Source organism: Chiloscyllium punctatum, chromosome 45 (assembly GCF_047496795.1).
Source record: "Chiloscyllium punctatum isolate Juve2018m chromosome 45, sChiPun1.3, whole genome shotgun sequence".
Classification (NCBI taxonomy): domain Eukaryota; kingdom Metazoa; phylum Chordata; class Chondrichthyes; order Orectolobiformes; family Hemiscylliidae; genus Chiloscyllium; species Chiloscyllium punctatum.
In genome coordinates this window covers 32,223,613-32,295,701 of record NC_092783.1, presented here as the reverse complement: position 1 = coordinate 32,295,701, position 72,089 = coordinate 32,223,613, and the positions used below count along the sequence as shown (strand labels likewise).

The window sequence follows — 72,089 nt, the reverse complement described above, 5'->3', positions numbered from 1 at the left end:
TCCGAGCACACTTAAAAACAGGACAGACAGCAATGGAAGAGAAAAAAACACTCCCACTCAGACAAAGAAGGAATGGTTGGAGGTAGGGAAGGTGAGGATTGTATTTTGGTCACAGATAAAATATACAAAGCCATTTATTGAGCTAAGGTCCTACCAGATCAGGAAAATCAAGTACATTTGATTCAACAACATTCAACAACATTCCATACTTTAAAACACTTTAACAAGGGAGATCAGCTTTTTTAAAGTAAATACAAGACTTAACTGAAAGAATTATACCACAAGGCTTCATATCTGAAACAAAGCCTTTAACTTTATAAGAGTTAATCAACACAATTATTCCAGCCCTGTATTTCATAAATACTTAAGTTTTAACAACACAAAATCTCAACAGTATGCTGTTTGTTTTACTTTTATTCTTTCATGGAATTAGGCATTCCTGGCTGGGCCAGCATTTATTGGTTCTATCTACTAGTTCTACAGAAAGTGGTGCCATCTTAAACTGTTGCATACTATTTGGTATCGACACACCCACAGTGCTTTTAGGGATTTTGACCCAGTGTCACTGAAGGAATGGCAATATATTTCCAAGACAGGATGTTTCATTGCTTGGAGAGAAACTTGCAGCTGATGATATCTGCTATTCACGTCTCTTCAATGGCTGTGGCTGCAGATCTGGAAGGTGCTGTCTAGGAATCTCAGTGAATTCCTGCTATACGTCTTGTAAACGGTACACTCCATATGTTAGGTAGTGGAGGGAATAAATGTTTATGGATGTGATGCCAATCAAGTTTTGTCCTGGATAGTGTTAAACTTTTGTATGTTTTTGGAGCTTGACCAGGCAAATGGCGAGCATTCCAGATGTTGTTACAGTGGAGGAATGGCCATGTAAGAGGCTGTGACCCAGTAGTCAGTTCAGAAGCTCTTTGGGTATATAGCAGTTATCCTTCACTCAGTATAACCGTGCCTACACAGAAGTGGCTGACTCAGCAATGATGTAATTAGCGTACTCCAGGATCTCCAGGCTGGTGGCCAGTTGCCACTGAAAGTGCTCTTCAGAATGGAATATTATTACAACATGAGCAGCAGAGAGTAGCATGCTGAGGACTAAATACACTTTCATCTTGGCATTCAGGCATGCAATGCTGAAAAGTTTAATGTCAGTTCTGGTATGTAAACAGACATCTTCTGTAAATAGCCAGAAGGCAGAAACAACAGAAAAGAAAAGTATATGCCAGAGACTTTCAGTCGCTGAGGTAGAGTTGTGTCAGACTCAGATTATTAATTTTGTTTCTTTCCCCTCATATGCTTCCATGCTGCAGATGTATTATCTGTAACAGTATTAGTAGGAGTAACAACCAAAGTTTTGCCTTCATATTGAGGCTATCGTCCATCATGTTGCATGGCACTAACACTGTGCTGAATGGGATAAAATTTTAAATAGATCCAGCAACTCAAAAAGATTGAGCATCAATGAGGAAGGATGGGTATCAGCAATAGCAGAATTGTATTCAAACACAATTAGCAACCTCATGGATCTGTATGTCCCCTACCCTAACACTACCATCAATAGAGGCTATCAACCCTAGTTCAACAAGATATACAGGATGGCATGTCAGGACCAGCGCCAGGCATACCTAAAAAAGCGGGGTCAACCTGATGAAGCTACCAAACAGGACTATCTGCATGCCAGACAGCATAAGCAGATAGACAGGGCTAAGAATTCCACAACCAATGGATCAGATCTAAGCTCTGCAGTCCTGCTCCATCCAATGGTGGTGAATGGTTATGGACAAATAACAACTCACTGGAGGAGGGGTTTCACAAATATCTCCATCCTCAATGATGGAGGCACCTCAGTGCAAAAGCTGTAGATGAAACATTTGCAACAAACTTTAACCAGAAGTACTGAGTTGCTGATCCATCTGTTGCTTGCTGGGTCTTTAAGACATTTCTCCAAATTTTGACACTACCCTCCATTTGTATCCATTGGGTTCTAGAGCTTGACCTCTCAATTCTCCATCTGAAACTCTGACATCATCAAATTGGATGGAACCCAATGCAATTTCCAACAATAACCCTTTTGGAACCATTACCTTATAATGACATTTCTCTCCACAGATGCTGCCCGATGTTTTTAGCATTTATTGTCTAGCTTGTATTAAACACCTATTCCTTCACTGCTTTTAGATCAAAATCCTGGAACTGCCTTCCTGGCAACATTGTAGGTATCTGCACCAAATCGACAGCAGTGGTTCAAGAAGGCAGCTTGCTATTTTCTCATGGACAATGGGTGATGGGTAACACATGCTGGCCTTGCCAATGACACTCACACCTCATGAAAATAGTCATCTTTTGTACAGCTAATGATCGAAACAAACCGCTGCATAATTTATTGTGCCAATAGTTTTTAAAACTTTATTTAGGAAATGAAAAGATATTAGGAAGGATGCTGCGAAACTTGAAAGAGTTCCGAAAAGATTTACAAGGATGTTGCCAGGTTGGAGGGTTTGAGCTAAAGGGAGAGACTGAATAAATTGGGGTTATTTTGTCTGGAGCTTTGGAGGCTGAGGGGTGACCTTATTGAGGTTTATAAAATCATGAGGGGCATGGATAGAGTGAATAGCCAAGATCTTTTTCCTAGTGTGAGGGAAACTGAAATTAAGGGACAGAGGTTTAATGTGATAGGAGAAAGATTTAAAAAGGACCTAAGGGGCAAATGTTTCATGCTGAGGCTGGTGTGTGTTTGGAATGAACTGCTAGAAGAACTGGTGAAGGCTAGTACAGTAACAACATTTAAAAAGCATCTGGATGGGTACATGAATAGGAAGGATTTTTTTTAGATTAGATTAGATTACTTACAGTGTGGAAACAGGCCCTTCGGCCCAACAAGTCCACACCGCCCCGCCGAAGCGTAACCCACCCATACCCCTACATCTACTTTTACCCCTTACCTAACACTACGGGCAATTTAGCATGGCCAATTCACCTGACCTGCACATCTTTTGGATTGTGGGAGGAAACCGGAGCACCCAGAGGAAACCCACGCAGACACGGGGAGAACGTGCAAACTCCACACAGTCAGTCGCCTGAGGCGAGAATTGAACCCGGGTCTCTGGCGCTGTGAGGCAGCAGTGCTAACCACTGTGCCACCATGCCGCCCAAAAGGGATGTTGTCCAAATGCTGGCAATGGGACTAGATGAATTTAAAAGTTCTGGTTGGCATGGTTGAGTGGGACCATAGGGTTTGTTTCCATGCTGTACATCTCTATGACTCTATAACTGATACCTGTGAGTGATTACATGTCAAATCAAAATGCGTTAACTTGGGAGCGAACTTTCAGCAATTTATAAGCTAAAAACAAATATGAAGATGAAATTTTGACCTTGAGATTATTCTTCTGTGCAATATTAATGAAGAAAAATTACTCGCCTGTCATAGTGCTTGCTATTTACGGCAGAAACGGCTGATGATCTGACCGATTTTCAATGTGCTGTGAAATCTACAACATCAGTGTGAGCCAATAAACAATGACACACTTGCAAACTTAGACAAGCATAGTTGTTTGCAAGTCGTCAATTGCAACTTCATTTTTTTTTGCCACTTGATCCTTCCAAAGCTCTGGGGAAGGTGTATGAAAGCCAGGATACAAAGCAAGAAAATGTCCTATTGAGCTGTAGAGACCAGCTGGGCACTCAACTACTGGCAGTAAACTAGAGCTCCTGGTGCCAATGTGTGGCAGTGTTGTCAACTAATACACCAGAAAAATTCACAACACAGCTGCCAAACTTAAGCACTGCCAGCTTTTAGAGAAACTTCCATTTCGCTGAAACAAGATCTTTCATACACAGGCACCATGAAGAGGAAATTAGAATGTGTTACATTTAATTTTCAGGCATAAAATCTGCAATGTTAACCATTTTCTGGTCTTGAGATCCTATGCCCCATCTGTACCTCTCTAGTCTCTACCATATTTAACCTCACTGTTTAGGTCATCCTGGCAGATGCCGAAGATCAGTTCTAGAATAGTTTAAATATGGAAAAAAAGTTTCTGTTCTTGTTTTAGAAACCTGCTCCATCATTTATTAACTATTAAGTAGAACATCCTCCAAACAGTTCTACAGCAGTGCCACTGGAAATATTTTAAAGAATCATAAAATCATAGAATCCCTACAGTGTGGAAACAGACTCTTCGGCCCAGCAAGTCTACACCGACCCTCCGAAGAGCATCCCACCCAGACCCATTCCCTTATTATTCTACATTTAGCCCTGACTAATGTACCTAACCTACACATCCTGAACACTATGGACATTTTAGCATGGCAAATTCACCTAACTTGCACTTCTTTGGATTGTGAGAGGAAACCGGAGCACCCAGAGGAAACCAGGCAGACACAGGGAGAATGTGCAAACTCCAGATAGACAGTCACCCAGGGCTGGAACTGAACTCTGGAATTTCCTTTCCTTTGAAGTCAAGAAATGCACCATTGTATCTCCAGCTCCATCCTGGATTACCCTCCACTATATCCTATCCTGAACTCAGATCTATTTCTGGGTCATTGCTGAGAAAGCAGCAGTCCCAAATTCAATTCTTCATGATCCAGCAGTGTGACAGACAATGGCAGCTCAATTATTTCAACTATTAAAACAAGGTAAAAGGTTCAATTCTGGAAAAAAAACCCTGAGCCTCCAACTTCTACATTGCAGAAAAGATGGATTTTAGAGTACAGAACTGAACACTGGAGAAGGCTGTCTTGAAGAAAAGCATCTGCTAACAGTACTGATTATAAAGAGGCTGAGACCTTAAAAAGATAAATGCAATATAAATTAAAAGTCACCAACTAACCAAAGAGCCTGTTTCCACACTGTGTTCTATGATTTTATGATTCTTTGAAAGATTTCAAGTCAAAGGACACCCAAAAGATTCTAAACTGTGCATTATTTTATCTTCTTTTTGCATTGGACATTCTTCACTTGTAACTTTGTGTATGTGTGTTGTTTACTGTATCTGAGTATCATGTGTTTTGCGTGCATATGCACAAGAGCAAGATTGCAAATGACTACACAAAGGGTATGATTAACAGGAATTAAGTGTATTCTTTAACTCAGAAAATCACTGCTCCTAACAAAACTAGTGGATGATGTTTTTTTTGGCTGAGTTGTGTCAAGCTTTTGAGAAGGTTTATCACATTCAGGCCCAGTGAAATTTCTTGCCATCTCAATACCTACCTACTCTTTCCCTATAGCATTCCTCTCATCCAATTCTATCTCCTTCTTATTATGCATTGTTCCCTGAACAACCCACAAATCAGAGATATCTGCCAAAAGATTGGCATCCCTTCTGCCCATGCCATCTTTAAAAGGCCACTGTGCACAGCACATAGGGGAAACAAGCATTTAATGGTAATGCCAGTGGACTGATAATCCAGAAGCCCAGGACAATGCTCTGATGACAAGGGTTTGAATCCCACAATGGCAAATAGTGAAATTTCAATTCATTTTTTAAACAAAATTGGAATTGAAAGCTAGCTCACTGATCACCATGTAACCTTTGTCATTTTTTTGTTTAAATCCCATATGGTTCACTGATGTCTATCAGGGAAGGAAATCTTTCATTTTTACCTGGTTTGACCAACATGCAATTCCAAAACACAGCAACTTGGTTGACTCTTTACTGCCCTCCAAAATGGCCTGAGCAAACTACTCAGATTATGGCGCAATTAGGGATCAGTAATAAATGCTGGCCCATTCAGAAATGCCCATGAATGGATTCTAAAAACCTCCAGACGGGTACCTCACCAGTAATGTAACAGCACAGTAGCCCAAATCCCTGCTGCTCACAGTCCATAGTTGGCATGGCTGACATTCTCTTGCACATACAACCCCATTCTCTCTCCTTAGTCACTGTTTATCTACCAAGCCACACAATCGACATGTCCTTGGTTGCATTCCATCACAACACCCTGTCTAAGTCACTGCTACTCTGTCCCCAATGCCTGCTGGAGACCCAGTCGGGGAACATTACATATAGGGAAGGCACTGCACAATACCAGACGTGAGCTTTTATTCACACTCAGCAAACGTGAACACAAACACAACCAACAGAGGCTGATGTTTGCTCCACAATGCCAACCAAATGCTGTCATAATGAGCATGACTGTTTCATGTTCCGTGATGGTCACCTGCACTCAGTTCACATACGTTGTCACTGGGTGTCAACCAGGCCATGTCTGGCTTGTTGCACAAGCATAGCTTCATTCTCCTCAATATCCTTGTCCTCTTCCTCTTCAGAAAAGTACTCCTATTTCACAGGCTTCTCGGCATCTATTTCATTACTTCCGGTGCCTGCTCCAATTCTGGAAAACACAGCATGTCAGGATGGTGTGGCACAATACGTCCAGACTATACAGGCCTGAACATCCTTCATTCTGGTATGCCCTTGAGGCAACAATAGAGAATGTGTTCCAGATCCCAAATCTAGAGTCATTGAATCCTATCATTTGGGGGAGGGTTAAACAGCCTGCATAGATGGAATGCCCAAAAATCTGTGCATTCCAAATTCTAGTGCATAGAATTTAAAGGAATCAGAAGAGAGAGAAACCTCCCATCATATTGAGCATGTGAATAAGGTATGAGACAGTTAGGGAAAGAGTTAGGTTTTGGGTTGTGTGACAAAGACTCAGCTAGCATGTCTTTGACCAGTTAAGAACTTGCAATAAGCAATGAGGTGCTGGAGGCAAAAGTAGTGGTTAACGATGTGAAGAACATCTATTGTGTAATGCCATTTATGAGGTGAAGAACATCTATGGTGTCATGCAAGATCTTAATCTTTACTTTTGATGTTTGCTGATTGTAACAGTCACCCAATCAATATAGATATTGGCTTATTTGAATGCTGCTTCCTGTAAGTAAATATATAATTCCTTAAGAATCTGCTGTTTGAGAGAAGACTGAGAACTCATGTCTTTGTGTATATGGATGATCGCTTTCTCTCCAGGGCTCAGAATAAAGGTGAAGAAGGTAGAGCCATGTTGTATCTCTGAGTATTTGCTTCGACTGATACAGAAACGGGATAACAATTTTGCTTCCAAAGCATTTGCCAAGCCAGTTGTAGATGAGCAAATGTTGTTGTATGTGGTTTCCAATTTAGAAAGAAAGCAATAAACTCTAAAGGTTTTAGGTGATTAGTTTCAAATTAATAACACTGCAATAGTATAAAGAAATATATTTACAATCTAATGTAGAAACATGCAAGTAAGTGAAAATGTTGGAGGATGATGAATTGCTTTCAAAATAAGATCAAGAATATCAATGGTTTGGACAGTGTGCTATTCAGGGGATCAGTGATTGGATTGTTTCCAAATTTGTTTTAAGGACTCTAGGACAGCTAGAGGATATTTTCATCAAAGATGACAAAATCCAAAGATTTAACTCTTATTAATGTAATCTCATTTACTTGCCAGGTCATCAGAGGCATCTAGCTCCAACCTAAATGAAGTTGTTGTTGGAAGAAGACTATGCTTGTATCTTTGCTGTATCTATCAGATATTGCAAAATTGAAGTTTTCATGTCACACTTCTTGAGTTTATGTAAAGTAATACCTAACAACAGAGCAGCAATGCAAATCTAAATTACATAACAAATTATATTAGAAACCAGATAAATGATGCACAATGTTTGTAATAGACTAATTAAATAGAGGGATGAAAATGATTACATATATAAAACATAGATCCAGCATGAATCCAGAGCCTGTCTTGTACAATAGAACAATTTTCATTTCCATTCCAGACGAGTAATTTGCATTCAATTTCAAGCTCTGTTCAAATACAGTGACTAATTCAAAACGAGCCTGTTCTATGCTATTGGTGCTGATCAATTTAACAAGGGAAAATTTTACAAGGAAAGAGATAAGGTTCCACAGCTGTCACAATACTTCAGAGGGACACATTTCCTTACATTCATTCCAAGGAATAACTGAGATTACTTCTACAATGGGTGGAACTTAATGTTTGTGAAGGGGTTCTCACCTGAATACTGGGGTAGCAGTGAGAGCTTTATGCTATAGAATAGAATCCAATGGGGAAACAGACACTTCGGCCCAACAAGTCCACACCGATCCTCCAAAGAGTAATCAACCCAGACCCATTCCCTTACTAGGAGAAAGTGAGGACTGCAAATGCTGGGGATCAGAGTTGAAGAGTGCAGTGCTGGAAAAACATAGCCAATCAGGTAGCATCCAAGGACCAGGAGAATAGACGTTTCAGGTATAAGCCCTTCTACTCTACATTTACCGCAGACTAATGCACCTACGCTACATATCTCTGAACATTAAGGGCAATTAAGAATGGCCAATTCACCAAACCTATGCATCTTTGGATTGTGGGAGGAAACTGGAGTACCCAGAAGAAACCCACGCAGACACAGGGAGAATGTGCAAACTCCACGCAGACAGTCGCTCGAGGCAGGAATCAAACGCGGGCCCTGGTGCTGTGAGGCAGCAATGTTAAGTACTCAGCCACTGTGCCACCCTTCTATCTCTTTTCAGGAAGGCTTACACCATGAATTGCCTATCAGGTGGACTTTCCCTGGAATCAAAGACTCCAGACGCTGGTTACACACCAGCCAAGAGCTGCTAGTCAATCAGAGGACATCAGTGTTCATTGTTTAGCATCACCACCAGCTCCCTGTAGCCAATAATGTACCCATATGAGGCCCACGATCGCTGGAGGTGCCAGGTCAAAAGTAAATGATGGTGGGAATCAAATTGTGGGTTGGAGGTAGCAGGAGAGAAGCAATAGATCAAAGGCAAGGGTGGGTCTCAGCAGTACAAACCCTTTCCCAATGCCAGGTCCCTCAATCCTGAAGAAGGGCTTATGCCCGAAACATCGATTCTCCTGTTCCTTGGATGCTGCCTGACCTGCTGCGCTTTTCCAGCAACACATTTTTAGCCCTCAATCAGGCAACAGTCATGTCTCTCTCTCCATCATCCATGGAAGGCAACAAGCAACACCAACACCAACACGGTTTGCTTTTTGTTTTTTCACACAGGGTGGGACCCCACCCACCACTGAGTTACTACCAGCAACATTGAAATGAGGCCCATTAATAAGCAAGTAAGGAAAGAACAAAGAAAACACTTAAGAGTATCTATGGTTGAATACAACCATAATGGAGCACTTGAAGGTTAGGAAAAAGGCAGACACTAAGTGAAGACACAGAGGAGAAGTAAACAAATGAAATAATGTAAAAAGATTAGGAAAGAAGTGAAAGCAAAATAAGGAAGACGGAGAGGAATATCAAATTTAATTACCCAGGAACAGAAGAAAACATAGTTTACAGGAAGATTAACAAAGAATAAAAGTCTGTGATGGAAATTTGACCAATTAAGATATAAGGTAGATAGTGCCACAGATAACAATGGACATATAGCAGAAATATTAAGTATCTATTTTGCTTCGGTATTTACTTAGAACATAGATATTGAACATAGTGAATATGATACATTGAATGATAAGATAACTCAGATAACTGCAATTAAAAGGGATGTAATAAATAAATTAAACAAACTCTGAGGGTAAAGCCCCTGGTCATGATAAGTTGCAACCATTAACATTTTAAAGATCTCAGAAAGAACTGACAGAATCAATACATCACAATTTTAATAATTTGTTCGAAAAAGGTGAGAGAAATAGACAGATAGTTTCTATATTTAAGAAGGGAATAGACATGTCTGAGGAATTTTAGACTAGTCAACATCGTTTGTAAGAAATGTAAAGCAAACCTTACTAAATGTGTGAATATAGAAACTAGGAGTAAATTATTCAGTTTGAGCCTGCTGGCATTCGCTTTCATCATCCTGGTCTTCTACCTCATTTCCTGCTTTCTCCCCATAGTCTTTGATTCCTTTAAAATCTAAAATATTGACCTCTCTTTCTTGAATACATTAGTCACAAAATTTTGAAGGTCTACAATGCAGAAAAAGGACCTTCAGCCCATCATATCCATACTGGTCAAAAACAGCCACCTAAGTATTCTAATCCCATGTTCCAACACTTGGCTCAATATATTCAGTGACTTGGCCTCCACAGTCTTCTGTGGTAGAGAATTCCACAGGTTGTTCAACCTTGTTAGATTTTGATATATTTCAGTTAGATACCCTCTCATCCTTCTAAACTCAAGTGAATACAGGTCCAATTGAACCAAGCTCTCCTTATAAGACAGTCCTGCCATCTCCAGTATCAGTATAGCGAACAGCCTTTGCTCTCTCTCTATAGTAAATATATCCATTCTTAGGTAGGGAGAGCAAAACTGTATACAATTCTCCAAGAGCGGTCTCACCAAGGTCCTGTCTAACTGCAGTAAGACATTCTTACTTCTGCTCAAATCTTCTTGCAGTGAAGGATAATATACCGTTTGTCCTCATAACTGTTTGTCCACTTTCATTGACTACTATACAACAAGATCTCTTTGCACAATGACCATCCTCAATATACCACCATTTAAATAATAGTCCATCTTTCTGTTTTTCACACTGAAACATATAACTTCACATTTAGCCATCTTGTACTGCATCTGCCATGTGTTTGCCCGGCTCACTCAACCGGTTGAAACACCTTGGAGCCTCATTGCATCCTCCTTGAAATGCCACCCAGTTTTATCAACATGAACAGAAGAATGTCAAGAAATATAACAATAGATAGCCATAATAAGTAACCTTCATCTCATAAGACTATGAGTCAGATTTGACAAAGAGCAACAATCTCACATATATTGCCATTTGACTACTTCTTTCTTTGTGAAAGGAAAGAGCTCTAGATTTCTGAGAAGCAATTCCGATCAGGGTTATTCAGAAATGTTGGGCCGTGCTTACATCCTGACAATTTTTCTGGAGCACAGAATTGTCCCGAGAAGGTAAAACATGTCTCAGTTTCACAGCAGTTAGCAACTGTATTCTGAAGTATAAAGATTCAGAATTGCAGATAGCCACGTTGACAACTGCTGTCAGACAGTAAGTACATCAGGGGTAATTGTGAGGTTAAGGTGCAGGTGGGTAGGAGTAGGGTGCTATGAAAGTAGTATGATACTTGGATATGGTGCCAGGATATTAGCTGGATTGGATGCCAGGTAAGAAGGGTGTCAGATGGGCAGAGGATAGGATACCAGGTAGGTAGAATGCCAAGTGGTTAGGATTTAGGTGGTAGGAGTTATGGCATCAGAATTCAAGACGACAAGGGGCCCAGACAAGTGATGCAAGATTTAGGGAGGATGAGGACTGGTGGGGGAAATTGTGTCCATTGGGAAGAGGAGTGGATCCAAGTGGGAAAAATGGGTTGTAACAACTTCAGGAGATTCTATCAACAGTGAAATTGTGCAAAGTTCTCCTTCAAGACTTGGCATTAGGACTACTTTTTTGGGGGTATCTACGACATGAGACAGACTTGGGAATACAGGGCATAGTTTGAAAATTTGCAAATGACACATAACTTAAAGATTCAGAAACATGAGGGCATTTGAATACAATAAAGTGTGTAGTGATTAATTATAGAGTTCAGGAGGACACAAGCTTTCTGGTAAAATGGGTAAGCCTATGGTGGTTGTTATGTAATGCAGAAAAGTGTGAAGTGATTCATTCTGGTTGGGAAAATGAAGAGTTGCAATATCAACTATATAGTAAATGTTTAATGAGTGTACTAAAACAATAACCTGAGGTTGTACATACTTTGTGAGTGTAAAATATGTATTCTATCTATAAAACATAAATAATTTGGATTCAAACTGGTTGCGTGCAGGTGCTAGTTAAATGTGACAGTTTATGTTTAGACAGGTCAGACAATCCTTTTGGAATAGCAACCTAATTCATTATGTCTCAGAGACACGTGACTAGAAGCCCCTGGAGAATTAATAAAATAAGAGACTTATCCAGTGGTGGCTTACATCAGGTGGATAAACATTGAGGACCATTATTTTGTTTCCAGCTCAGAAAAATCAAGGATTGATTTTGGCTTAGAAAATCCAGAGATTAAACAATTTTAGGGCAGTTGAAGGAGACCTGACTGATATCAGAAGCAAACTGAGTTTTCTCCGCCTATAAGCGTATAAGAAATTTCAGGAAAAGCGCAGTGGCCTCCAGTGGAAAGACTTATTTATAAAACTTCCATACCAGGAGTGTTTGGCCAAAAGCCTGCAGTTCATTAGAACCTGAAAAATTCTAAGCTTTCAGTTTTGTGAGCGTTCATGTAAGAAACCTTTTGGAATATTGTGTGCAATTCTGGTCTCCCTGCTATAGGAAGGATGCTGTGAAACTTGAAAGGGTCAGAAAAGATTTACAAGGATGATGCCAGAGTTGGAGGGTTTGAGCTATAGGGAGAGGTTGAATAGACTGGGGCTGTTTTCCCTGGAACGTCAGAGGCTTAGGGGTGACTTTATTGAGGTTTATAAAATCATGAGGGGCTTGGATTGGGTAAATAGAAAAAGTCTTTTACCTGAGGTGTGGGAGTCCATAACTAGAGGGCACTGGTTTAGGGTGAGAATGGCAAGATTTAAAAAGGACCTAAGGGGTAACTTTTCCACGCAGAGGATGGTGCATGTGTGGAATGAGCTGCCAGAGAAAGTGATGGAGGCTGCTATAATTACAACACCTAAAAAGCATCTGGATGGGTATATGATTAGGAAGGTTTTAGAGGGATATGGGCCAACTGCTGGCAAATGGAACTAGATTGATTTAGGATATCTGGTAGGCATGGACAAGTTGGACCTAAGGGGGTATATCTGTGCTGTACATCGTTATGATTTACAGTTCACACGTTAGAAACTGGGTAAGAATAAGTTGAGTAGAATTGAGACTGAGGGGTGATTTATCTGGATTTGTATCTTTGAAAATGTAATGGTGTTAAGAAGTAGGTTAAAACTTGGTTTATTTTTTAATTCATTCATGGGATGAGGGCACCATTGGCTGGGCCATTCCTGAAGAAGGGCTTTTGCCCAAAACGTCGATTTTCCTGCTCCTCGGATGCTGCCTGACCTGCTGTGCTTTTCCAGCACCACTCTTATCTAGACTATTGCCAGCATTTATTGCCCATCCCTAATTTGCCCAGAATGCAGTTTAGCAGTCATCCAAATTGCTGTGGGTCTGGACACAGATGTAAGCCAGACAAGGTAAGTGTGACAGTTTCTTTTTGTTAGAAAGCTTGACTTTATTTGTATTTTTTAATATATATAATAAACTTCTGTTATTTGTTAAAGAAACACTGCAGCCTCATGTATAACCATGTTTCAGTGACTGACAACCAACTTCATTAAAAATAAAACAAAAAAATTATGAAGCCAGATATCTGAGATCTGCACTGCCCAGCAGTAACACCACTTGGGACCATAACAATATCTCTCTCAAATTGGCAGCACATTTGAGAAGACTGTTTAAAGACAAATATGGCATTCTCACCTTTATGCAGACAGTTGCATGAAAAATCAGAGAAACTGAGGCTGTTCCCTTCGGAGCAAAGAAAATGAAGAAATTTGATAGAGATGTTCAAAATCATGAAAGGTCTTGATAGAGAAAATAAGCAGAAGCTGTTTCTAGTAGGAAAAGGGCCAATAAGCAGATATCACAGACTGAAAATAACTGGCAAAAGAACAGAGCCTACATGAGTAAAATATATTTCACATAAGCAGTTTTTGTTCACTGGAATGCTGTCCAAAAAGGGTAGCAGAAACAGATTCAAAACCAACTTCCAAGACGCAATTCCATATTTAAACAGAAAAACAATGACTGCAATACAAGGCAAAAAAAAACACAAAGGGGAGTGAGATTAGTTTGATAACGCTTTCAAAGAAATATACTAAGTGATTCCAAGATTCTATATGTATAATGAATTTAGATTAAAAACCAATCAGATAACACCAAAATTGGAGGTGTAGTGGATAGTGAAGAAGGTTACCTCAGATTACAACGGGATCTTGATCAGATGGGCCAATGGTCTGAGAAGTAGCAGATGGAGTTTAATTTAGATAAATGCGAGGTGCTGCATTTTGGGAAAGCAAATCAGAGCAGGACTTATACACTTAATGGTAAGGTCCCAGGGAATGTTGCTGAACCTTGGAGTGCAGGTTCATAGCTCCTTGAAAGTGGAGTCACAGGTAGATAGGATAGTGAAGGTGGTGTTTGGTATGCTTTCCTTTATTGGTCACAGTATTGAGTACAGGAGTTGGGAGGTCATGTTGCAGCTGTACAGGACATTGATTAGGCCACTTTTGGAATATTACGTGCAATTCTGGTCTCCTTCCTATCAGAAGGATGTTGTGAAACTTGAAAGGGTACAGAAAAGATTTATAAAGATATTGTCAGGGTTGGAGGATTTGAGCTATCGGGAGAGGTTGAATAAGCTGGGGCTGTTTTCCCTGGAGCACCGGAGGCTGAGGGGTGACCTTATAGAGGTTTATAAAATCATGAGGGGCATGGATAGGATAAATAGACAAAGTATTTTCCCTGGAGTGGGGGAGTCCAGAACTGGAGTGCATAGATTCAGGGTGAAAGGGGAAAGATATAAAAGAGACCTGAGGGGCATTTTTTTCACACAGCAGGTGGTACAATTGTAACGTTTAAAAGGCATCTGAATGGCTTTGTGAATAGGAAAGGTTTGGAGGGATATGGGCCAGGTGCTAGCAGGTGGGACTAGATTCATATCTAGTCAGCAAGGACAAGTTGGAACGAAGAGTTGATTCCTGTGCTGTACACCTCTATGGCTCTATGACTCAAAGAGAATCATCTTAAATTTTCACCTGTAAAAGTACCTCCCTTTCTTGTGAGATACCACGACATGTGCCATGGTTACTGACTAAATTAAAATGGTGATCAATCTTACAAGCACATTTACTGGAAAATATAAAGCTAATTATTGAGTTAGGGAGGTTTGGTTTGTGGGGTTTCTTCAAAGTGTTGATAACAGTTGGGGAATTTTGCAAGTGCTTCAGGTTTCTTTTAAGGTCCTGATTGAGATGGGAATTTCAGATCAAGTTGTGTCAGGGCGAGAAGCATTTGAAATGAAAACCACTGTCTGAAACTTGTGTAGTGTAAGTAAATTAAAATTTGTCCGTCATTAAGGCTCCCAAGTGTCAGTGCACTCTATTCTTTTAATGTCTAATAACATTCATGCCAGAGGATTAATGACTATGGTAATGCAGCAGATTTATCAAACAATATCATTCTGGGCTTGGTTCCAAACAACACTCAAACAGCAAATCTCAGTCATTTTTAATGGAATATGGGGGATCACTTATCCTCCAATCCTCCTCTTGCTTTTAACATCGTTAATACTTTACTAAATTGTAATTATACCTCAAAGCGGTATCGCCATCCACTCATCACCTAGGAGATTCTATACAGAAAGTTTCTGAAATTGTATCCCATAGAAAACTCTGCAAAGAAAATATTTTCCAAATGCTATGTCTGTCAGAACATAATGATTTGCAATTTTCTCATTTTATTCAAATTATTCAGTTGCATTAGCAAATTAGTGGTGGGAGGCTAAGTTGATAATTCTGTAAAATGATATTATTTGTCTAATTTAGAAAGATAATGACAGGAGGTTTGGTTTCCCTGCATTCTCCATGAAAATGTTTCTTGACAGGATGTCGCCTCAAGATTTTATCTACAGTCTCGGCTTCTAGTTGGACATAAAACACTCAGGAGCACACTGTGGTTAAAAGACCCTACCAGCTGCTCACAGGAACATGCAGTGAGGGGGATTAATCCCCAGCTCTGGGAATCAGATCACAAACATAAGGGATCTAATTGGGTGAGGGGGGGATCTGATGCTAGGACAGGAGATAAGCTGGAGTCCAGGCCTGTGGAGACAAAACCTCCTCTGCTCTTGCTGGACCAAAAGCAGTGCTGAATGGCCACACACATTTTCCCAAAGCTGTCCTTACCTCCCTTAATCTGCCTGATTCTTCTGGACAGAAGTTTCCCCATCAGGAGGAGTAGCATTCAGATATGTGTGCAGTGAAAAAGTTCTGGACAAAAGCATTTCATTGTCATCCTGTCCTTTTCCTGATTTCTTTGTGGACAGTCTTCATGGAATTAGGGTGGGAGCTGAGGTGATTTAAAAAAAACAAATCACAGATTTTCTATCAATGAATTTCATTTTACTGTAGAGCTTTCATGTACCTCATCAAGGTCATTGAGGTTAATACACAGTGGGAAGAGTTTCTCCAATGAAACTGACAGGCTCTGAAGACTTTGATAAGTTATACTGAAGAGTTTCAAGATCATTGAGAGACTGCTATTTAAATCTGTTCTTCTCTACTGAGGGACAAGGTTTGAGAACAGACCACCAACAATGAACGAAGGAGAAGTACTAACAGCAGGACCCATTTCCAGATGGAAACTGATTCTTAAACACGCACTGTAAAAACCTTCCCCAGCTGCTGTTATTCAGCAAGTACACATACAGACTCTAATTGCAACTTTAGCAATCTGTAAGCTCCTGGTAAAAGAGCTTCTCCCCAGCAGGAAAGACAGGCATTCATTGACAATAACTGATGGGTTTCCTGTCACCCACTCCCCCCAGGTACATGGGGTCACAGCCTCTTGCCAAGCTGTGTGCTCTCTTTTCTCGCAAGGAGAGAAAGTAGAGTCATCACTGTTTGTAATGTCTTTTGTGGCGGGAAGGTCAGGACATTCTTCGTGGAGGTTTACTCTGAAGATTTCAAGTGCGAGGATGATAGGATAATGGTGAATGTGAGTTTTGGCTGCTCAGATGGGATATGAAGTGCCTACAGAGAGAAGAATGAGCACAGATGAATGTTTATAGCTGTGGAAGAGAATGCTGGGCAAGTTAGAATATGGGGCAAGACAGCTAAAGAGGCTATCCAGCATTTGGTGCAGTGATCCCTTAATCAGTAAGGTTTTGCAGTTTTGGCTTCTGTGTCCAATATAAAAAGCAATACAACGTATATCTAGTGAATGTACATTGCGTAAAGTGCAAAGTGTTCATGCCATTGCAACAAAAAGGTCATCAACTTGAAATTCTGGTAGGAATTTCCCTACCATTAAGTGACATGGATAATGGCAAAAATGTGGAAATTATAGCCCTCAATCTTGCACTGATCTGTGGAACCAATCTGAAGCATCTCTACCCTACACTATTCCATTTTCATGTTGGTGAGTCTACTACTGTAGCAGGCAGTTGCACACCCCTACTACTCTCTGAGTAAAGAAACTATTTCTGACATCTTTCACCCCTCAGTTTAAAGCTATGTCCCCTCATGCTAGCCATCCCCATCCACTGTCCACCCTATCTAACCCTCTGATTATCTTATATGTCTCAAGTCACCTCTCAACCTTCTTCTCTCTACGAATACAGCCTCAAGTCCCTCAGCCTTTACTCATAAGACTTTCCCTCTATACTAGACAACATCCTAGTAAATCTCCTCTGAATCCTTTCCAAAGCTTCCACATCCTTCTTATAATGCAGTGACCAGAACTGTATGCAATACTCCAAGTGCGGCTGCACCAGAGTTTTGTACAGCTGCAGCATGACCATGTGGCTCTTACATTCAATCCCACTATCAATAAAAGTTAACACACCGTATGCCTTCTAAACAACCCTATCAACCTGGGTGGCAACTTTCAAGGATCTATGTACATGGACACCAAGTTCTCTCTGCTCATCACACTACCAAGAATCTTACCATTAGCCGAGTACTCTGTATTCCTGTTGCTCCTTCCAAAGCAAATCACCTCATACTTTTCCACATTAAATTCCATTTGCTTCCTCTCAGCCCAACTCCGCAGCTTATCTATGTCCCTCTGTAACCTGCAACATCCTTCAGCACTATCCACAACTCCACCAACCTTAATGTCATCTGCAAATTTAGTCACCCATCTTTACGCCTTCATCCAGGTCATTTATAAAAATAACAAACAGCAGTCGACCCAAAACAGATCCTTGTGGTATACCACTAGTACCTGAACTCCAAGATGAACATTTTCCATCAACCACCACCCTCTGCCTTCTTTCAGCAAGCCAATTTTTGAACCAAACCGTTAAATCACCCTTAACCCCATGCCTCCATATTTTGTGCAATAACCTACCGTGGGAAACATTATCAAATGCCTTACTGAAATCCATATACATCAGATCAACCACTTTACCCTCATCCACCTGTTTGATCACCATCTCAAAGAACTCAAAAAGGTTTGTGAGGCATGACCTACCCTGTACAAACTATTTTGACTATCCCTAATCGACTTATTCCTCTCTAGATATAAAATTGGAAAAATCTGAATCTTGATTGAGGAAAAATGTTCCAACTTTTCACCAAAGGATTCAACAGGAAGTTCTAAATCATACGACCAAGTGGTGACGACTTCCATGCATTTGCACTTTATTTCTGGCTAATCTTGATTAATTTCTATGCAGTTTGCAATTCTCTCCTCATCTCTTATTAAACTTAATGATGACAATTCCCAACTTGAAAGTCAGAGCAGTTAACTGGTGGATGCAGGTCTCTGTTTGCTTGTCTCTGTCCCGTTTTAATATATCTTCACAATATGTCCTTGAACACTCCACAGACAGTATACTTCTCTTTCCCTCATCCACCATTATTGGCATCAGCAAACCAGTGACCTTACCAAATTAACAAAGTTAATTTCAGACTAACTCAGCTCTACAGGAGTTAATTTTGGAGCTCAGAGACACCTTTGCCTTGCCTGCACAAGGCCACACAGCCATCACATGCATTGACACAGAAGATACTTAAACAGAGATGAGGAAAACTTTTTTCTCTCAGACGGAGAAAGTCTTTGGAATACTTTCCTCAAAAGGCAGTGAATATAACATCTTTCAATGCTTCTAAGGCAGAGAAAATAGATTCTTGATCACAAAGGGGATAAAAGATTATCAGGGATATGCAGGAATAATTCTTATTGAATGATGGGACAATCTTAAAAGGTCGAGTGACCCAATCTTGTTTGTACATTTGGATGATAGTTTTAATTCTTCTCTAGCTCCTTAGATATTCCGCTTCTAGTTATTTCCCAGTGCCCCACTGCAATTACTTAACTGCATATATTACATAGTTTGCATTCTTGGCAAACCAGCTGGAAGTCTGGACATGATTATTTCACAAGTCAGAGAAGATATTTTATACCAATACTTGCCCATCTAGGGCAAAGCAGCCCACTCGATTGGCATCTCATTCTGTCCTCCCACCACCAATGCAGTGTGTATTATCTTCAAGATGCACTGCACAAATTTGCCAAAGATCTTTATTCAGCACTGTACAAGCCCACAACCACTTCCACGTGGAAGGATGAGGGCTTCAGATAACAAGGGAACATCACCAGTAGCAAGTTCCCCTCCAAGCCACTCACCATCCTGACTTGGAAATGTATCATCATTTGTTCAATGTTGCTGGGTCAAAATCATAGAATTTTCTCCCTAACTATGTGATGTGGGTCAACTTACAGCAAGACACTTCAAGAAACCTACAGTCCATGAAGGAGTGAAGAATGATTTTAAGGCCTACTACAGGGGATACCTAATCCCAGAATATTGGAAAGTTTCGCTGACAATGCTGTTGCTGTCATTTTTGGGACTAGAAGATCCAATTTATAAAAGGCATTTTAACATTGCTGTAGATTCCCTGGAGTTTATCAAATAAGGCATTCAGGCATTTCAGAAGGTGAAAAATGTCAGCATGCAAGGCAGTTTTAATAGCAATACTATTGAAAAATGTAGGAATAAGGAACAATCTAATTTTCATAGACTAAATTGAAAATAGAATTATTATCCACACCATTGTCACTAACATTATCCTATTACATTGAGAAATCTGATATAACATAACCTGCTAATCGTCAATTGTAAGTATTTTTTCTTTCATGTTTTCTTTTTGTATGTGATTCAGGTGTAAAATAAAGTCAATAAAACAAATACTTAAAGATATTAACTGAGATAACCAATAATATATTTCAGAGCAATTATTATTCCAACCACTCTGGTTTCATAAGAACAGTTTAATTATATTGAAAAAACTTACAGTAGTGTCTCAGTAAAATTATCTGTAGGAGCAATACAAGAAGAAATTACAGTAAGGGGAAATTACAAAATAACTTGACTATTTGTATGGGTTATGTGAGCAAGGCATTTCATAATTAAGTCTGACATATAGGAATTTGGTGAAAAGTTTGATTCTTTCACATGTACTACTTGGTAATGTGTTGTATTTCCTATTAAAGTAGCAAATTATAATATCTAGCATAAAGGCATATAAAAGGCATGTGTAAACCATTGGTTGGAAAGACTATTCAATGGACAAAACATTAGAATATCTGACCACTTCAAAACATTTGCGTGTATTATGGTTAATTACATTGTTGCAAAATTCTACTCCACCCAGAGAGTCATTATTTCACCATTTGAATCTTTTCATTTAAATTCCGTCTGCTTTCGGGGTAAAGACAGCTGTTTCCCAAATTGCTCTTGGTGAGATAATAAGAATAAATAGAGTCCGTATTAGAAACCATCCATTTAGCAATCATTGCCATCCTTAAGGTTTTAGCATATGTTCATTCCATCTGTCAGAAGTCTACTTTGATGAAGGTTTTTAATTATTTAAGGTATTTCAGTGCTTTCTGCCAAGAACTATCACTCTGGAATCTATAGCGTGAAGGAGATAACAGCAATTTCACTTGACTTTCACTATCATAATTGGTCATTCTTAATTCCTATAAAACATAAGATTTAAACTTTACAGGTCAACACACACCAATGCCTAAATCTGTGCTTCCCAGATGTTTTCCCACTGTGGCTCCATTTTGAGACTTCAAAATTGTCGCAACACCAAGGGATGTCGTTGGGGTAGTTGGAGGAGATTAGGAAAACAGGAAGTTAGTGTGTGTGTGTAGTGTGGGAGAGAAAATGTGTATGTGAGTTTGCTTAAGTGTGTGTGTGAGAGTGTGTATGAAAGACAGAGAGAGATAGAGAGTGTGTGTGTGTATGCGAGTGTGTATGAGTGAGTGTGAGTGAGTGCATGTGTGCATGTATGAATGAGAGAGTGAATGAGTGTGTGTGTGCAAGTGTGTAAGTGAATGAGAGTGTGTGTGTGTGTGTGTGCTGTTTTAGGAGGGGACAGCTATTCCTGTACTTGACTCGCTATTTTAGACTTTCAGCTTGCAACTCATTGCTTGCAACCCAGCACCGATCCTTGTGGCACTCCACTGGTCACAGGCCTCCAGTCTGATAAACAACCCTCCACCACCACTCTCTGTCTTCTACCTTTGAGACAGTTCTGTATTCAAATGGCTAGTTCTCCCTGTATTCCATGAGATCTAACCTTGCTAATTAGTGTCCCATGGGAAACCTTGTCGAATGCATTTAGATCACATCTACTGCTCTGCCCTCATCAATCCTCTTTGTTACTTCTTCAAAAAACTCAATCAAGTTTGTGAGACATGATTTCCCACACACAAAGCCATGTTGACTATCCCTAATCAGTCCTTGCCTTTCCAAATACATGTACATCCTGTCCCTCAGGATTCCCTCCAACAATTTGCCCACCACCGAGGTCAGGCTCACTGGTCTATAGTTCCCTGGCTTGTCCTTACCACCCTTCCTAAACAATGGCACCACATTAGCCAACCTCCAGTCTTCTGGCACCTCGCTTGTGACTATCGATGATACAAATATTTCAGCAAGAGGCCCAGCAATCACTTCTGTAGCTTCCCACAGAGTTCTCTGGTAGACCTGATCAGGTCCTGAGGATTTATCCAGATTTACCCATTTCAAGACATCCAGCACTTCCTCCTCTGTAATATGGACATTTTTCAAGATGTCACCATTTATTTCCCTACAGTCTATACCTTCCATGGCATTTTCCACAGTTAACACTGATGCAAAATATTCATTTAGTATTTCCCCCATTTTTGCAGCTCCACACAAAGGCCGCTTTGTTGATCTTTGAGGGGCCCTATTCTCTCCCTAGTTACCCTTTTGTCCTTAATGTATTTGTAAAAACCCTTTGGATTCTCCTTAATTCTATTTGCCAAAGCTATCTCATGTCCCCTTTTTTGCCCTCCTGATTTCCCTCTTAAGTATACTCCTACTTCCTTTATACTCTTCTAAGGATTCACTCGATCTATCCTGTCTATACCTTACATATGCTTCCTTCTTTTTCTTAACCAAACCCTCAATTTTTTTAGTCATCCAGCATTCCCTGTACCTACCAGCCTTTCCTTTCACCCTAACAGGAATGTACTTTCTCGTTGTTTCATTTCTGAAGGCTTCCCATTTTCCAGCTATCCCTTCACCTGCAAATATCTGCCCCCAATCAGCTTTCAAAAGTTCTTGCCTAAAACCATCAAAAGTGGCCTTTCTCCAATTTAGAACTTCAACTTTTAGATGTGGTCTATCCTTTTCCATCATTATTTTATATCTTACAGAATTATGGTCGCTGGCCCCAAAGTGCTCCCCCACTGACACCTCAGTCACCTGCCCTGCCTTATTTCCCAAGAGTAGGTCAGGTTTTGCACCTTCTCTAATAGGTACATCCACACACTGGCAACATTAATGAAGCACACAGTATCCTAGGACTTATTAATAGCAGAATTGGGAAGAAGATTCTGCTGAACTTGTATTAGAAACTAGTTGAGCCTTGGCTGAAGAATTGCCTCCAGTTCTGAGCACCATAACTTAGGAAGGATGTGAAAGCACTGGTGAGGTTTATGAGAATGGTGCCAGAAACGAGAAATTTCAGTTATGATGATAGATTGGAGAATTTCAGGCTGTTTTCCTTGAAGAGATCAGATTGAAGTACTCAAAATTGTTAAAGGGTTGCACAGAATAAATAGGGAGAAAATATTTCTATTAATGCAAGGATCAAAAACAAGAACAATGAGCAAAGAAGCAAACATTATCTGAGGAAAAGTGTTTTCTCATGAATGGTTAGATTATCAAGGAGGGAGGTTCAACTGAAGCATTCCAGAAGGAATTAGACACTTCTTTGTAAAGGAAGTGTGTTCAGTGTTATGAGGAGATGGCAGAAGAATAGCACAGAAAGAACTGACACATGAATTTTCTTGCTTGAAGATAGAAAGATTGAAAATAAGATACGCTGCGCGTTAATATGTCACTGTTATAATGTTACTGCTTTTGTCACTGTCACAAATGCACTCATAACAAAATAAAATCAGTGAAGACTGTGCATTGGGGAAGAAACAGCATATTAATGATGATATTTAGAAACCTTAAATCCTGCTTGAGTTGCCAGCTGCAAATGGATGATTAATGTGTTGTGTAATAACACAGACAATAAGATCATAGTCATGCACTTATGCTGTTAAAGAAAAATCTCGTTTATAAGCAAATCGATACCTTTCTAACATAAATTTAATGTCAATGAAAAGGGAGAAACATTTGGGGATAAATTAAACCAGTATGAGGTAGGATAAGCAAAGTGATGTTAATTACAGCTCTCCCCTTTGGATATTAAAACAGAGTCGTTTACAGTACTTGTTGCTACATTTAACAAATCAGATCTGCAGTCTCACTTTCAGTCATGGTGCAGTCCTATTACATTCAGTCATGAATGATGGTAGACAACTAAACTACTAACAGAAAGAAGTTCTATAAATGTCCCCATCTCCAATGACAGAGTAGCCCAGCACATCAAAGACAAGGTTGAAGCATATTCTACTGTCTTCAACTAAAAGTCCTGAGTGGATGATCCATTCCTGGCCTTCTCCAAGACTCCCCAGCATCACAAATATTAATCGTCAGCCAATTTGAATTGTTGTACTTTATATCAAGAAATGGCTGAAGGACATGGAAAACTGCAAAGATTATAGAAAGTCAGAAACATAGAAAATAGGCCATTCAGCCCTTAGACCCTAGTCCACCATCCATTATGATCACGGCCAATCATTCAATATGAGAAACAAGGACAGAATTTCCTGGAAACACTCAGCAGGTCTGCCAGCATCTGTGGAGAACAAAAAACAGATTTAACATTTCGGGTCGAAATCAGCCTTCTTCTGGGCCCTTGTTTTTCTGTCTGATTTCCAACATTCACAATCTTTGTCTTTTTTTAAATTCAACTCAACATCCTGTTCCTGCTCTTTCCCCATATCTTTTGATCACATTGTTCCCAAGTGCTATGTCTAACTCCTTCCTGAAATCATACAATGTTTTGGATTCAACTGCTTTGTGTGGTAAAGAATTCCACAGACTCACCATTCTCCTGGTGAAGAAATTGCTCCTCATCTCAGTCCTAGAGGTTGATACCATATACTAACACTATGGCCCTTATTCTAGACTCCCCACCATTGGGAACATCCTCCTGCATCTATCCCGTCTCATCCTGTGAGAATTTTCTAAGTTTCTTTGAGAGTTACCACTCAATATAACTCCAGCAAATATAATCCTAACTGACTTAACCACTTCTCACACATCAGTCCTCCCATCTCAGGAATCAGTCTGGTAAACCTTCACTGCACTCCTTCCATTGCCAAAACATTCTTCCTCAGATAAGGAGATCAAAACTGCACACAATATTCCAGGTGTGGTCTCACCAAGGCCTTGTATCATTGCAGTAGGACAAGCCTTCAGTGACAGGGGTATAGCATATAAGGATGGTGTAGAATCTATGTGGGTAGAACTGAGGAACGACAAACGTCAAAAAAACATAGTTGGAGTTATGAACCAGCCTCCAAACAGTAGTCAGCCACAAGATACACCAGGAGATAGAAAAGATGTGTAGGAAAGGAAAACTTGCAGTGATCATGGAGGATTTCAATACACAGGTGGACTGAGAAAATCAGGTTGGTAGTGAATTGCAAGAAAAGGAATTTGTGGAATGTCTATGCAATGGCTTTTTGGAGCTGCTTGTGGTGGATCCCACTAAGGAACAGGCAATACTGGATTTAGTGTTGTGGAATGAGGCAGACATGATAAAGCTTAAGGTGAAGGAACCTTTCGGAGACAGTGATTATAATATGATTGAATTTGCTCTGCAATTTGAGAGGGAGAAGATAAAATTAGAGATAATGATATTACAGCTGAATAAAGACAATTACAGAGGCATGAAGGAGGAGCTGGGTAGAATTGACTAGGAAAGGAGCCTGGCAGGAAAGACAGTGGGACAGCAATGGCAGAAGTTTCTGAAAATAACTCAGGAGACCCAGCAGAGATTCTTTCCGAGGAAAAAGATGCATGGTACAGGGAAGATGAGGCAATCATGGCTGACTAGGAAAGTCAGGGAAAGCATAAAAGCAAAAGAGAAAGCATATAATGTGGCAAAGGGCAGTGGGAAGCCAGAGGATTGGGAAGCCTACAAAGACCAACAGAGGGCAACAAAAAAAAGGAGGGAAAAGATTAAATATGAGGGTCAGCTAGCCGGTGATGTAAGGAAGACTGTAAAAGTTTCTTTAGATATATAAAGGGCAAAAGAGAGGCCAAAGTGGACATTGGACAACTGGAAAATGATACTGAAGAGATAGTAGTGGGGAACAAGGAAATGGCTGAGGAACTGAATAATTACTTTGCATCAGTCTTCACAGTAGAAGACACAAGTAATATCCCAAACATTCAAGAGATTAAGGAGACAGAGCTGAGTATGATGGGCATCAGCAAGAAGAAGGTGCTAGAAAAACTGAATGGCCTGAAGGTGGATATATCACCTGGACCAGATGGACTACACCCGAGAATTCTAAGGGAGATAGCTAAAGAGATAGTGGAGGCGTTAGTGGTGATCTTTCAGGAATTGCTAGAATCAGGGAGGGTCGCAGAGGACTGGAAAATCACTAACGTGACATCCCAGTTTAAAAAGGGAGTAAGGCAAAAGATGGAAAATTGCAGACTGATTAGCCCAACCCCAGTCGTAGGTAAGATCCTGGAATCCATTGTAAAGGATGAGATTTCTGAATATTCGGAATTGTATGGTAAAATAGGTCAAAGTCAGCATGGTTTCATCAAGGTGAGGTCACGCCTGACAAATCTGCTCAAATTCTTTGAATCTTAGGATGGCAGCCAGTGACAAGTGGTGCTCCACAAAGCTCAGTGTTGGGACGATAACCTTTCACTTTATACATTAACGATTTGGATGAAGGAACTGAGGGCATTCTGGCTAAGCTTGCAGATGATACAAAGTTAGGTAGAGGGCTAGGTAGCATTGAGGAGGTGGGGAGGCAGCAGAAAGATTTGGACAGGTTAGGAGAGTGGGCGAAGGAGTGGCAGATGGAGTACAATGTGGCAAAGTGTGAGGTCATGCACTTTGACAGGAGGAAAAGAGGCATGGACTATTTTTCTAAATGGGGAGAAAATTCAGAAGTCTGAAGTGCAAAGAGACTTGGGAGTTCTAGTCCAGGATTCTGTCAAGGTAACCTTGCAGGTTGAGTCAGTAGTTAAGAAGGCAAATGCAATGATGGCATTTATTTTGAAAGGACTTGAATATAAAAGCAGAGATGTACTTCTGAGGCTCTTTAAGGCTCTGGTCAGACCACATTTGGAGTATTATGCGCAGTTTTGGCCCCCATATCTCAGGAAGGATGAATGGTCTTGGAGAGCGTCCAGAGGAGGTTCACACAAGCATGGTCCCAGGAACGAAAAGCTTAACGTATGAAGAACATTTGAGCACTCTGGGTCTATACTTGATGGAGTTTAGAAGGATAAGGGGGGAATCTAATTGAAACACACAGAATACTGAATTGCATGGACAGAGTAGATGTTGGGAAGACTTTTCCATTGATAGGATAGACTAGGATTCGAGGGCACAGCCTCAGAGTAAAGAGAAGACCTTTTAGAACGGAGGGAAGGAGAAACTTCTTCAGCTAGAGAGTGGGGAATCTATGGAATTCACTGCCACAGAAGGTTGTGGAGGCCAGGTCATTGAGCATATTTAAGACTGAGATAAATAGGTTCTTGAATGTCAAGTAGATCAAGGGTTCCGGTAAGAAAGCAGGAGAAAAGGGTTGAGAAACTTATCAGCCATGATTGAATGACAGAGATGACTCAATGGGCTGAACGGCCTAATTTCTGCTCCTCTGTCTTATGGCCTTATACCTAGATTTCAATTCTAGCCATTCAGATAATAATTTGCCTTTCTGCTTACAGGCCATGATGGCATCCCAGCATTAGTACTGGAGGTGTTAAAATGTTCCAGTAAAGCTACAACACTGATATCTACCTGACAATATGTAAATTTGCTCAGTTAGGCCCTATCCATAAAAAGCAGGTCAAATACAATCCAGTGAATTAGCACTGGTCTTCTCAATTATCAGCAAAGGTGTGCTGACCATGTTCTAAAGCAGTACCTTAATAAGCTGTTCACAGATTCATTTACCAACTTTAACACTTACTCCCTCCACTACTGATTTTCAGTCTTAACAGAGTGTACTACATACAAATTGCATGGCAGCAGCTTACCACTGACCTTCCAACAACACCTTCTAAATCTCTGAAAGGATCAGGCAGCAGAGTCATGGAAAGCAGAACTTCAAAGCCACACACTATCCAGCCCGTAAAACTAGATTGCCATTCCTTCACAGTCATAAGATTAGAATCCTGGAAGTCCCTTATTCGCTGTGCTCTGGGACGACCTATACCAGATGGATGGCAGTACTTCAAGAGAGTGGTTCATCACTAACTTCTCCAGGGTAATACTGGATCGCTAATAAAATTTGGCAGGGCCAGCAGTATCCATATCCTACAAAAGGATAATGTAATTCAACATCTGGATACAACAGCATAATATAATCAAAGCCCACATATTAGTTCAATAATTAGAACTATAAAATGCAAAGCATTTTCATTTTCTGCAGTAACAGAGATACTTTAATTGCCGTATTTGTGTTAGTATCTGAAACAGTGATACCAAATCACTGCAATGTATATTAATGTATACCTCTGCTCACCTGCAAACCTGAGGGACACTGAAAATAGTAACAAATGCTGCTATCCATGTGCAGAAAACCAGGATTATATTTTCTCAATTAGCTTCCAATGGGCCTGCAGAGGATTGATGGCACAGCACTGTATGAGAGATTCCTCAGTTCAGAAGAAATGTTAGGTCATAGGTTTTTGAACAGATGCTGAGCAGCTCAGCTTGCTATAACTTTGCATCATTATGCAATTACAGTGGCACATTTCTGAACTATCTTGGGGCATTTAGAAAGCTATGTGAAAGGTAGGAATGGAGTTTGTTCTGTTCACCCACGAAAAGATACTCTCTGCTGCCACCTGCTGAGTGACAGTCCAATAGATTTGAAAAGGAGATTTTGGAGATTTTCCTGCAGCCCCTAGACATGTCACACAATTATCCAAGCAAACACCATAATAATTTGTCATTTCAAATTATACAATCATACTCATCACCCAAGCACATGCCTAACATTAATATAAGGGGCAAGATAGGGAGGTACAACAGTTTTGTTTTAATCAACCTGCTTGGAAACGTTGGAAACACCTCCACTGCAGGTGGGATATGAATACAGATCTTCTGGCCCAGACGTTGAGACACTAACACTGCACTACAAGACTCTTAAAGCTGATGAAAATGTATTGCAGCTAAATTTCAGCTGTGGTTGTAGGCAGTAGATGCTTATAAGCAGAGGATGAGTTTGATGTATTAATCACTGGATTATGGTCCAACTGCACCACTCTGCCAGATGGTGACATTACAGTGATATGTTGGCCTTGTTGGGATCTCCTTGTTGCTGTTGGGATGGGGTGGAGTGGGTGTTCAGGCGTTAATCAGGGTGCCATTTTGTCTATTGTTTGAATAGTGGACTTGAAAACACTACTACATTAAGTTCTTCTTCTTCTATGTGAAAGTGCAAAACAAGTACAAGGAGTCATGAAATAGTAATGTGGATTCTTTATTTGAAGATAAGTCTCGGTAGTTATTGCTCACTAAGCGTATTGTACATAGCAGACTTCTACAACTCCAGTTCATAGAATGACCAATGGTCATGGGACTGCATCCAAACACAATTAAGAGGAGAAAGCCATTTGGCCCCATCAATGCTCCACCATTTGATGAGATTCTAATAGATCCATGATACCTTTTCACTCCCTTATTAGTCAAGAATCTATATAGCTCTGCCTTGAAAATACTCAGTGTCTCCACTGCACTAGAATTCCACCAATTCTGAGCATCTAGTGCAACATACCCTATCAAGGTGATAATGATTGATAATACTTTAAGAGACACTTTTTTAAAGGTCTACGCATATTATTAAACAACACTCACATTGGCTTTGCACAGGGATGCCCAGCAAACAACAAGCGACGTTGCAGCAAGTCCAGCACAAGCCATCCATAACATGAACATATCCCAGTGCAGCAGTTCCACTCAAATCTATCCTGCACCTCCTCTACTCCTCTTTCACAGGGGGCTGTAGTTGCTGCAAAATTATAGGATGTGTAGAGACCTAACAAATCCGATAGCCATCTCTTTTCTTGGTCCCTTGCAGACAGGGAACTAGGCAGCTTTTCTAAGTTCAAGTTTACCAAAAATCTCTCTGTTAGTCAGAGCTGGAAACAGTGGCGACACTACAGTAAAATACAGGTCCTGTGAAACAAAAAACCTTGCATCTTTAATAAACACAGGAAACTCTGGTTGTTCAGCTCAAATAGGTCACATTAACCAAAGCTTGACAGAGTGATAATTCCTACAGTTATTTAGCATTTGAGTCATAGTACACAGCTTAACCATATAATTGTGATTTCTCAGGTTGGCTACAGAAGATTGAGCACACCTCATGCTTTTATATGAATGAATAGATTAATACAGATAACATAAAGCGCCATTTTATTTCAGCAGGGCCTCTGTCATTAACAGTTTGCAATTGTGTAATTATTTTGTGCAATTTGAACATGAAGTTAGGGCACAGTGATCATCTCTTGTCAAACTAATCCTCATGTTCATCATGCATCATTAATACATCTCGAAGGAGCTGTGGAACACAATGAAATCCATTACTGCCATCTGCTGGTATCATATAACTGAAATACAGACCGTGCCTTACTGATTAGGAAACTCAAATGGAGCAATTGGAACTTCAATGTTAATAATAATTTTGGCATAATCCTTTTGATGCTTCTTTTTCTTGGTCCCATTTGGCTAAATAAGCAATTTCTCTTTTACTTTCAAATAAACAAAAAGTACGTAGTTAGACTCAGTAACTTCACAGTTGGCTGAGATCCCCATAACTACTATTCTTTTTAGGAAAAAAATTAGTTGACTTTACTTAGTGGTTTTTACATGTTTGGTGCCAGCTACAAATATTTCTTATTATTTGTAACATTGATGGTATCTTATATTGTGAATGTTCATCTTTCACATTGATTCTCATTCAAAAGGAATGCAAAGTATTGTAACACAGATTATAGAAAGACTAAGACAACTAATATACACTTTTAAGTCACACACTCTGATGACTTAGTGATATGTAGTTCCTTCTTTATGATCACTAGATCAAAATCCTGGAGCTCCCTTCCAAATAGCACCGAGAGTCCCAAAATACTTAGCTTTTGCTAGAATTTGAGAGTCAAGGATAAACAAGGAAAACAGACCAACAGTATCACATCTTACTATAAACATTTTACTCCAGCTTGTTTCCACAATGATTTACAAAATATGTTAAACAGTTGCCTCTCTCAGGAAACATTTTCATTTATAGAACACCTTATCACAAGCTCAGGAAGTTTTGAACATTTTATAACCAAGTGCACTATCTGTTTACAGTCCCATCAGTACACTGGGCACTGGGCATTAACATGATTAGCCTGTGATAAGGATTAGGTGGTATATTAAGTTTCAAAAACAGAAAGAATAAAACCAGGAAAAGTCCAAGTTCATTGAAGTGACCATTTCACCATGGAATGTGTTCCCCCTCACAGAAGTTAGACTCTCTACTGAGTGAACCTTCACTAAAATAAAAATGTAAAATACTCATTGGATTAGGCATACACTGAATCTAAACTAAACTGCTAAAAATACGAGACCAAATCAGAAATTGCTGAAGAAACCCAGCAGGTCTGACAGCATCTGTGGAGAAAAAAAAGAGTTAAAACTTTGGGTCCCAAAACACTACAATCAAAACAAACTTAGCACAAGCCAAGAAGTCCCAAGGAAAATAAGCAGACACAGGATGGCCCATGGAATAATTTAAGTACAAACATGACAATGCGGTGAAAAAGTCTTCACTGAGTTAACTAAAACAATCAACATGCTTCTTGAGGTGTTATATGCAGTCTTTGTAAATGAATTGAGTGAAATTGGCAAATGTGTCCAAGATAGATTTAGAGTTGTGGATTGTATTTAGATAGTTCATTACTCCGAGCTTTATTCCTAAAACAATGCATTAGAGGACTAATTAGTTAAGTATCTTTGGTGGTTTGTTTATCTGAGGGATGACTTTTGTTCAGTATATCACATGGACTCCTGCCCATTCCTCAAATAGAACTGGGACAATGAACCGCACACACAGAAAGAACCTTGCCTCAGTGTATCAGTTGAGTACTCCTATCAATGCAACATTTCCTGAATAGAATACAGAAATACGAATTGTATTTATGCTACGGTACAGGGTATTGTTGAGATGTAAATTTGTCTGTTTCAGTTGCAAGAATGCTACAACTCAACCCTCCCTTCCAGGGAAGAGGATAGATAAGACTGCTGCTCCTTCATATGAATTTTATCTGCAGTTCTGCTACCCTCCTGGCAAACCGTGAAACATCTCAAAGCAATTTACAGGGTGTTGGCCTTTCAACCAACTCAATTCACTCCACATGATGTCAAGGAATGGTGAGAGGCACTGAATACTGCAAAGGTTATTCGGTCCTGACAACACCCCAGTAAGAGAACTGAAGACTTGCGCTCCAGAACTTGCCACTCCCCTAACCAAGCTGTTACAACATCGGCACCTACCCAACAATGTGGAAAATTGCCCAGGAATGATCTGTACACAAAAAGCAGGGTGAAACCAACCCTGACAATTACTGCTGAAAATGTATTGCTGGAAAAGCTCAGCAGGTCAGGCAGCATCCAAGGAGCAGGAGAATCAACATTTCGGGCATGAACCCTTCTTCAGGAATGAGGAAAGTGTGCCCAGCAGGCTAAGATAAAAGGTAGGGAGGAGGGACTTAGGGGAGGGCCATTGGAAATGCAATAGGTGGAAGGAGGTTAAGGTGAGGGTGATAGGCCGGATTGGGGGTGTGGGCGGAAAGGTCAGGAAGAAGATTGCAGGTTAGGAAGGCGGTGCTGAGTTCGAGGGATTTGACTGAGACAAGATGAGGGGAGGGGAAATGAGGAAACCAGAGAAATCTGAGTTCATCCCTTATGGTTGGAGGGTTCCTAGGCGGAAGATGAGGCGCTCTTCCTCCAGCTGTCATGTTGCTGTGGTCTGGCAATGGAAGAGTCCAAGGACCTGCATGTCCTTGGTGGAGTGGGAGGGGGAGTTGAAGTGTTGAGCCACAGGATGGTTGGGTTGGTTGGTCTGGGTGTCCCAGAGGTGAAACATTCTACAAGTAGGCGGCCTGTCTCCCCAATATAGAGGAGGCCACATCGGGTGCAGCGGATGCAGTAAATGATGTGTGTGGAGGTGCAGGTGAATTTGTGGCGGATATGGAAGGATCCCTTGGAGCCTTGGAGGGAAGTAAAGGGGTGGTATGGGCGCAAGTTTTGCATTTCTTGCGGTTGCAGGGGAAGGTGCCGGGAGTGGAGGTTGGGTTGGTGGGGGGTGTGGACCTGACGAGGGAGTCACAGAGGGAGTGGTCTTTTCGGAATGCTGATAGGGGAGGGGAGGGAAATATATCCCTGGTGGTGGGGTCCGTTTGGAGGTGGCAGAAATGATGACGGATGATACGCTGTATATGAAGGTTGGTGGGGTGGTAGGTGAAGACTAGTGGGGTTCTGTCCTGGTGGCGATTGGAGGGGCAGGGCTCAAGGGCGGAGGAGCGGGAAGTGGAGGAGATGCGGTGGAGGGCATCATCGATCACGTCTGGGGGGAAATTGCGGTCCTTGAAGAAGGAGGCCATCTGGGTTGTACGGTATTGGAACAGGTCCTCCTGGGAACAGATGCAGCGGAGATGAAGGAATTGGGAATATGGGATGGCATTTTTACAGGGGGCAGGGTGGGAGGAGGTGTAGTCTAGGTAGTTGTGGGAGTCGGTCGGTTTATAGTAAATGTGCAATTACTGCCCCATCAGTCTACTCTCAATCATCAGAAAAGTAATGGAAGGTGTCAATCAACACTGCTATAAAGCAGCACCTGCTCAGCATCAACCTGCTCAATGACAATTGCTCAAGTCATATAAAAATCATTAATATGGGACCCCAGAAATGCAGGCACAGCAACTGAAATAAACAGAGAATAAAAATTGGCCAATAAGCAAAGTATACTGGGAACACCTAAGCCAAGACAGACACAAGAGTTAATTCAAGCCTTGGGACATGTCCTTGCAAGATCTAAGCCCAGAAAACTGAAAACTAGAGAGGGACCAGAACACAACAGGAAGTGTGAACGGGCATGTGTGATGAACAAATAACGTTCAATAGATAGGGCAGACATGCCTTAGTAAGTCCAATACTAGGATGAAACCAGACTTCTAGGCCCAAGAGCAGACATACCAAATGGTCCACTGTTAAGCAAGCCATCAAGAGCCACTAGCAGTGTTTCAAGGTGATAAAACCAGTTAATATCATACCTCTGATTGGTCAAGTCCTTGGTAAGTTCCAGTAGTTAGCCAGTAGGTTTAAGAACCCAGCCTGGCAGGACTCAAACTGGATCCCAGTCATCAGCTGACCTAGAAGCACATCAGGATATGGCAGTGTCAACTCTCAGAGTGTTGAATGTCTGACATTCCTGTCTATATCTGTCAGCCAGGGCTCCCTGATTGGGGCTGTTAATCTGGTCCAATCAGGGAACTCATATTCTATGAGATCCACTTGGTCAACCTTGTTACAATCACTACATCCCACCGCTCTGAGTCTGAGGACATAGGCTGGTTCTTTATCTTGTAGCTCTTCCTGGAGTGTTTTGGCACTGAGTTAGGTTTGTCCAGCTCTGCCTTGGATACACGTGTTAATGCACAGTCACTTGCCCCTTGCACCTAGTGTGTCTCAGAAGAAATTCATTCTCTTCTTCAAGTGGTAAATTCATTGAGGTGGCAACATCCACCATGTCGATCTCAGATTGTGAGGTCTCCTCAATGTTTGATGGAGAGGAACAACCCATAGATTCCGCCAACTGTTCTAAGGAGCCGGGCACATTTTACTGCTGCCTAGTTTGTGAACATGCAGCTTACATGTGGTCCATGTGCTTGTTCACGACCATCATACATACCCAAACTTTATACATTACTGGAGCTGACCTCCCGTCAAATATATCTCGTAACCATGTGGGACTGTTTCTATGTTTCCCCCACCAGATTTTGGCCGCTGTAATAAACAGTCTCTCTCTTCCGTAATTACACCGGCACCACTCCCCACCTCTTCCTCCGCTACATTGATGACTGCATTGGCGCCACCTCGTGCTCCCGCGAGGAGGTTGAGCAATTCATCAACTTCACCAACACATTCCACCCTGACCTTAAATTTACCTGGACTATCTCTGACACCTCGCTCCCCTTCCTGGACCTCTCCATCTCCATTAGTGACGACCGACTTGACACTGACATGTTTTACAAACCCACCGACTCCCATAGCTACCTGGATTACACCTCTTCTCACCCCATCTCTTGCAAAAATGCCATACCGTATTCCCAATTTCTCCGCCTCCGCTGTATCTGCTCCCAGGAGGACCAGTTCCACCATAGAACACACCAGATGGCCTCCTTCTTTAGAGACTGCAATTTCCCTTCCCACGTGGTTAAAGATGCCCTCCAACGCATCTCGTCCACATCCTGCACCTCCGCCCTCAGACCCCACCCCTCCAACCGTACCAAGGACAGAACGCCCCTGGTGCTCACCTTCCACCCTACAAACCTTCGCATAAACCAAATCATCCACCGACATTTCCGCCACCTCCAAAAAGACCCCACTACCAGGGATATATTTCCCTCCCCACCCCTTTCCGCCTTCCACAAAGACCGTTCCCTCCGTGACTACCTGGTCAGGTCCACATCCCCCTACGACCATTCTCCCATTCTGGCACTTTCCCCTGCCACCGCAGGAACTGTAAAACCTGTGTCCACACCTCCTCCCTCACCTCTATCCAAGGCCCTAAAGGAGCCTTCCACATCCATCAAAGTTTTACCTGCACATCCACTAATATCATTTATTGTATCCGTTGCTCCCGATGTGGTCTCCTCTACATTGGGGAGACTGAGCACCTCCAAGCAGAGCGCTTTAGGGAACATCTCCGAGACACCCGCACTAATCAACCAAACCGCCCCGTGGCCCAACATTTCAACTCCCCCTCCCATTCTGCCGAGGACATGGAGATCCTGGGCCTCCTTCACCGCCGCTCCCTCACCACCAGACGCCTGGAGGAAGAACGCCTCATCTTCCGCTTCGGAACACTTCAACCCCAGGGCATCAATGTGGACTTCAGCAGCTTCCTCATTTCCCCTTCCCCCACCTCATCCTAGTTTCAAACTTCCAGCTCAGCACTGTCTCCTTGACTTGTCCAGACTTGTCTGACCTGCCTATCTCCTTTTCCACCTATCCAAACAACCCTCTCCTCCTTGACCTACCACCTTCATCTCCTCCCCCACTCAACCATTGTACTCTGTGCTACTCTCTCCCCACCCCCACCCTCCTCTAGTTTAACTCTCCACGCTTCAGGCTCACTGCCTTTATTCCTGATGAAGGGCTTTTGCCCGAAACATAGATTTCGAAGCCACTTGGATGCTGCCTGAACTGCTGTGCTCTTCCAGCACCACTAATCCAGTCTCTCTCTTCTATCTGGCATTGGTGTTCCTGATGCTGTTTCACCGTCCCCAATATGGATCTGGGATCTAACCTGGTGCAGAGTCTCCTCCCTATGAGCAACTCTGCCAGTGACGTCCCTGCAGTTGCATGTGGGATATTCCTGTAATCGAAAAGGAAGCAGCTCAGTTTAGTATCTAGTGAAGCTGTAGGCCCTTTCTTTAAGCCTGCCTTCAAAGTTTGAAGTGCTCTTTCTGCCAGACCACTGGATGATGGATGGTATGGAACTGTCCTTATCTGTTGAATGCCTTTTGACTTTAGGAAAAACTCAAATTCCCTTCTGGTAAAAGACAGCCTGTTATCTGTGAACAAAACTTCCGGGAGTCCTTGTATTGCAAATGATGTGTGCTGTTTTACTCCTACATCCCTGTATTTGATGAATGAACTCTGTACACATCCAACCACTTTGAGTGTGTGTCCACAATGACTCAGAACGGTGAGCTCATGAAAGAACCTGCGTAGTCGACATGTAACTAAGCCAGGGTTTACCCAGCCATTCCTAGTTTTGTCCTTGTTGGCATTCTTGGGCACTGTCACAACAACAAAGCTATGTTGGCATCCAACCCTGGCCACTAAACATAACGTCTCGCTAACATCCTCATTTTGGACAAGCCTGGATGACCTTGGTGGAGTTCAGCTAGTATGTGGCGACAATCTTTGCTTGGGATACCTATAGCAAAATGCCATCCTCTATGGTGATCTGGTCACACCGAGTCCAGAAAGGTTAGACTTCTGGTCGTGATGGCCCTTTGGCCATCAACACCACCAGCTGTTTCAGTTTTCCCAGTATCGGATCCTTCTGTATCCAAAGTCTGATGCTGTCAGCTGTGACTGAAAGTGTGTCCAATAAAATTAAAATCATTACAGACTCTTCCAGTGGCAATACAACTGGTGGTGTATCTGCTAGAGGGAGGCAGCTCAACGCATCCACATTTTCCACTTGGCCTCTCAGATGGTGTTCCAATTTGAAATTACATGTACTTAGTATTAGAGACCACCACTGAATTCAGCCTGAAGCTATGGGTGGCACTGCCTTATCCTCTTTAATTAAATCACATAGGGTTTTGTGGTCCATTATTATTAGAAATCTTTGTCCATAAAAGTATAGGTGGAACTTCCTGACTCCAAATACAACTGCCAACTCTATTTGGGCTTATTTATGCTCTGCAATAGTCAAAATCTTGGATGCATAAGCTGTTGAGCATTCCTCTCCATTGTGGCAGCAATGAGCTAATACTACCTCGATGCATGTCACTAGCAGATCTGGCTTGAAATCCTGGTGTGCCAACACCTTACAGGATAATGTTGAGGTGTTGGTGTTGGACTGGGGTGGACAAAGTCTGAGCCACAGTAGATAATCAATAGTTTAAAATGGAGGTGAGATGGGTGAAACAGGATAAGCTGCTAGATGTGAATCCAATAGAGAAGAACAAGTGTGATTTTGTGTTGTATATGTTTCTCTGTCTGTTTGCCTCTATCTGTACAGGAAAGAGAAATGTAAATCAACTTATCGATACAAGTTATCTCACATGATACAATACAGCACAATAATAATGCAATTGTCACTTCAGAAATTATCGATAAACTGACTACGATAATTGTGTATCTACACATACTTACATTTCAAGTGATGTGCAAATGAAGCAAGCATGATGTGAGAAAGAAAAATAACTTTTTCACACAGCAAATAGCATTGCTGCCTCACAGCACCAGGGACCGAGGTTCAATTCCACCTTTGGGCAACTCTCTGTGCGGAGTATGTACATTCTCCCCATGTCCGCACGGGCTTCTTCCAGGTGTTTCAGTTTCCTCTCAGAGTGTACATACATGTTGGTTGGGTAGAATAAAAATAGAAAGAGTTCTGGGGAAGGGTCACTCAACGTGAGATGTTAACACTAATTTCTCTCCACAGATGCTGCTGGACCTGCTGAGATTTTCCAGAAATTTCTGACTTTGTTTCTGATTTACAGCATCTGCAGTTCTTTCTATTTTGATTTACGCAAGTTAGGTGGATTCACCATAGCAAATGCAGGGTTACAGGGATAGGATAGGGGGATGAGTATAGCTGGGATGCTCTTCAGAAGAGTGGTGTTGTTCAAATGGCCTGCTTCCACACCGTAGAGATTCTATGAACCAGAAATGATATTCAGAAGAAGTTTCTTTACACAGAAAGCATCTAGAATGTGGAAGTAAAGGTGAATAGTTCACTACATAAATAGATGAGGGGAAAAGGAACCTTAGGGTATGTTGATGGAGTTAGATGTAGAGGGCTGTGGGGAAGCCAGGGTCCAGTTGGGGGGTGGGGGGGGGGGGGGTCAGTCGATCAGAGTTTGATTGTTGGTCAGCTAATAATTTCTAATTCCTTGCAAACGCTTGAAACTCGTTAGTGAAATGAAAGCATCTGAGCAGCTGCCTCGGTTGTTCCACTACGAGGTAAAAACAATGACTGCAGATGCTGGAAACCAGATTCTGGATTAGTGGTGCTGGAAGAGCACAGCAGTTCAGGCAGCATTCGAGGAGCAGCAAAATCGACGTTTCGGGCAAAAACCCTTCATCAGGAATAAAGGCAGAAAGCCTGAAGCGTGGAAAGGTAAACTGGAGGAGGGTGGGGGTGGGGAGAAAGTAGCATAGATTACATTAGGTGAGTGGGGGAGGGGATGAAGGTGATAGGTCAGGGAGGAGTGGGTGGAGTGGATAGGTGGAAAAGAAGATAGGCAGGTCGGACAAAACACCTTCCAAAGGCAATTTACATTTCCTTCGTTTAGTGCCTTTTGTTTTCTAGCAGGGGTTGAGACAAAGTTAGAAAAGAGCGAAACCGAGGCAAAACTAATATTAGCTTCTTTAAGATATCAGTAAAACTTTTTTTTGAGCACTTTGCATTAAATCCAATTATAAACCACCTTTGGAGTTCCTTTTGTGAAGTATTGATTCACACCAGCAGGGGGCAATTCAAAACTCCTCACTGTGTGCTGTCTTTTATTTGTAGTAATGTTGGGAAAACATCGAGAGAACCGAAAATAACGAGAGTTTGAAGAGAATCGAGTAGTTTGCTTTGTTGCAGGTTGATCAATGCACAAAGTTGTGATGTGATAGCTCCAGACATACACTGCACACTGACAGCTGTACGTCGGAAGGGTTTACAGACAAGAGTCACCAAGTGGAAAGATTTTGCAAAAAAAAGGGAGACTTTAGTCTGGGTTGAGGCGGCTGTAAATCTGTCGACACTGTCGTGCAGTTTACTTCTCGGTTAGAAGGGGAGAGGGGAGGGAAATGTGCACCTCTCTCGCTGTTCTGTTTCTAGTGCAATTCTTTATCCTTGGATTGACAACTACCGACAACATCCAACAGCACCATGACCTGACAAGAGGCGCCAGCGGTAAATGGTACAAGTGGCAAAAGGTACCAGAGCAAAGTGACCTCCAGCTGAAAAGAACAGCAATTCAACAAGTGCCTGGGGCTGACCAGTGGCTTGGAGAGCACCTGGAGACTGCAGGAAACACCAGCTCAAATCCTGATAGCCCAAACAAAAGGAGCCTTCCAAAAGAACCCGAGCAAAGAGCAAGGCGGGGGACAGATCAAAAGGGCACCGTTGCCCCAGTAGAGGCAACAGCCGCGTCTCCCCCACAAGGCAACTCCGTGGAATCGACCCATTTCCAACTAAGTTCCAGGATCCCTTCGCTCAAAGATGAGCGGGTACAGGTATCAGGGGGTGAGGCGACGTCTGGAGTTCGAGGTGAGGAAGTGAACGGATTGGAAACAACAGCGAAGAGACTCCAGCTGCAGAACAGCCTGTACCCTGTCACTGACAGCACCTACAGCGCGTACGCCGTCATGTTTCTGTCCTTGATCCTGTTCGCGGTCGGCATCATTGCAAACCTAGCCGTGATGTGCATTGTCTGTCACAATTATTACATGAAGACCGCCTGGAATAACATTCTAGCTGGCATGGCTTGTTGGGACTTTTTTGTCATCTTCTTCTGTCTGCCGGTGGTCATCTTCAATGAGATCACCAAGAAAAGGCTGCTCGGGGACATTGGCTGTAAAGTGGTGTCCTACCTGGAGGTAAGACCCGGCTTGTTTGGGACTGAATTATCATTCGGATGGTCTGATATTCTAAACACGTGCCCGGAGATCCCCTCTGCTTGGTATTTCAGACAATACATATTTTGTATTTATGTGGAAGTTCTTTAAAGAAAAGAAAACACTTGCCCTTCACACCATCCTTGAACTTTCCCACCTCGCACCTTAAATGTATGCCCCTTAGTATTAGACATTTCAATTCTGGGAGAAGGACTCTGACCGTCAACCCTATCCATGCATCTCATAATTTCATACACTTCTGTCAAGTCTCCCCTCAGCCTCCACCAGCTCCAAAGAACACAACTCAAGAAAACAGAATTACTTAAACATTCCCAATCTCTACCAGCCCCCTTTTAGAAAATATAAACAGTCATTGGAATAAAAATATAACCATATATATAGATAGATCTTTACATTCCACTATTCTGTGTTCTAAGACATGTAAAGTCCTTAATTCGAAGATGAAACCCTACTCTGTGAGCTTTATAAAACAAAAAATTGTAGGTGCTGAAGATGTGAAACAAAAAGTGCTGGAAAAACTCAGCAGGTCTGGCAAGCTGTAAAGAGAAAAACAGTTAAAGTTTCCAGTCCTGTGACCCTTAGACCAGATATCCACAATTTCTGCCAGATATGCTGACTTTCTGTTTTTATAGCTGTAGGTTTTATTGTTTGGTTTACTGTTGGACATTATTTGATACAGCTCGTACAATGGACCTGTGTGGAATATGACTTCATGTATTTCTTATGTTTAAATTTTTCACTTTCATTGTTATGGGACTAGTACAAAAATACATGCAGTTTATAAGATTGTGTTAAATGGAAGTCAACTTTAAGGAAAGCTCAATTTAACTGATAAAAGTATCTAAAGTTGAATAGGTTTTCCTAACTGTGTAAAGTTTTTACATTCTGAAGTATATCACTCTGCCGCTTTATGCCACGTTTAATAATTTGATGGTATAGCTTCCTACTGTCCAGTTTATGTCAATTGGTAGCAAGGTGTAAACTTGTGAATTAGTTTACGCTGAGATTTTTCAAATTATTGAAATGGTGTGCTACTAAATATGATTGCAGCAATGTTTACTTCTTGGTGGGTTATATGCCACATTGAATAAAGAGTAAAATTCATATCAGCAATTAAATCCTTTAACATCCAAAAATGTGCAGGTCAGGTGAATTGGCCATGCTAAATTGCCCATAGTGTTAGGTAAGGGGTAAATGTAGGGGTATGGGTGGTATACGCTTCGGCGGGTCGATGTGGACTTGTTGGGCTGAAGGGCCTGTTTCCACACTGTAAGCAATCTAATCTAATCATCAGCAACAAAGAAAGGCCAGAGCAACATGCATATGGTGAAGATAAAGGTAATTGTTGTACAAGAGTTGAATGTACAATGGTTACATGGCAGCCCTTTGTTAGCACAGTGATGACCCTTGGAAATTATACATATCAATTAGAACTACTTTCTTTGAGGATCAGCTGCAGGATGCTTTGGAGGAACTACTCAGTATCAGATCAGAGAATGTAGTATATTTTAGAAGTTCATTTTGTCTTTGAGTTTGGGCATTCTACTATACTGGCTGAGAGAAAGGGCTGACTGGTTTTAATTGCGACAACAATGCATTCATTGTATTGAACATGATGCCATGAGAACATTAATTATTAAAGAGACAGAGAGATAGAGAGAGGAACAACTTTTTAAAGGATTGAGGCCAGTATAAAGAAGCTGCTGTATGTTTAGAGACAGCCTTTTTTAAAAAAAAGAGAAAATGCCTATAGTTTGGCACAAGTGGTAATAGTTAAATCTTAAAGCTAGAACTAAGCACTAACATCTAACTGGTCAAATCAAACAGGAGATGCTGGCGATATTCAAGAGTCAGGCAGCATCTATGGACAGAGATACTTCAAAACAATAACCCTGTTTCTCTCATCACAGATATTGTCTGACCTGCTGAACACTTCCAGCAGTTTCTGAGTTAATTTTCATCAGATTTATTACATGCAGTATTTTAGTTTTGTCTAAATCAATGAGTGAGAATGATTTTGTTTTTGATGTTTTGACAAATTGCCTGGTTTAATGTTATCATATTGCATAATAAGCACAGCTTAAAACACTGTTCAATTTCAATAATATTTAAGTGCAGTGCTTGGGCAGTCTATATGATTATATTGTAGCAGTTTGTAAAAGCAGAAAATATTCACTACTTCAGACTTATGTATGAAATTAATATTAGCTTCTATTATGTTTTCTTTTTAAGAAAATAAAGATATTACATTTTTAAGAAGTAAATTCCAATATACTAAATGTTAAATGTTAGTGTAATGTGCTTTCTTTGTCAATGTATGAATAATTACCAAGTGTTAATATACAGTAGATTGGTGTAACTGTTTCTAATAATGACATTGACATTGATGTATCATGGAATAATTTACAATTGTCCTTTCATTATTCATTTGGCACTGCCTTATTTTACACTGAATGTTTGAATAAAAATGATTATGGAAATATTTCACATCAAATGTTATTAACATTTTAATTTATGCTTCTTAGAATTTAACATGGGGTTTTTCCAGTGGAGAATGGCTATTTTGTGTAGCTGTGTAAGCTGTTTCAACATTAGGGCATTGTAAAAAGATATACAATTTATATATGAATTTATTTTAACTTCTAGGTTTCTTCTCTTGGAGTCACTACCTTTAGCCTATGTGCATTAAGCATCGACAAGTTTCGTTCTGCAACAAGCACACAGTCACAAATTAGGCTGATAGAAAATTGTCTATCCATTGTGGCCAAGATGGCAGTCATCTGGATAGGATCTATGTTGCTGGCCCTCCCTGAAGTCCTTCTCTGGCAACTGAATCAAAAGACTTCCATTGTGTCTGGGGTTATCACTGACTATTGCATCATCAAAACATCTTTGAATCTCCCTGAGCATATCTATGAACTTGCACTGACCTATGAGAATTCCAGGATGTGGTGGTACTTTGGTTGCTACTTCTGCTTGCCCATCATTTTCACAGTGACTTGCCAGTTGGTGTTGAGACGAGTAAGAAACACAGAGAAGAAATCCAACCTCAAAATTATTTCTCAGCATGCTCAGCATGAAAATCAAAAGAACAATACCTTGATTGGTCTGACTATCCTCTATGGCTTCTGCATTATCCCGGAAAATGTTTCCAACATCGTGGTGACCTACACCTTTCCTGAAATCTCCAAGGAGACCGTTGACTTGCTCAACATTATTAATCAGTTCTTCCTGTTTTTCAAGTCCTCTGTAACCCCAGTGTTGCTTCTATGTCTCTGTAAACCTTTGGGCAGAGCCTTCATGGATTGCTGTTGCTGCTGCTGTGATGAATGCGTTCCAGAGACTTCAGAAATTGATGTTCATGACAGCAAGCTGAAGACAGAAATGGCAACTATTTTCTGTGATAATTCCAAGGAAACACCAACAATGATGACCCTAGGTACTCAATGTTAGTTACAATCCTTCACATTCAACCTGCATCCTGAAGGCTCAATGGTGAAGCATGCCCATTTTCAAAAACACAGTTAATTTTTTGACTTAGTGGTGCTCTTTTTACTGCCCAAAATGACCTAGTAAATAAGGTGAAATTTAGTTAGCTCTAGTTAAGTTCCTGATGTGTGAATAACTAATATTTCCTTGCTGAGTTTAAGCTTTATTTTAGACAGTTAAATCATAAGAAGCAATTTTTAATGAAATACAGTCAAAAAGTATTAAAATATAATTTGTTGCTCCAAAATATTAGAAATACATCCATGTAGCATAAAATTCCCTACAATAAATCCCTAGTGGATCATAGTGTCTTACATTCTAACTAAAACTTTTAATTTAAAACATGGGATAGTTTTTTTTTCATTTTTACTTGTGATGCATTGTTATCATGTTGAGAATGATTATCAGTTGAACATACAACAATTCCTATTATTATCAAGATTAACAAGACTGCAGTGCATGAAGAACCTTTAACATTCTCCTAATTTCTAGATCTGCACTTTTATAAATATTGTCTTTTGAACCCCTTATAGTGTCAGAATGTATTGTCTAGACATGAGTTTCCAAATTTAATACATAATTAGATAAATAGCTGTTTTTATATTCACAATCATATATGTTGATGGGGAAACCAGCTGCTGTGTAATTTCACAACAGTGTTGGCCTAGTATAATGTCAAATAAAAATATGAACCAGTTTCTTTGGTTCTGGTTTGTGCTTTGTTTTATTTCAGAATGGCTTTTATTTATTTCACCTATATTTCATCAGTGCAAGCTGCACTATTGATAAGAGACTGATTGAACTGCCAGTACTAAAATGGGAGATAACTAAGTATCCAGAACAGTTGGAGACTAGCCCTACATGGTAGTCTCAAACATCTGTGGAAAACCAAACTCTCAGGTTTCAGATGACTATTAAACAGTCTTAACATTTAAGGTTGAAGCCAGCAACGATAGAACAAAATGTCACATATTAAGCAAGTGAAATGAATTTCTGTTGACCAATTTCACAATATTTCCTTTAAACATCTATCAATACAGTACTGTTTTATATATCACAAAGAAAGATACCAGAATTTGTCCCAATTAATGGCTGAGCATATAAACAACTAAGTTCCGGTTTAGAACATAGAACATAGAACATAGAAAAATACATCGCAGTACAGGCCCTTTGGCCCTCGATGTTGCGCCGATCCAAGCCCACCTAACCTACACTAGCCCACTATCCTCCATATGCTTATCCATATGCCCGCTTAAATGCCCATAAAAAGGGAGAGTCCACCACTGCTACTGGCAGGGCATTCCATGAACTCACGACTCGCTGAGTAAAGAATCTACCCCTAACATCTGTCATATACCTACCACCCCTTAATTTAAAGCTATGTCCCCTCATAATAGCTGACTCCATATGCGGAAAAAGGTTCTCATGGCCAACCCTATCTAAACCCCTAATCATCTTGTACACCTCTATCAAGTCACCCCTAAACCTTCTTTTCTCCAATGAAAACAGCCCCAAGTGCCTCAGCCTTTCCTCATACGATCTTCCTACCATACCAGGCAACATCCTGGTAAAAGTCCTCTGCACCCGTTCCAGTGTCTCCACATCCTTCCTATAGTATGGTGACCAAAACTGCACACAATACTCCAGATGCGGCCGCACCAGAGTCTTATACAACTGCAACATGACCTCAGGACTCCGGAACTCAATTCCTCTACCAATAAAAGCCAGTACGCCATATGCCTTCTTCACCGCACTATTTACCTGGGTGGCAACTTTCAGAGATCTGTGTACATGGACACCAAGATCCCTCCGCTCATCCACACTACCAAGTATCCGACCATTAGCCCAGGACCCCATCTTTTTGTTACTCATACCAAAGTGAATCACCTCACACTTACCCACATTGAACTCCATTTGCCACCTTTCTGCCCAGCTCTGCAGCTTATCTATATCCCGCTGTAACTTGACACATCCTTCCTCACTGTCAACAACTCCACCGACTTTTGTATCATCCGCAAACTTGCTCGCCCAATCTTCTAGCCCCTCCTCCAGGTCATTTATAAAAATGACAAACAGCAATGGTCCCAAAACAGATCCTTGCGGAACACTGCTAGTAACTGCACTCCAAGATGAATCTTTACTATCAACTACTACCCTCTGTCTTCTTCCAGCCAGTCAATTCCTAATCCAAACCTCCAACTCACCCTCAATGCCATACCTCCGTATTTTTTGCAGTAGCCTACAATTGGGTTTAGGCCAAGTGAACTGGCCTCAGCTATAATGCTCATAGAAGTGCTACAATTGTTATTCATTCTGCAAGATTAAGATAAGGAACATCAGCTGGAAGTCTCCCTTTTTTGGTAAACCAACCTAACCAGACATATTATGACACATTTCTGGAGCAGATGGGACTTGAACTCAGGCCTCCACTTGGTTTAGAGGTAGGAATGCTCCCACAACATCCCCAGCTGGAAGTCATTTTGATGGCTAATCAAAAGCTCCTGCTCCTTGTCAGGTTAAGGACACAAATGGGCTCTGCTTTTAGTGTTAGGTCCAGAAAGGATCATAGTCTGTTGTGGCTGTAGGTAAGGACTGAATCAGCTCCAAGTGTTAAGTATAGATACAATTGGCTGCATTGTGCTTTCCTCCTGCTGTAATATAATGTAACTTATTGAAGAAAAATAATCGCAGAGATAACTCGGTAAAGAAAACAAGAATGAAATGTACAAATTCTGTAGCCTTGAAACATTTCCAGAAACGGCACAAAATGCTTTCATCAAGGTTGAGTGACAGAACTAAATCAAGGATTTAAATCATTTTGTCATTATGCTCGGCTTTGGCAATGTTGAATGACAAGCTTGAATAAATTTCAAAATTACTGCTCCAATTCAGGACTAGTAAGCGTGTGTTTCTATGGTCACATGGTAACAGCTATTGAAAAAGCTTGAATAACAAGCAAGGAGAAGTCACGGGTAACTAATTTACAAAATGGGTCTGCAGTGTTCTGCACAGTTGAGCCTTAGATCAGATGTATGCTGACAGATCAGTTGCTAGTAAAGGTCTGGTACTGGTAAATGTCATGCTGCCTTACTGACATGTCTGCTGTTTGCATCTGCCAATCATTTGTTGCATACAATGATTTACGAGAGAAATGGCAATAAGTATTTTCACCAAACAAGCCAAAGTTTATAAGAAGTCAAAGATATGAATAGGATTGTCACCTGCATAGATGACAATTCTGTTAATTGCTGATGGTTAATCGCTTGTTTTTTTTTAAATAACTGCAAATAAATTCATAATATATCTACATATAACAAAGCAACTAATTTCTGAAATAAAGTCATAATATATCTGCATTTGACAAAAACAACTAGTTTCTGAACTTGAAAACTTTCATCAAATTCTCAGTAGTGCACACATAAAATGAGCAACAATAATTTTATTTAGCTTGAGTGTGAATTCACCTGTTAAAGCACATCAGAGGAGTGGTGTATTGCAGCATACGGTACAAAATACTGTTTCACCTTTGTCCTTTACCAGACTTTTACTAGCAACTGATCTGTTAGCAGCTTTTCTATTCAAATTCCTTAAATTAAGCAAACCATGGGAGAATAAAATCTTGATGTATCACAGTAAAACATTAATTCAAGAACAGTTTTAAGCTTTAAACTAAGGATTAACCTTTAGAATCACAGTACCTTGCACCACATTTAGTTCATTATATCTGTGCTGGCTTTTTGTGACAGCAACCAAAACAAAACTTTCTGGTCCCCAATATCATGAACTTTTTGCTGGCTTCAAATACCCATTAATTTCTCTTTTAAAGCCAGTTTTAAATCACTCCTCTGGGAAAGCCTTCCACATCCAACAAACCCATTGCAAGAAGAATAACTTTCTAATTTCCCATTGTCTTAGTGACAAAGTTTATCAATTTGATGTCACTGATTCCCTGAAGAGATGAAAAAAAGTTTCCTACTCAATTGAGCAAAAAATATTTCACGTTTTAATCTTCCAATAAATCTAAACAAGATGTGCTACACTATTTAATGTTAGTTTTGGTTCCAAGGGATTTACAAAGCAGTGTTTTCATTTTTCTGTTTCTTTGCTTTTTTCCTTATTTATTTTCTTTCACGCTCTTAATTTCCCACACTATAAGGAACAGAAGAGAGTGTAATTGATCAACTGCATTGACTTCTTTCCACATTAATATCTACTCTGTCACTAGATGGTGTGGAAATGCACTATAGATTCATATGATTTTTAACTTTCCTTCTGACATTAACAGCACCTTTTCTCTCCACCCAGTACTACGGTAGACAATGCAATAAGATTGTGAACATAATGCAGTATGTCTAATGCACAGCTGAACTTTAGGTCAGATGTATGCTAACAGATCAGTTGCTAGTAAAAGTCTGGTAAAGGACAAAGGTGAAACAGTATTTTGTACCGTATGCTGCAATACACCACTCCTCTGATGTGCTTTAACAGGTGAATTCACACTCGAGCTAAATAAAATTATTGTTGCTCATTTTATGTGTGCACTACTGAGAATTTGATGAAAGCTTTCAAGTTCAGAAACTAATTGTTTTTGTCATTGGAATAGAAAATTCCAATGTTTCACATGCTTTGCCATCTGAAACCTCAGGTGGACAAATAATGCTTGTGGCATTTTCAATTGATTTAAATGTCACCTGACTAGTCAAGTAAAGTTCAAGGGTGTTAACCCAAATCAAGCAATTACCTTGCTCTAAGATAATAAATCTTTAAATTAGACCTATAGAGTCATAATGGCCATGCCAGTGGATTAATTGTAGATTGCTTTTATTAGAGGAGGTGAGACTTAACATCTGGTCTCCTGGTTCTGGTGTTGGGACAGCACCACAAGAGCCCCTTGTTTTTCAAGGTAGATGTTTTTAATCAACCTGTTCAGAGATGTATACTTCTGGAGCAGATAGGACTTGAACCCAAGCCTCCTAGCTTCAAAGAAAGGGATGTTCCTGCTGTGCCACAAGAGCCCAGTGTTCTTCAGGGCATTGTCCCTGCTCTGGTGATAACCTTCCCTCCAACATAATGCCAGAAGTGGGGATGATCATTGATAACTGTATTCATTTTCATATGATTTGCAATTGCTCAGATAGTAAATCAGTTCATTCACAGCAAAAATCAAGCAGCTTTCAAGCTTGAGCTGATTAGTGCCAGGTAGCATTTGTACCATACAAGTGTAAGCAATGACCATTTCCAACAGGATAGAATCCAACCATATCCCCTTGATGTTCAATGGCATTACTCATCACCAAAAGCCACACCATCAACATCTTGAGATTGTCATTGACCAGAAACTATACCAAAGTGCACAAGACGTAAGTGCCAATCAGTTGAATAAAATATCCCAAAAATCAAGAATGCTAGAACTCAGCCTTCATTTAGATAGCATGTTAAACAATGTAAAACATTCCACTGAATTTCACAGATCTCTACTTGGATAAAACTGACAAAGAACAAGACATTAAGACACGTGACCAAAAGTTTGTCTGATGACATTTCGTGGCACACTTTACAGGAGAAAAAAGAGGTGAACAGCTGAAGAGGCCGGGAGGGAATTCCACAGCTTAGGGCCTAGACTAGCAGCTGATAAGGATAATTGCATGCAAAACACAAAGACTTTGCTCTGATACAATAAATCCTTAAAGTTTCACTCTGAGGCACACTCGTGCTTCACTTGGAAATATGTCATGGTTTCTTCATGCTGAGTAAAAACCATGGAAATCTATCCCAAACAGCACTGTAGCAGTATCTATACTCAGACAGCAACAATTCCCACTCCATTTGCAAGGGGTAGCAATAAATGCTGATATTGTCAACAATGACCAGGATGAATGCAATAAAAAAAGTGCAGGTGAATGTAGGGCACGAGAATGAAAACAGATGAGACTGAGTGTGCTGCCTCTAATAATGAAGCATGTTCCATGGCAACCCACTCACACAGAAGCAATATTGAAGCAGTCAATTTAACAACTGGAGGGACATTTATGTTAAACAGATTCTTTGCCAAATAACTAAACTGCTTCAATGCTGAATAACCACAGATGAGTGGGTGAGCTAATCCTATCCAGTTATTTTGATTTTACATTGTATAAATATAAAATTTTCTCTGAAATCTTATCAAGCCTCCAGTGGAGTTTTGCAAACATAAAAACCTTTTTTTAATTAAAAACCAATAAGTCTTTTGAGTAGAAAACAGGCAGTAAGGAAAAAAAAATTGAAAACTGAAAATTTAGATGACCACTAAATAAATGCAAATGCATCCCAAATCTGCAGAAGATCATGTGTACAATTCCCCCAGTGAATGATAATGAAATGCCTAAGTGCTGTAAGTTGGAAAAGATGAGACATTTTGTCAAGTTCAGTGAAGTATTCTATGGAGAGTATACAATGATAATATCTGTTGCACATTATTGCAGAATGAACTATTAGTGGGTGGTACACATAGTTTATGACTATTTCAACCACTGTTTAGCACGTTAAAACATAACTGACAGAGTTCAGAACACTCAGTGACCTCAACTAAGACTGTCATTAAAAATGAGACAATGCTTTATTTAGTTGCTGATATGAACAAAGGATTTTCTATCAATCATCAAGCAATATTTTATAACTGTCTTTGCAGACAATTAGCACATATAGTAGCTCAAAACCGATATCTTAAATTCTGGTACTGCTAATAAAGATCATACTTACAGCCCCCACAGTTCAATCAGGCTACACAACTTATTTTGCACAAAAACTTCTGAAGCATTCTACAGTCTCAAAATTAAGCATTTCATGACAGGAGCTTGAAACTATGCAGATTTTAATGTAACAATTCATATTTTAAAACGTAGTAGATTTTTGTTAGGGTAATCAATGTATTTTCAAAATAGAACAGGGCTATCATGCATTTGTTTTGCGGAAACTGTTACATAACAATTAAGTTTAAAAAAACAACCAATGCTGGCCTTTTAACTAGTAAAAAAAATGTATCGTATAACATTAAGTTGTTCGGTAATACATCGCAGGATAGAGCAGAAATATTCATCGATCACGTTAAATTGAGTATTACCTCACTATAACATATAATTTAGTAATTTTTTAAGACAACGTTTTGACAATAGTTAGTCTTCCACACAAAGACATGTTCATAAGATCCAGAAAGCAAAATCACTCTGGTTATGAATAAAGTACATTATATACCCAACTATCCCAGAAGGACACTTACTGACATTCTTTTTCAGTAAATGACTGTTCTGAACTCAGCATGTAAATGTGACAAGACTGTATTAGGAGAGTATCATCAGTCTTGGCCAAGGATCCAACTCAAGGAAATAGAAAGTGGCCCGCTGCCCTTATATTTCTTTTCTAGTGTTGGACAATGTTTGTCTTGTTCAAAGTTCAGCTGAGTGGGACTATGAAAGTCCAGCTATCAATTCTAAGCACTACAAATTGTTCAGCAGCCAAGAATATAGCCAAGGAGTCCAGTTTAATTTGCTGAAGTATGCAAACATTTCTGAAAAGGAATTGTACAGTTTGCAGTAAACAGAATAAACACAGGAACTATGCTTTTTCATCACATTCTGCCTCTATTTAGATCTTGAGGAAGTTGAAATATGAAAGACATCACTAAAGAGAAATCTTTAACTTCTGGTTATAAAGAAGCCACACATGATGAAACAATAAATGCTTATAATTTTAAAATGCTATCTAAACTGCGGCAAGACGACTCATCATCTTGCAGGCTGTTACCAGGAGCAACAAAACCAATGACCTTTTTGCAGAAGCCTCATGTATTTCAGAACTTAATGTATCCTTTCATGTTTCCAAGTGAGATGTGATCTGTGCAAACATTTATCACACCGGCATTACATCAAACCATTTTCAGCCTGTATGTGCAAGTACTCAAAAGAAAATCAATCACTGCTTGATTCAGGATAAAACTTTGGTAAAAACAGTCCCTTAAAATATTAGAACTTTACATAATTTCATCCAGTTTCCTCAAATACCAACTCAGTGGATTATAATTCCCAAGATGTCAGCAGTGTTCTGCTCCAAAAGATAACTATATTTAAACAGATTTCAAGTCCACACTTTTATGAGAGCTTTACTTCAGTCAGCCACACTCCATAAAACACACATCCCACTAATTACTTATTCCCTACATTTAAACAATAAATTTTACCCAATTCACTTAACTAATAAATCTGTCACTTGTTCTCTCATTCCATTAGCTCTCAAGCCTTCCTTCTGACCATACTAGACGATGACAGATTCTCATTTTACTTTTTAGATGAATCAATTTAATAATAAAAACACAAAACATATAAAATGACAATAATTATATTCCCAGTTCCTTTCTTTCCCATTTGAAGTTCCATGCATCTTTTCATCCAGCATGTTCAACCTTTTCTTAGAACTTGCTGCTTTCTTGTAACAATATTAGATAGCTGACTGCTGCTCTCCACCCATTTCAATTTAGAGATCTGTTCATTTTCCACAGTCTGTTTTAAACTGCAATTTTATCATCAGTCTTTTATCTTTCACAAATTTAGTTGAGTATACATTATCCCATAGTGACTTATTATTGATATGTTACTTAATGGGGATTGCTGCTGAGTTCCTTTTTAAAAATTTTTCCAATATTTTTGCCAAGAAAAATCCCATTTCTACTGCCTCACCAAGAGCAATTGTCTCTGCTGCTTAACTTTTCTGATCATTTAAGCTTATCTCCCTGCAGAAATGTAGCTTAAATATAAATGGATCCACAGTCCCAAGCATTTGTTGCTCACAAAGGCAAATTAAAAAATCAATATTGCTTTTTCTGCCATTGTTGAGTCTGCCCTTATATCTTGGCCCCTCATTTACCCATATGGCTGGTTGTGCCATATCTGGCATCCATGTGTACACAATAAGTCCTCCCCACCTTTGTAGTTTTTATTGTTTTACACCTTTTATTAATTTGCCTTCTAATTCGTTAGAAGATTTTTTAACTACATGGGCTTGTACTACATTTCTTGTCCTTGTTAAAACATGCTTTATAGCTTGCCTTCTATTTCTTTCTTGACTGCTACGGTTTGACCATCCCCCCCCTCTTCACAGGATTTCTTTCAATGGTCCATGATCTCTTTCTAGAGGCATGTTCACTTCCAGCCCCACTATGTGAGTTTACACTGCCATTTTCCTGCCTTCCATCTTATTACTTCATGTTCATAATCCATGGGCCTACCTTCCTGCCACTCATCCTGCACATTCATCCAACTTTAATATTTTTCATTAGTCTTCCCTGCTTTACTTATAATAATCATATTTGTCCATTGACTAACCCCTTTTGGTAAATATTAGACTTTGGTATCAACTTTTGGGGCAGTTGTCCCTCTGGGACAAATAGTTTTCTGTTGACCATCAGAACTGATCATTGAGACAAATTGTCAATTGTCGCCTACTTGTCCTCATAGCTGTGTATCTTTTGTGTATGAGAAGTACCTGGCTCCTTATTATTTTCTATAATTGCTTCAGCATCTACACATTTGAAATCCATTACATGCAATCTTGAAGGGGGCATCCAAACCGTCCGATACCAATGATGGACAATTATTATTTTTCCATCTCTACCAGTAGACTTCACTATGCTTTAAGATCCTCTTTCCTATAATGAACCATATATACAACATTGAAACTGACTTACAAAAGCCTTGTCTTGTATCTCAAGGCTCATCAACTTCTCTGAGACTTCAGCTTTGATAAATCTCTTCCTGCCTAATTGCAGTACATTCAAATGCTCTGTAAATGTGGAATTGATGGTAGTACCTTGCCATACCGATCAATTATTACTGATGGAATTTTGGGATTTCTTTCAAAAATTAAAATGTTATGGACAATGTTCTAAAATGATCTGCAATAAATTCTTGGAATATACAGCCTCCACTATTGCAGATGATAATTTACAGGCTCATCTGCCAAAGTTTGTGAATCATTTTGTCCATTACTACATGGTTCCTTTCACATACTATACAACTAAAAGGGTTTTCTTTTGCCATTTTCAGAAGTATTATGTTCATATTTGCACACACATCACTGAATTCATCGATGAGCAAACTTCACACTCCCCCCTTTCCACCAATTATCAGTAAGGCATTTTGTCAGTGGTCTCAATCCAATCCCTATCCACATTTCCATTATCTTACCCAAAATTACTTTTTCATATTTACTATGTATTATTATTGACTGACAAAATCTGGTTGCCAAATCTAGAAGCTATAGATTGAGAATGCTTTTTAAAAATCTGATAGCTTTGATGAAGATAGTGGGCACAGAATTAAAGTGTTTTGCCAAGAGCAGACTTATTGTCGGGTGTAATAGTGTCCTTTGATATTTTTCTTAAAATCCCACATGTATCATGCAACTTTTCTATGGAGTTATCATACACTCCATCCCTTATTCCTATATCCTTTACTAAAGTGTAAATCTTTTAGAAAATGACAAAATTGTTTACCTAATTTGAAAACAATTGACATTTTACCTTCTAAATTTCCACTCCTTAATGTCAAGCATACTTTCTAAATTTCTTTATTGAAGAGGTTATGTTCCAAGAAAGGCATACAACAGTGCCTTGATTGCAAAAATTACAAATTCACAGATTTTCCAACTACAGCAGTATGTCCAGTTTCATCTGTGTTTTCTTCGATGGTCTATTTTATAATAAAATCACTAAATTCATGAGAATAAAATAATTGATTGCAACTATTTTACGAGAAATAACCACTCTTTTTGAAGATTTTAGGGTATTATAAACTCCAAATCTGAACATGCTGGTATTCTTAAATTAGAACATAGAACATAGAACATAGAACAATACAGCACAGAACAGGCCCTTCGGCCCACGATGTTGTGCCGAACTTCTATCCTAGATTAAGCACCCATCCATGTACCTATCCAAATGCCGCTTAAAGGTCGCCAATGAATCTGACTCCCACGGGCAGCGCATTCCATGCCCCCACCACTCTCTGGGTAAAGAACCCACCCCTGACATCTCCCCTATACCTTCCACCCTTCACCTTAAATTTATGTCCCCTTGTAACACTCTGTTGTACCCGGGGAAAAAGTTTCTGACTGTCTACTCTGTCTATTCCTCTGATCATCTTATAAACCTCTATCAAGTCACCCCTCATCCTTCGCCGTTCCAACGAGAAAAGGCCGAGAACTCTCAACCTATCCTCGTACGACCTACTCTCCATTCCAGGCAACATCCTGGTAAATCTTCTCTGCACCCTCACCAAAGCTTCCACATCTTTCCTAAAGTGAGGCGACCAGAACTGCACACAGTACTCCAAGTGTGGCCTAACCAAAGTCCTGTACAGCTGCAACATCACTTCACGACTCTTGAATTCAATCCCTCTGCTAATGAACGATAACACTCAATAGGCCTTCTTACAAACTCTATCCACCTGAGTGGCAACTTTCAAAGATCTATGAACATAGACCCCAAGATCCCTCTGTTCCTCCAGCTGACCAAGAACCCTACCATTAACCCTGTATTCCGCATTCTTATTTGTTCTTCCAAAATGGACAACCTCACACTTGGCAGGGTTGAACTCCATCTGCCACTCCTCAGCCCAGCTCTGCATCATATCTAAGTCCCTCTGCAGCCGACAACAGCCCTCCTCACTGTCCACAACTCCACCTATCTTTGTATCATCTGCAAATTTACTGACCCACCCTTCGACTCCCTCATCTAAGTCATTAATAAAAATTACAAACAGCAGAGGACCCAGAACTGATCCCTGCGGAACTCCACTTATAACTGGACTCCATGCTGAATATTTACCATCTACCACCACTCTCTGACTTCGACCGGTTAGCCAGTTTTCTATCCAATTGGCCAAATTTCCCTCTATCCCATGCCTCCTGACTTTCCGCATAAGCCTACAATGGGGAACCTTATCAAATGCCTTACTAAAATCCATGTACACTACATCCACTGCTCTACCCTCATCCACATGCTTGGTCACCTCCTCGAAGAATTCAATAAGACTTGTAAGGCAAGACCTACCCTTCACAAATCCGTGCTGGCTGTCCCTAATCAAGCAGTGTCTTTCCAGATACTCGTAAATCCTATCCCTCAGTACCCTTTCCATTACTTTGCCTACCACAGAAGTAAGACTAACTGGCCTGTAATTCCCGGGGTTATCCCTATTCCCTTTTTTGAACAGGGGCACAACATTCGCTACTCTCCAGTCCCCTGGTACCACCCCAGTTGCCAGTGAAGACGAGAAGATCATTGCCAACGGTACTGCAATTTCCTCTCTTGCTTCCCACATAATCCTAGGATATATCCCGTCAGGCCCGGGGGACTTGTCTATCCTCAAGTTGTTCAAAATGTCCAACACATCTTCCTTCCTAACAGGTATCTCTTCTAGCTTATCAGTCCGTTTCACACTCTCCTCTTCAACAATACGGTCCCTCTCGTTCGTAAATACTGAAGAGAAGTACTTGTTCAAGACCTCTCCTATCTCTTCCGACTCAATACACAGTCTCCCACCACTGTCCTTAATCGGACCTACCCTCGTTCTCGTCATTCTCAGGTTTCTCACATACGCATAGAATGCCTTGGGGTTATCCTTGATCCTATCCGCCAGGGATTTTTCATGCACTCTCTTAGCTCTCCTAATCCCTTTCTTCAGGTCCCGTCTGGCTATCCTGTATCCTTCCACTGCTCTGTCTGAACCTTGTTTCCTCAACCTTATGTAAGCCTCCTTCTTCCTCTTTACTAGACATTCAACCTCCCTCGTCAACCAAGGCTCCCTCACACGACCATTTCTTTCCTGCCTGATCGGTACATACATACCAAGGACACGTCGTATCTGCTCCTTGAAAAAGTTCCACATTTCCACCACATCCTTCCTGACAGCCTATGCTCCCAACGTATGCTCCTCAAATCCTGTCTTACAGCATCGTAATTTCCCTTCCCCCAATTGTAAAAACTTCCTTGTTGTGCGCACCTATCTCTCTCCATAACCAAGGTGAAAGTCACAGAATTGTGGTCACCATCACCAAAATGTTCACCCACTAACAAGCCCACCACTTGTCCCGGTTCATTACCGAGTACCAAATCCAATATGGCCTCCCCTCTGGTTGGACAATCTACATACTGCGTTAGAAAAGCTTCCTGGACACACTGCACAAACACCGCCCCATCCAATCTACTTGATCTAAAGAGCTTCCAATCAATATTTGGGAAGTTGAAGTCGCCCATGACTACGACCCTGTGGCTTCTGCACCTTTCCAAAATCTGTTTCCCAATCTGTTTCTCCACATCTCTGCTGCTATTGGGGGGCCTATAATAAACACCCAACAAGGTGACTGCACCTTTCCTATTTCTTTAACTTTGTCCTAATCCTTGTTAACTCAGAGTTTAGGTAGCATTTCAGCCAGACTATTCTATACAGAGTAGATATGCATTTATTGTCTAATACTGCACAATGGAAAGACTCTGTCAAAAATACATTCATCAGTGGACTGAAACTTCTTGAGACCAATACAAAGCCTTTTTTAAAATCTGTGTCTCTATTTTCTTCCTCCAACTCACTGTTTCATTTTGGTTTTAAATATTTCATTTTTTTAGAATGCTTCATGTGATGGTAGCACTTTGAATCATACATGAAACATTGACTGACTATGCCCTGAGCATTTCTGGGCTTCATTCACTTATTGCAAATCCCAAATTCGATTTGCTTCTCGAAATGATCAATCACGTTTTGTCCCATTTCAACAGTTACAGTTCCCCTTTCATACTGTTGCCAGCAACCTGTATCTAGAAAGTCTTGCCAATTTATTTATATCTTGTTCTCCATTTTTTGCCAACTGTTCCTTTTGCATGAATGCTGCCATGACATGTACATATGTATCAAGTGGTCATATTACAAACAAATGAGATAGTGCACTAATCTTTCTCAATGCTAATAGTTCCATAAAGATGACAAGTCTCTAGGTCAGAAACAAGTACAGAGTGAGGTTCAAAACACAAGTTAGAAAGATTCAACCATGTTTTAAGTCCACTCTAACTCTAAAACTGGGGACTATTTTGTCACAATTTGATAAAGGAGTTGAAACAAATTATAGATGTACTGGGTCACTAATTTTTACCTAAAACATAAGCTAACAGATTTTTAAATTTCTCACTAGGTATGGTGACTATCGATCTAAGTAAGTATGTGTCTGTTACTGAGGCATATTTTGTGCTCGGAGTCCAATTTCTCAAGCAGTCCAGTAAAGAGGCCTTTTTTGTTAGTTCAGTTCTTTGAATGTGATAGCTAGAGCAGTATTGATTTCCCTAACTACCTTAATTTTCCTGATGAAGATGATGGTGATCTACTTCTCAAAACACTTCAGGTAACATCTGGAGGTACCCACAGTGTTTTTTAGGATAGTTTTCCAGGATTTTGATCCATTGGTAGAAAAGAATAACAATATATTTTCAAGTCTTGACCGTGTGTGGCTTAAAGGACTTGCATGTAGTGGTGTTCCCATGCATCTGCTGCCCTTGCATTTCTAGGTGGTAATGGATATGAATTTGAAAGGTATGACCCAAGGAGCCTTGGTGAGGAGCTGTACTGCAGCTTCGAGATGATATGAATTGCTGCCACTGTCAATGATGCAGAGAGTGAATGTTGCGTAAATTCAGGGGTAATAACAAAGTGTGCTGCTTTGTCCTGAATCATGTTGAGCCTCTTGAATTTCTCTAGAAATACACTTACCTAGGTAAGTGGCGAGTATACCATCACCCTCCTTACCTTACACCCACCTTGTAGATGGTGGGCAGACTTTGTGAACTCAGGAGGTGAAACACTCATTGGAGTAAGTCTTGGAATTCTCTGGTAGCCACATTACTTACATGGCTGGTTAGTTCAACTTTTGGTCAAAGGTAACCCCAGGAATGTTAATTGTGGGGGTTTCAGTGGTACCGATGACATTGAATGTCAAGGGATGATGTTTGGATTTTCTCTTAGTGGAGATGCTCCCTGCCTAACATTTAAGTGGCAAATTGCATCAGCACCACACATCAGCCTAAGCTAAGATTCTGTCCAGGTCTTGCTGTGTTTGGACACAGACTGTTTTAGTATCTGAGGAATCACAAATGGTGCTGAACAATGTGTAATCATCAGCAAATGTCCCCATTTCTAATTGTATCATATAAGGGAGGTTATTGATCGTGCAGCTGAAGATAATTGAGTATATGACACAACTCTGAGGGACTGCTGCGATGATGTCCTGTGACTTGTTTACATTCTTTAACCCATTGGGAGATTAAGTGAGCTTGCTCCAGAGATGAAAAATATAGAATGACTGAAAGATAACTTTCATCAATGTCATTATCTACATACTTTCAAAGCTGCAATGAATTGAAATGAAAACCAGCTATAATAGAATGGCATCAGAAAATGAACTGAAGTCTCAATCTTTGTACACTAAATTTTAATGGCTCTGTGTTTGTTGATATCTCCATTTGTGACCTATCCATGCTCATTCTGATCAAAATGGGAAGCATTTATGTTTGGTGCACTTACTACATCTGCTTGCTTGTAGCATGCGGTGGAGCAGCTCCTATGCGGTTTCCTTCTTCTGCATGCTTCAGGCTGCCATTGTGTTCTGTAGGAGACTGAATAGTGTTGTGTAGATACCAAATAGTGCAGTCAGTTTGCTCTTTTTAAAAGTTTAGCCATTACTCTTAATTGAAGATACAATAATATTGTTGAAATGTAAATAATGAACAGAGGGTTCAGATATGTTGGATGCAGCTGGAGGCATTGTGGTGATGGTGAGTATGAGATGAGACAACCTGTATAGATCACAAGGTATACCTTCAAAGAAGTAGGAACAAGTAGTCAGGGAGGTCAATTCCTGGCATCTGGACCTGAGCATCTCACAGCAGTACCACAAACAATCTGACCATCTCATGCGGATGATCAAGGTCAGTGAATGCATTTTGGCATGACATTTCATATTCACCAAACTACCACACTGCTCAATGCACTACACTCCCATTACTCATCCATCAGTGATCCTTTGTATTCAAAGCTCACATCTAAATAGTCTGCTTCACTCACCCCGAAAGACCGCCAGCTTTATTCTTGCTACTTTCTGCCTCTACATATTACTGGTCTTTCAGCTATGGTAGCCCATTCCCCAGATACATTGCTACATGATCATGTAGCATAGACATTCTTCCTTCTCTCTCGCCAGACAAAGATATACACAATAGGAGGAAGCAGGGAAAAACAAATCCTGCAGTGGGCGAGGATGCCTGCATTCTCTGACCTCTATGGAGAAAATGGTTCTCAGCAATGTGGCTATCAGTGATAGCTTCCCATATTATCCAGAATTACTGAGAACATTGAGAATAACAGCAGGACGACTCCTGCCTCTTCTCAGCTCCTAGATCACCCGCATCTTGCTATCTGACATAGTTGTTGATCAAAGTTTGGGAGATTTGTAGCTTGGGTGCTCATTGTGGTTCTGTTCGCCGAGCTGGGAATTTGTGTGGCAGACGTTTCGTCCCCAGTCTAGGTGACATCCTCAGTGGCTTGGGAACCTCCTGTGAAGCACTTCTGTGATTTTTCCTCCGGCATTTATTGTGATTTGCATCTGCCGCTTCCGGTTGTCAGCTGTCCGCTGCAGTGGCCGGTATATTGGGTCCAGGTCGAAGTGCTTATTGATTGAATCTGTGGATAAGTGCCATGCCTCTAGGAATTCCCTGGCTGTTCTCTGTTTGGCTTGCCCTATAATAGTAGTGTTGTCCCAGTCAAACTCATGTTGCTTGTCATCTGAGTGTGTGGCTACTAAGGATAGCTGGTCATGTCGTTTCATGGCTAGTTGGAGTTCATGGATACGGATCGTTAACTGTCTTCCTGTTTGTCCTATGTAGTGTTTTTTGCAGTTCTTGCATGGGATTTTGTACACTACATTGGTTTTGCTCATGCTGGGTATTGGGTCCTTCGTCCTGGTGAGTTGTTGTCTGAAAGTGGCTGTTGGTTTGTGTGCTGTTATGAGTCCTAGTGGTCGCAGTAGTCTGGCTGTCAGTTCAGAAATGTTTTTGATGTATGGTAGTGTGGCTAGTCCTTTGGGTTGTGGCATGTCCTCATTCCGTTGTCTTTCCCTTAGGCATCTGTTGATGAAATTGCGCGGGTATCCATTTTTGGTGAATACATTGTGTAGGTGTTCCTCTTCCTCTTTTTGCAGTTCTGGTGTACTGCAATGTGTTGTGACCCTTTTGAACAGTGTCTTGATGCAACCTCTTTTGTGTGTGTTGGGGTGGTTGCTTTCGTAGTTTAGGACTTGGTCTGTGTGTGTGGTTTTCCTATATACCTTTGTAGTGAATTCTCCGTTAGGTGTTCTCTGTACCATGACGTCGAGGAATGGGAGTTGGTTGTCCTTTTCTCCCTCTCTAGTGAATCGGATTCCTGTGAGTGTGGCATTGATGATCCGGTGTGTGTTCTCTATTTCTGTGTTTTTAATGATTACAAAGGTATCATCTACATATCTGACCCAGAGGTCAGTCAGGTTGATATCAGCGAATATGAGTTCCCTGATTGGGCCGTTAATCTGGTCCAATAAGGGATCCCTGGTTGAGATGAAAAAGGGAGTGAGGGTCAAAGCGTGCAGTGCTGGAAAAGCACAGCCAGTCAGACAGCATTCAAGGAGCAGGAGAGTTGATTATTCAAGCGTATGTTCTTCATCAGGAATGTTGGGGGGTGGGGGGAGAGTAGGGGTGTGCAAGGGGGCTGAGAGGTAAATGGGTCAGGGTGGGGCTGGGGGAAAGGTAGCTGAGAATTGGATAGGATGATGAAAATGGGGGGTGATGGTAATAGGTTGGAGTGGAGGGTGGAGCGGATAGGTGGGATAGAAGATATACAGGTAGGACAGTTCAAGATGGTGGTGCCTGAGTTGGACGGTTAGTTCTGGGATAAGGTGGTGGGGGGTGGGTGGGTGAGGAGATGAGGAAAATGGTGAAATCAACATTGATCCCATGTGGTTGGAGGGGCCCAAGGTGGAAGATGAGGCGTTTTTCCTCCAGGCATTGGGTGACTAGAAATGGTGGAGGCGGCGGCCCAGGACTTCCATGCCCTTGGAGGAGTGGGAGGGGAAGTTGAAGTGTTTGGCCACAGAGTGGTGGGGTTGTTTAGTGCATGTGTCCTGGAGATGTTCTCTGAAACATTCCACAAATTGGCATCCTGTCTCCCCAATGTAGAGGAGACCATGTCGAGAGCAATGGACGCAGTAGATGAGGTGTTTGGAGATGTAGGAAAATTTCTGCTGGATGTGGAAGGATCCTTTGGGGCCTATTTGGAGGTGAGGGAAAAGATGTAAGTGCAGGTTTTATACCTCTTGTGGTGACAGGGGAAGATGCCAGCAGTGAAGGGTGGATTGGTGGGGGATGTGGACCTAACAAGGGAGTCACACGTCAGGGGTTTTGCTCACTCTGAGAGCTGGCTCTGAGGGAGCTGGTTGAGTGTCAAGGACTCTCCATGTGTAAACAAAGAGTGACTTGGTGACTGGATACCAGCCTCTGTGAAGTTATTTCACTCCGCACCTCAGTAAACTATAAATCTATTTTGCAGGCTTCATTCCCACTTTGCAGCCCTTCTATTCTTTTGTAGCATCTCCACCCCTCATTTGTAGACCATCTTTGTAACCCAATGTATTCTTTACCAGCCCCTCTCCTAATGTTTTGCAGTGTCAATTCTTACTTTACAGTCTCAGTTTTTCCCAATTTCACTCTTCCCAGACTAGAGCCTTGTTCACTTGGACCCAGATCCTGCCTCAACAGCTCAATGGAGACCAATCAGCAGTAAATGAGAGAGACAATCAGTCTAAGATTGCAGAACCAACTCCTTTGATATTCTAAACATTCAACTCAAAAGGGGTTCTTTTCCCTGATTGGATGCTCCAGTGATTAAAATTTCCCAAGTGTCATGGTTGCTTTCAGGGGTGAATTGTTTGGCTGCCCCTACGTATTTTGTGCATTATCCTCTATCGTCCTCATTGGGATTCAACATCATCTGGCAAATTCAGGAACTCATCACAACACTATTAGAAACATTCCAGAGTACTTTCAGTCAGTGCAACAGGATAATGTTCTCAAAAAATTACTTTACCTGTATTCAGCATGCTGACCCTTTATGGAAGGATAGGCCAGGACGTGCCTTTCAGTTTCAAGATTGTTAGTTGAAGCAGTGACATTATGGCTGTAGGGAAATAGATGGTGACATCTTGCAAAATGTCCAGATTATAGAGGAGGAAGTGCTGGATGTCTTGAAATGGTTAAAGGTGGATAAATCCCCAGGACCTGATCAGGTGTACCCGAGAACTCTGTGGGAAGCTAGAGAAGTGATTGCTGGGCCTCTTGCTGAGATATTTGAATCATCGATAGTCACAGGTGAGGTGCCGGAAGACTGGAGGTTGGCAAATGTGGTGCCACTGTTTAAGAAGGGCGGTAAAGACAAGCCAGGGAACTATAGACCGGTGAGCCTGACGTCGGTGGTGGGCAAGTTGTTGGAGAGAATCCTGAGGGACAGGATGCACATGTATTTGGAAAGGCAAGGACTGATTCGGGATAGTCAACATGGCTTTGTGCATGGGAAATCAAGTCTCACAAACTTGATTGAGTTTTTTGAAGAAGTAATAAAGAAGATTGATGAGGGCAGAGCAGTAGATGTAATCTATATGGACTTCAGTAAGGCATTCGACCAGGTTCTCCATGGGAGACTGATTAGCAAGGTTAGGTCTCATGGAATAAAGGGAGAACTAGCCATTTGGATACAGAACTGACTCAAAGGTAGAAGACAGAGGGTGGTGGTGGAGGGTTGTTTTTCAGACTGGAGGCCTGTGACCAGTAGAGTGCCACATGGATCGGTCCTCTACTTTTTGTCATTTACATAAATGATTTGGATGCGAGCATAAGAGATTCAGTTAGTAAGTTTGCAGTTAACACCAAAATTGGAGGTGTAGTGGACAGCGAAGAGGGTTACCTCAGATTAGAACAGGATCTTGACCAGATGGGCCAATGGGCTGAGAAGTGGCAGATGGAGTTTAATTCAGATAAATGCGAGGTGCTGCGTTTTGGGAAAGCAAATCTTAGCAGGACTTATACACTTAATGGTAAGGTCTTAGGGAGTGTGGTTGAACAAAGAGACCTTGGAGTGCAGGTTCATAGATCCTTGAAAGTCGAGTCACAGGTAGATCGGAGAGTGAAGAAGGCGTTTGGTATGCTTTCCTGTGTTGGTCAGAGTATTGAGTCTAGGAGTTGGGAGGTCATGTTGCGGCTGTACAGGACAGTGGTTAGACCCCTGTTGGAATATTGTGTGCAATTCTGGTCTCCTTCCTATCATTTCGCTGGAGCATTGGAGGCTGAGGGGTGACCTTATAGAGGTTTACAAAATTATGAGGGGCATGGATAGGATAAATAGACAAAGTATTTTCCCTGGGGTCGGGGAGTCCAGAACTAGAGGGCATAGGTTTTGGGTGAGAGGGGAAAGATATAAAAGAGACCTACGGGGCAACTTTTTCACGCAGAGGGTGGTACGTATATGGAATGAGCTGCCAGAGGATGTGGTGGAGACTGGTGCAATTGCAACATTTAAGAGGCATTTGGATGGGTATATGAATAGGAAGGGTTTGGAGGGATATGGGCCGAGTCCTGGCAGGTGGGACTAGATTGGGTTGGGATATCTGGTCAGCATGGAAGGATTGGACCAAAGGGTCTGTTTCCATGTTGTACATCTCTATGACTCTATGACTTGAACTAATTTATCATCTTCAGTGTTTAATAGGAGGATGTGTCTCCAAGCATTCCTGTAATTACTGAACAAGAGTATAAAAGAGAGTTAAGGGCCTTTGCGAGGCTGATTTATTTTACTGTGAAAGCTTCAAGTGTGCTAACAAAAAACAATTTAACCCACAATGCAAATGAGGCAATTCTGTGTTTGAACAATGTAAGTAGTTCTAAGAATCTGTAAATTTTTACTCAAATTGTTCATAAATGACATGAGAATCTATATAGAATTAATATAGCATTTCACTTCACATCTGACAGATTCCAAAATAAATTTACTTAATCTTGAAGACAATCAACAACTGATGGGGTGCTGATTTAATTAGGATAATAATACATTAAAAAAACTAATGACCCTTTCAATATTCAGTCATGAATTTAGATTGTTATCACCTTAGCAAGTGCTTACATACAGACTTGCTAGAGATTCAAACATTTTAAAATGTAAATGCAGAAGTAGGGCGGCACGGTGGCACAGTGGCACAGTGGTTAGCACTGCTGCCTCACAGCGCCAGAGACTGGGGTTCAATTCCCGCCTCAGGCAACTGACTGTGTGGAGTTTGCACATTCTCCCCGTGTCTGCGTGGGTTTGCTCCGGTTTCCTCCCACAGTCCAAATATGTGCAGGTTAGGTGAAATGGCCATGCTAAATTGCCCATAGTGTTAGGTAAGGGGTAGATGTAAGGGTATGGGTGGGTTGCGCTTCGGCGGGGCGGTGTGGACTTGTTGGGCCGAAGGGCCTGTTTCCACACTGTAAGTAATCTAATCTAATCTGTTTGATGATTTAATTCATTAAATTGCAGAATATTAAACAAACAAGAAATTGATTTCTCAACATGAATGCTTTTCCAATTCAGTTTTAATGAAACGTTCAACGTCAGTTTATATTTCACTAATTTCCCAAATCTTGCTTTCAAGTTGCCTCTGAAAGTAATCATTTTTAGCATCTTCTAAAGGTGCAAATCACCCTCAAGCATAATAATTATTGTGTGCTGGCATAATTCAGAAGCAGATAAATGCATTTGCCTTTTCATCTACTCTCTTGCTAAATTTCATCCACATTGAAGGGCCAATTTTCTGACTAAGATGTTGATAAGTTAGAATTGCATTGCCCTTATTCTCCTGTCCATTAGGGATAACTTAAAAGTTTATGAAAAATATGCCTATGATTTTTCAAAATTCCTGACTCTCAAAAATAGCAGATGCTCAGAAAATCTCAAGTCTTGGAGGGATAAAAAGAAATCTCCAGTACAAAATAGTCAAATCTGAAACCATCTTTTCAGCAATCATTAACTTCTGACAATAATACTGTATATCAACTCACCTCACAAATAAGTGAGGCCACAATGCATCATCCAGTACAGAAGGGGCCTATTGGGTCTGCTCCAATCTTTCCAAACTAACTTCGGTTTCCAACATTCGGGCTATTGCCTTGAATGATATAACAATTCAAGATGTCATCCATATACTTTTTATAAGGTTGTGAAGTTTCCTGCCTCTACCGTCCTCCCAGGCAGCGTCAGATTCTCACCATCTAATTCACTACTGATATAATCTGACTGCTCATTTACTCATCTCCACTTTTATTCTCCATTTCTGACATCCAACATTTTATTCCGTTAATTTAGTAACTTCACCTAACCAGCACTGCTTTTCTTAAAAACCTAACTTCTCATGAGGATCCACCCACTTCTTACACCCTCATGAATCTTCAAATATATATAAACAACTTGAGACTCTGCCTCAGTACCATGATTAGGATTATGTCCTTGCTTGTAGCCTCTACTCATGCAGTAAACAGCCTATACTTCAAATCCCATCCACTTCAGCAATCATTCGTAGCTACTGTTTCCACCATCGTATCCCCAATCTCTAGCACTCTCTTGGGAAAATTACTTTATTTGTAGTTCTCCGTCTGCTTTCAAAATCTTAGCAAATGCTCAGACTTCCTTTCAGCCCATTTCCAAATTTAATTCCACTAGATCTTTCTCCTGTTAAATACAGACTTTCTACTTGGCATTATTAATTGAACTTCTTAATAACTTACAGTTGTGGAGGAAAACTAACCATAACATGCTGAACTCTTCTTTCTTTAACTTTAAGTGAAGTTACCAGAAATCTGCACTTCACTGAGACACTTTATGTGGCGAATGCTTGCTGACTGTCAATGTCTAGATCGCATATGAAGAACGCTCACACTGGAAGGAAGGATTCATTTAGTTTGAAATTACTACCCCTTTATTCTATTCCCTCAACTTTACAAATAGTCAACAAGTGAATAATTGCTGTTTTTTTCTGCCCATTCCCATTTCTGTTCTTATTCAAATATTTTTAAAAATCAGAAATAATAAAAATATCAAAGGAAAGCATAACCACGAAAATGAAAATGACAAGTTATCTTGGGGGAAAAAAAACAACTAATGCATGGAATAAATACAGAAAAAAAGTGCACAACAGGGAGCCAACCACTAAAAACATTCAGTGCCAAACAGTTTTTAAGTAACATTCTTGCCCAAAATTTGTCATTGCAAAGTGTAATTACGTGTGTTCAATAATTCATTTGCTATGCAGCATTGAGATCTCACACCATCGCAATATATTATGTAATCTATGCCACATCATCCATTTTGAGAGCCAGTAAGCATTTCATAGATGAACAACTGGGCTGATCCTCATTCAAGAAAAGGTTAGAAGAAAATACTTTTCAAACACAAAGAAAGCAAATGAAAGCTGATCTTATCGAAGAAAGGAAACATGATCTAGAAAATTGCTACAAACTGATTTTGAGAGAATACGATGAGAATACTGAGTCAAACGTCTTCCCTCGGATTGCAATTCCAAGCAGCATGTCTGAGGTAAAATCAGCAATTATTTAAGAAACAGCTGAAATCCTCAACTGGGGTGTGTTAAGACTCTTTTGAATTATTTATATGAATTTGATTGAATGATCTTTAATTTTTCTTGTGATCTTGTGATTCAGCTCACGTGGTGATCTCAGTGCAGAGCCTGAAAACGGTTGATTAAGAGTCAATCATGGGTTAACTGGGCTATTGAAGATCTCACCTGCTGACTTAATATTTTGGTATCTTCAGTTTGACAGATATCTCAGCTGCATTTTGGGTCATCAATTAATCTAAACCAATTTGGAGTACTGTGTCCAGTTTTGGTCCCCACACCTCAGGAAGGACATACTGGCACTGGAATGTGTCCAGCGGAGATTCACACGGATGATCCCTGGAATGACAGGTCTAGCATATGAGGAACGGCTGAGGATACTGGGATTGTATTCGTTGGAGTTTAGAAGATTAAGGGGAGATCTAATAGAGACGTACAAAATAATACATGGCTTTGAAAAGGTGGATGCTAGAAAATTGTTTCTGTTAGGCGAGGAGACTAGGACCCGTGGACACAGCCTTAGAATTAGAGGGGGTCATTTCAGAACGGAAATGCGGAGACATTTCTTCAGCCAGAGAGTGGTGGGCCTGTGGAATTCATTGCCACGGAGTGCAGTGGAAGCCGGGACGCTAAATGTCTTCAAGGCCGAGATTGATAGGTTCTTGTTGTCTAGAGGAATTAAGGGCTACGGGGAGAACGCTGGCAAGTGGAGCTGAAATGCGCATCAGCCATGATTGAATGGCGGAGTGGACTCGATGGGCCGAATGGCCTTACTTCCACTCCTATGTCTTATGGTCTTCATCCTCTAAATTTACAGAGCTGCAACTTGATAGATAGCCAAAATATTATTTGAGAGTCATAGTTGATAATTACTCAATAGGGACTCAGATACCTAACAGCTTCTAATGTAACAGGCATGGAAAGCAATGCTGAACACAGCCAATACCAGTCAGACCTTGCAGTGGTGAATGTGGTTGATGTAACAGCAAATGAGATGTAAGCCACCAGAATCCAAGCAAATTGACAGGAAAAATCCTGTACTCTTTGCAAAAAATGTTCAAATAAGGTGTAGGTGTTGTACACTTTAAATACCAAGGGACAGATACCATGTCAAATTACGCTACCAGTTGCCCACAAAACACATTAGAGCAAACTATTGGATGATGGGGAAGGTGAAGTCACTGGCTTTGAAGTTTAGCATGTTTAGTCGTCTTTAATACATCTATGTCCATAGATTTAGAAATTTGAACAAAATAAATTGCACCGAGGCATAGCAGTAAAAACCAGAATCATCTCTATCCCATTTTATATAGGCCAGGGTGAGATAGAGTCATAGAGTCATAGAGATGTATAGCATGGAAACAGACCCTTCGGTCCAACTCGTCCATGCCAACCAGAAATCCCAACCCAATCTAGTCCCACCTGCCAGCACCCGGCCCATATCCCTCCAAACCCTTCCTATTCATATACTCATCCAAATGCCTCCTATATGGTGCAATTGTACCGGCCTCCACCACATCCTCTGGCAGCTCATTCCATACACATACCACCCTCTGCGTGAAAAAGATGCCCCTTAGGTCTCTTTTATATCTTTCCCCCCAAATCCTCCAACTCTGGCAACATCCTTGTAAATCTTTTCTGAACCCTTTTAAGTTTCACAACATCTTTCCGAAAGGAAGGAGACCAGAATTGCACACAATTCCAACAGTGACTTAACCAATGTCTTGTACAGCTGCAACATGACCTCCCAACTTCTATACTCAACACTCTAAACAATAAAATAAAGCATACCAAACGCCTTCTTCACCATCCTATCTACCTGCGACTCCACTTTCAAGGAGCTATGAAGATGTTGGCAAACAGTATATTAAAGCATCAGTGCTCCCTTCAGAAAGTTCAAATTGACTCTCATTATTGATATCATTCTATACTAGGTGCAAAAATTCAGCATGCACAAAAAGGCTGTTCAGCAATTTTGAGATAAGTATTTATTATAAAGTACACAACAGCAATTCCATGGAAAGTGTTTCATTAGCCACACAATTGCAACCAGTGTACAGAGTTAGCTGATTGCAATTTCCATGCTTTAATCTATTCAACTTTTGCCTCTGCTATCTGAACATGAACTTGGTACAATTTGGAAACTTAAGACTTTTTGAACTTGCTTGTTTCTTAATATTCCATGACAACTCTTGTTGTGGATCAGCAGAATTAATGGAGAACAAACAGAAATAGTAGTAATGCCAATTCCACTTTTCGTAAACGAAGAGACAAACTCAAAGCAAGAGATTTAGAATTAGAAACATGAATTGTGTTTAAATAGAACTGAGATGGACAATTGGTTTATGAACCTCATTAGTAACTAACTCAACTTTGAATAACCCAGTCCTACAGTTTACCAGTGATGATACCCAGAGTGTGGTATTGGATCCTGGATATTTATGCATCCCTCTCCCCATTTAATTTTCTTCTTGCTATCATTTAAATTAAGGATGTTTATCATTCTAACTAAGAAAGGAAACTGACTCACAAGCTTTTATGTTTGTTAGGTCCCCACATCTGACCTAAAGAATTTGGTGGTTCCTGAGGTCAACATCGATAAAACAGTCTACCCTACCCTCTCAGATAGGCAAACTCAGACATCCATGGACCCATGACTCTATTGATGAAATATAGAAGCGTATTTTAGTATGTAAATACCGGAAACCAAAGTATAGACATCACTAGTGTGAGAACTTCAAAAGCATCAAATACCGTGCATTGCAGATGAAGACCAGGATGATAACATCAGGACTCAAGAGAAATTAATTTTCCACTGCTCTTGCATCCACATAATGGATAATTTATGTGAAAATGCCAGCAGTGGTAATTCATACTCAAATACTAACTACCCTGGTAGCCGCAAGGTAGCATATAAGAAAATTGAATTCATTTGCAACTGGAATGTACATATCAAGCTTAGTTTGTTACAGTAAGTCCACATACACTCCTATTTCAGAATTCATTTGAACAGTTAGAATTGCAATTTTACAAGTGCACTAACTTGAAAATTATATGTGACTCTGATAACCAGCTTCATCAATTATTATTCCCATTCAGGGAGCAGAGACAGTGGGAACTGTGGAAGACAATTCTACTCGGGCAGCGGATAAAAAGTGAGCAAGGCTCACGGCCTTCATTTGCTTTCTTGGAGTGGATAGAGCTGGACCTGTGGGAGGCATCTCTACTAGGGGCTGAGAGAAAAAACAATCCATGAGTGATAAGAGCAAAGTGACACTGGCATAGGAAATCTTGTTGATTAGTTGGTGGGAAGCTGCTGTGAGAATGTGTGTCTAAATGAAATAAATTTAGAAAAAATTTTTTATTATTCATTAAGTATAGTAGTAATACTTCGAATTTCAGCAAAAGGGAGGTAAAATTAAATCAGGTCAAAGTAAAATAAAATGACAAAGGATAATAAAGTTAAAATAATTAAAATTAGGTCTTGGTAAGATTTTAACCAGTCTTTCATTTATTCTAAGGGCAACAAATAGACTTCAAATTTGTTAGATGGCAAGTCATCTAGGCCAAATAATGTGCACTGCCATGGTATATTTGAAATCATGGACATGTTTCTCAGACAAACACATCCTCGGGAAATATCACCAACTACACAAGCTGAGCTCTGCATTCCAGACCTTGAGCAGCCACTGGAGTCACTCCATGAGGCAAAGGTCTACGTGAATAGCACTTATAGGGAAATTGTCACACTGCAGTTTGGAAGTATACAGGCAGAGAGCGTACAAGTGACCATCAGACAATCTATGTAAACCAGGTATTGCAGGAGTGCCCCAAATCTATCAAGCTTGACAACTAATATTTTTATTTTGTGAACTAGTTTCTCAAGATATGATGTGGAGGAGCCAGTGTTGGACTGGGATGGGCAAAGTTAAAAATCACACAACACTAGGTTTATTTGGAAGCACTAGCTTTCAGAGCACTTCTCCTTCATCAGGTAGCTGGACTATAAGCTGGTGTTGTGTGATTTTTAACTTTCTCAAGACAGAGCAGCCAGAGTCAAGTCCATGGCACATCTTAGCTGTACAGAGAAAGAAGAATAACAAGGAAGTAGATATAGGAATCCCATATTCAGGAGATCAGGCAGACTTTCCTGCAGCTTTAAACTTGACTCCAATGTGACATATTTGTTTCCCTGGTGCCATGAAGAGAATGAGGGCATCCTTTTAATGGATAGGGATTAGCTAAAAGTCATGGCCAATAATGCTACCAATGACATGGATGGGAAGTGGGATGAGGTCCTGAAAGCAGAATTCAGAGAGTTAGGAAGAAAATTTAAAAGTAGGATCTCAAGCTCAATTTTCATATTTTTGAGCAGAGAACAATGTTCCCTGAGGAAATCCATAATATCCTAGAGACCTTCTGGAAGAGGATTACTTTTACTCAAGAAAATCATTTCTTTAGTAAAACCATCATAATTTGTATATCAACAGTAGCCATTTATTCCAGACCTTCCGACCACCTTAAAGTTTTGACAAAAAATGTCAAGAGTTCATTTTTAATAGATTTAAGATAATCTATTAAACACTTAAATACATACAAAATGCCAATCCTGGGCACAGAACAATCTAGTTACAACGGTCCTCAATAAGTTGTCATTTAACACAAGTATCCAATGCAATATTTTCTTATCCTTTTATCAAGAGCAATTAGAATTTGATTATTATATTAACATTAGGGTCAGTGGGGAAGAGTAACTATAAAATGATGGAATTGCTCAATCGGATGGACAGTGAAGACATTGATTCTAAAGCTA

At 40.6% G+C, this 72,089-nt stretch overlaps 1 protein-coding gene across 1 annotated transcript; it reads left to right on the top strand.

The window, feature by feature from the left end:
* Positions 1 to 38,407: 38,407 nt before the first annotated feature.
* gpr37l1b (G protein-coupled receptor 37 like 1b) lies at positions 38,408 to 44,229 on the top strand. The gene is made up of 3 exons (XM_072563523.1): positions 38,408 to 38,525; positions 38,922 to 39,997; positions 42,683 to 44,229. Exons 2-3 carry the CDS (start codon positions 39,206 to 39,208, stop codon positions 43,487 to 43,489), a joined length of 1,599 nt encoding a protein of 532 aa, XP_072419624.1. The 5' UTR covers positions 38,408 to 38,525; positions 38,922 to 39,205; the 3' UTR covers positions 43,490 to 44,229.
* The last annotated feature ends 27,860 nt before the right edge of the window (positions 44,230 to 72,089 follow it).

Coding starts and splice junctions, on each gene's coding strand:
- gpr37l1b (XM_072563523.1), top strand. CDS start 39,206: ATGTGCACCTCTCTCGCTGTTCTGTTTCTAGTGCAATTCTTTATCCTT. Junction 39,998..42,682: donor AAGTGGTGTCCTACCTGGAG/GTAAGACCCGGC, acceptor TTTAACTTCTAG/GTTTCTTCTCTTGGAGTCAC.